Genomic DNA, 72,089 nt, shown 5'->3' with positions numbered 1-72,089 from the left:
CCCCATTTTTTTCAAAAATTTGGATGAAAATCTACTAATTAAATTTACTTGGCCTATCCTTCACATGATAAAATGGTGGTATGAGATGCTTCTTTCCCTCTGTTTTCAAATACTTAGGAGGTCCATTCATTACAATTGAGAACCCCAAAATTTCATTATAATAAAATAAAATACACACAGCCATTAGATACAGAATATAATCTGAAAGTTTAAATGAAAACCAAATAGTTTATAAGCTGTGGATGAGAGATGATGATGGACAAACAGACAGACAAATCTTCTTTAATAACCTTTTTATGCTCAACATGAGTGCAGATGGGCATGGGATTTGGTCCTGCCCTGGGTCATATCAAAGAATTGAAAATTGGTATTTGATGCTCCCCTGCTAAGCATTCAGCAGTTAAGAATAGGAGCAAAGACTGGTCAGCTGGAAGTCAGAATAATGTGTTCAGGTAGGGTTAGATGTCTTGTGCAGACTTAATTTTACATTATGAACTAGCACATTAAAAAAATCTTGCATTTTTAATTATTCATCCAAATTCATTCAAAATCAAAACTTCTTTTACAGGACCCTGGTTATACATGTGGAAGGGGTTTGTAATTGTTTAGAAGCTGAGTACAAGCCTCAAAAATCAAACATTAAAATATAAATAATCATAAATGAGAAAAAATATAGAAATCAATCACAAAAAAATGAGAAAATATGACAAACTGCAAAAACTGTATAATTATTTTCACTTGAGTGACCTCAGATGCTGAATAATGCATATATAAACAAATCCAATAAATAAAACTGACAGCCATTAATTTGTATGAATGTAAAGAATGCAGAGTAAAAAAAAAACATCTAACTAAACATTTTTATTTCTAGTTCTTATTGCACCAAAAACCCAGTACTTAAATTGTTTAATAGGGGATTTGTTTTATTCCCTTTTAGTGTTTGGCCATCAAAGTCCTACTTAATAGGTTTCTAACCAGAAAAAATCATTTCACAAAGGACTTATAATTCTTTACCAGTGTACATAACTTAAAAAATATATGTAAACTGAAGCAAGTCTTATGGGTATCTTGTGAAACCATACATCATACCTTTGGGACCTCTCAAATAACAATAATTTCACAGTTTTTTTTTTTATATTTCTTCAACCACAAAACAATAATTGAATGCAAGAAAAATTAATGAAATAAATATTTATAATTTGAATAATAAAGCATTAAAAATTCATTGCATTTATAATTCATTCTGCTTATAAGACAAATATCTGCTGATTTTTTTACAAAAGATAGCAACAGTTTATCCAATGGTTTGCAGGATTGTAGTCTGAGGATTTTACCATACACGGAAGGCAGCAACAGCAACTCTTTCGACTGAAAAAGAAACAAAGTTAAATTTCAATTGTTGATTCTTAATTTTAAAATAATCTAACGGGAATAAAGAAACAGACATCAGTGTATGTTAAACAATTTGTTTATTACTTATATTGATAACTCAAAAATATATAGTATCAAAAATATCCGATTTTATTGTTATCTCCCCTTCATATATCTTCTTCAGATCTAGTATCTGCTTAAACTGGTCCGCCGTTTCATCTATAGCTTCGCACCGAAGGAACGGGTTGGAGCATGGCTTCCAAAACGGTCATATATTCCGGACTTGACCGAAAATTTATATAAAAAGTCCGGCTGCTCTCAGCCTCAAATGGTCAAATATCATAGGTTTGCCACTTTTGTTATTCAAGGCATTTTCATAAAACGGTCATTTCACTTTTTTTACCAACTATCGATCGGTAAAAATGTCTGTTTGGGCATTATAGTTTAAAATTGTGGCAATCTATTTCACAAAGATATTTGGGTTTAATTAAACAGATGCAGCATATTTCATACTTTGAAGTGTCTCAGTTAGTCTAATCATCTGGATACACAAATGCACGGCTTGGTACATCAATAAAAAGTAGAAAAAAACATTTGTTCTTTTATTTAAAAAACAACAAGATGTCAAACAATTATCCCTTCAATAAGTAATATTGAAGCCATAAATCATTCACTAATTACAGGTCATTTACCTTTGATGAGAGACCTTAGCTTGTCTTAATCAATAGAATTGATGATGCATAACAATGAACATAAACAGGTGATAAAGGTGATCAGGTAAACGAGGTCAAACATGTAAGCGTGTATGGAACAACATCCTATTTAATTACGCTTTGTAGATATTATTGTAAATGAGCATTCAGTTTTAAAGAAGTATCCTTAGATTTTAAAATAATTCTTCAAATAAGAATATTTATAAATGAATTCGAATTTGTATGATATTCATTATTATATTTAAAAACACTGTACATCGTGTTAAATACTGGGGTAGGCTAAAGGGTATTTTCAAAATTATTTTCTTACATTTCAGCGGGTTGCATCTAATTAATTTAGTCTAAACGATTGAAATTATAAGAAATATGATTTGATGAAAAATTTGAAAAGGTTTTAAACTAATAATCGTCAGAACCATGTGTTTGAACTAGTACACGTGTGCGCATGTGTCTATTGTCCACTGGTGGGAAATTTAATTATGCATCCTAATTCTTCAATAATGCTAAAATTATCATTGATACCTTTATCCAACGTTCATTTCGAGTATTTTCTTGAAGAAATAACTTGAAAAGGCTACTAAACTCAATCGTAAACTTACACGGATATTACGTATCCGTCTCTGATCCGTGATTTACCATTATCAAGTCAACATCCGGCATTAGGAAAATGTGATTTTAAAAACGAAAGTAAAGCTTTTGACAGCGTTATTTTGCACAAATAAAGAGTCTAAAGCAGAATTAAGCAAAATTAGTACCCTGATGTTGCACACTTCGAATGCTGCACTTTCAATTTAACACTTTACGTCAGAACATCGAATTTATATCAAAGTAAAGTTCAATATCGTTTTAATGTCAATCATTGGTTATATCATATATGATGGCCAACTGATTATCATAGTTGCATAATTTACTAAGTCTAAAGGGATAAAAAATCGGGATAAGATATGAAATGTCCGGCTGGCTCAAAAAAATTTTGGAAGCCCTGGGTTGGAGCCATTGTCACATTGGCATTAATTGGATGAGTCTTACAAATTCAATGATTAGCTAATAAAATAGACCAATTATAGTGATAGGAAATTGACCTCAATTGTTAATACTACGATGCCGCAAAATAAACAAGTATCTGTTAATTAACCCCATGGTGGTAGCGCAGATAAATGACCAACGAGCGTGTTATCATGTTCTTGACAAAATGAGCCGGTATCTTTCATTCCCTTAAGAACTCAGTAGGGATATAAATGTGCTAATTTTTCGTTTGATTTCATATCAGTATAATACATAATAAACATAGCACATGATGCACTAGTCTCGTCGAATTATCAAATCCCGTGGTCAGAATTCTGACCACGGGATTTAGGCCGTACCTGTTGTCAGTGTAGCGATAAGTGAACACAACAGGGGTCCAGTTTAGTATCTGCTTTAAAGGGTACATTATTTTAAAATGAAAAGATTGAATACTGATTTTTTTTAATTGTAAATTAAAAAAAAAAATATATATATATATATTGAAATCTATTTAGTGACATTCATCACACTATAACATAAACACATTAAAGTTGTATGTTGATGAATAAGTTCTCACCTTATAACAGCTTTATCCCAGGAAGTAACCCAATGGAAACCTGATGCTAACCTGGAATATAAAAGTAGTCATACTAAACTTTCCTAAAAAAAATTATTACACATGTACTAAATTTAAAATTGCACTAGGATAAAAAAAAATTCGTAAGGGTTCCGCGGAACCCAGTGTCTCGCCTACTTTTGCTGTTAATCGCAGGCTCAACAAAAATGAGATGAGGAAAAAATTTAATAAAAATATTCCTCTCGATTTAATTTTTTTATTGTAAGAAGCTTCTGTTCAAGTTTGGTAAAAATCCAGGATAGTTTATGAATCAAATAAATGTTTTAAAAAATTTAACTGCAGACTGTATGTAATGTTAACTGGAAGAAAAACTAAGTCCATTTATAAGTAAAATATGGATAAACAAGTACAAAATTTTAATAAAAATTTCCTTCTAGATACTAGCTTTTGATCATAAACAAACTTCTGTCCATGTTTGGTACATATCCAGGATAGTTTAAGAAAGTTATTAAAATTTTAAAAACTTTAACCACAGAGTGAATGTAATGTTTCCTGGCAGAAAAACTAAGTCCATTTATAAGTAAAATACGGAAAAACAGGAATTTTTTTTTTAACTTTACTTCTGGATACTATCTTATGATCATAAACAAGCTTCTGTCCAAGTTTGGTAGAAATCCAGGATAGTTTGAGAAAGTTATTAAAATTTTAAAAACTTTAACCACAGAGTGAATGTAAAAATTTCCTGGCAGAAAAACTAAGTCCATTTATAAGTAAAATACGGAAAAACAAGAATTTTTTTTACAAAATTTACTTCTGGATACTATCTTATGATCATAAACAAGCTTCTGTCCAAGGTTGGTAGAAATCCAGGATAGTTTAAGAAAGTTATTAAAATTTCAAAAACTTAACCACAGGGTGAATATTTGTGGACGCCGCCGCCGCCACCGACGGAATGTAGGATCGCTATGTCTCGCTTTTTTCGACAAAAGTCGAAGGCTCAACAAAAATCATGGAAAAAATATTTGGTATTCTGAATTATAAACTTTTTAAAATTTTTAAAGTTTTATATTTACCAAAAAAATTCAACCGGTATCTCATCAGTGTAAAATTATTTTTTTGGTACTAAAGAACCTTATGAAATTAATTTCAAATATTATATTACTAAAAAGATGCTTGATTACCTACCAACATGTTAACAATATCAGACATCCAAGTCTTACTCCCAACACCATGAAAACATCATCATTATAACAACCTAAAAATAAAAAAAATAAAAAAATAATTACTTATTTTACAGATCAATCTGTCTCTTTGACCTTGTGCAAGTGCACGTATATGTATAAGACAATGATTTTGAAATATTCAATTACAAAATCAGATGGTTTTGTTCTCTTTTGATGGTTCTTAAAATCATTTTCATAACAGGGTAGACAACCCCAATACTTATGTTGGTAATAATTCTAACTCAATTACTGTAAATTCAGAAACTATTGCAATGTTTTTATTATTGCGAAAAATGCAACATGGTTGTATTGGCAATTATTTAAACTAGCATTTTGAAATTTTTTATATGAATTAAACAGGATTTTTCTCAGTATCGCAAAAATTAAAATCGCATTTTAGTCAAAAACACAAAATCGCAATTAATGAATGGTTTATGATTATTTATTTTGAATTTATTGAACCATAAAATTAACTTTAAGCGGATTATGTAAAATGTGAAGAGTCAAAATTACTTTTATGGTTCAATAAATTCAAAATAAATTATAGCCATTCATTATAAATAAATTTCTATCAAAAATAATGCTCAAAGAACTTTTTATATTATTTATATTAACCATAACAACCTACACGGATGTTGGCATATGAATACTGTAAATTCAGAAATTATTGCGTGCATTTATTATTGTGATTTTGTCATTTTCGACTAAAATGCGTTTTTAATTTTTGCGATATTGAGAAAAATGCTGTTTAATTCATATAAAAAATTTTCAAAATGCGATTTTAAATTATTGGTATTATAACCCTGTCGCATTTTTCGCAATAATAAAAACATCGCAATAATTTCTGAATTTACAGTATACAACATCAGAGTGGGTGGTCGCCATAAAAATTGACAACATTGAAAATAAAAGTAATACTTTTAACCAATCAGAAGACAGTAAATACACCAAATTTATTTATTAATAATTGCACGCAATAATTTCTGAATTTACAGTACCTTTAACTTGTTTGCCATTGGCTATCGATAACAGTGATTTTACGCTCACTCAGTGTGTCAGAGGCCTTCCAATAGGGATTTAAATAGAACAAGAAATGATTGTAACAGGATGCTGTTACGAAGTCTCCCAAACGAAGCTCCCATAATTCGTAATTCCCAGGGTCGCCTGACATTGGGCAACGTCCAGTGAAAATTGGTTTGGTCCAGTAAAGTTATATGCATTAGTGATGCCTGGTACTTAACCTTGTATATCATTCAAATCATCTTGGCATGACAAACCAGAATATATATGGTTTAGGGGTAGGGATCTGGACCATTTACAAGATACTAGAACATTGGGGGTGGGGAGGAACCCCTGGGGACTGGCCCTATACGTCATTCAAATGTTCATTACATGACGAACAGGAATATATATGGTTTAGGGGTGGGGATCTCAACCATTTACAAGATATTAGAACATTGGGGGTGGGGGGAACCCCTGGGGACTGACCGTATACGTCATTCAAATGTTCAAGACATGACAAATAGGAATATATATAGTTTAGGGGTGGGGATCTCAACCATTTACAAGATATTAGAACTTTCTTAAATGGCAGGGGGTGGGGGTGACCACTGGGGACTAACCCTGTATTTCATTTGATGTGCTTTATCCTGGCAAACCAGAATATATATGGTTTAGGGGTGGGGAATTCGACCATTTACAAGATATTAGAACTTTCTCAAATGGCAGGGGGTTGGGATGACCCCTGGGGACTAACCCTGTATATCATTCAAACCATCTTAGCATGACAAACCAGAATATATATGGTTTAGGGGTGGGGATCTTGACCACTTAGAAGATATTAGAACTTTCTTAAATGGCAGGGGTTGGGGGTCAGCCCTGGGGACTAACCCTGTATTACATTTGATGTGTTTTATCATGACAAACCAGAATATATATGGTTAAGGGGTGGGAACCTCGACCATTTACAAGATATAACTTTCTCAAATGGCAGGGGGTCGGGATGACCCCTGGGGACTAACCCTGTATATCATTCAAACCATCTTAGCATAACAAACCAAAATATATATGGTTTAGGGGTGGGGATCTTGACCACTTACAAGGTATTAGAACTTTCTTAAATGGCAGGGGGTGGGGGTGACCCCTGGGGACTAACCCTGTATTTCATTTACTGGGCTTTATCATTTAGAACATTTTCAATTAAAAAGATTGTGTCTATCACAAACGGTTTTCAATTTATAATCATTTGAAAATGTTAAGAAATAAAATCCCATAGGGTTCTATAGTAAAACCCTCTTTTCTTTTTGCCCCTCAAAGTACCCCTTTATAAACCCCATTGCACAAACAAAACCCTGATTGCACCACTAGACATGTTAGTCTAACATATTGTGAAACCCTAAGTTAATCTGACAAGCGGTTTTGGAGAACGGGTGCGGACAAGTTCAAATTTAAAAGCGGCGGAAGAAGAAGAAGAAGAAGAAGAACTAGATTTGCCATTGCAAGCAATAGCGGATGTCACCCTTCCCCCCATTGCCTCTAAGCGGCAACCATTTTGAAAATTTTAAACAGTGAATGGACATATTTGCATGGCTTTACATCTTTCTGTAAATTTTCAGAACATTAGGAGCATTTTGAAATTTTTACACAATTTTGCTGTTTCCATGGCAACGGCGGCCATTTTGAAAATTCAAAAGCCAGAAGTCTCATTTATACTTGCCAGTTAACATTTATATTAAGTTTCATAAAGTTTGGAGCATTTTGAAATTTTTGAACATTTTTGAATTTGTGCTGTTTCCATGGTAGCAGTGAGCGATTCTAAAATTTTAAAGACAGATGCAACTTTGGCAGATGACCAGGAATATACCATGAAAGAATCATGGAATTTGACCTACCATTATAAGTGAGTAAATGCTACTTTTAAGAATTTCCCATAGGGGCTAATGGTAAATGTTTCTCCAGTTTCCATGGTAATGGCAGCCATTTTGGAACTTCTAAATATGGTCAAAACATCTTGGCATGCCAGGCTACATTCCACTAAAGTTTCATCCAGTTGGGTCTCATAATGAAATTTAAGATTTAATGGATTTGCAATTTTTATTTTTTTTTCACATTTTTTCTGTTTCCATGGTAACGGCAGCCATTTTTTGGTTCCAAAGTTGCACTGCAACTCGAAAGTCAGGGTTCCTTGTTATAGTGCCCCATCATTTAGATTGGTTCCTTTGGCTCTGAGAAAACGGGCGGACAAAATTAGGTGGAAGAAAAATAATAATAATAATAATAATAATAGGGAAAAAGAAACAGAGGAAAAGCAATATGTCACCCGACATTGTCGATCGGGTGACATAATAATAATAATAACTGAGCAAAAACAAAAACAACTTCCTTTGGGAGACTTAATAAAAGAGCAAAGTACATGTAGGCCCAAGAGAAGAAAAAAAGAAAATTATTCAACATTTAAATCAACACACAAGGTTTAGTCCTCTGCTAGTAATTCGTACTATTTGATGTAGGCATTTAGAACCTTTGGCGACCCCAGTTTAAATGTCTATAACAGTCATTCAATGTGACAAGTGGGCGTTACAGACAAACTTTCACCTTATCTGACCCAGTCAATAGATAACATAAGAGCACCAAGAAATTGTCTTGTCCACGCTTTTATGAAAATGATTCTATATCAATTCAATATTCAAACAGTTGCAGACTGCATGAAATTTTGTTTGACCCAAATAAGTTTACAAATTCATTGATAATAACTTGCATACAATTGGTTTCTATCCAACACAGCTCACTCGATACCAGACAGAAAACAAATGTAAGACTAGATACTCTAAAAATCAAACACTGATAGAAAAGAACCCTTAAAAAATAATGTTAAATGCCTATATATATATTATTACCATAAAATTTGTGGAATATATAAACTTACCACATATTTTTCATGGTAAAGCCTCAGATTTGGTGAAGATTAAATTGACCATCTCCCTTAGAGCTGCTCTCCCGGCTGACAAGGTGGCTCTCCTCATCATTTTAACATCTTTTTTTTTAAATATAGTTTTATACATTAAATATATCAGATGCATTTCCATAAATACCCTTTCTTGAAAATTTCAGCAAATCAATTGTTAATGACCCAAGATTTCTCCCACCCTGCATACTTATTATCTAGAGCTCTGCTTACATTTATCTTTTTTTATTACAGAGCTCTAAATAATAGTCAATATTAGCTAGTATACATCTGATATTAAAAAAAAATGTACAAACATGAATATCCAAGTAAATGAAAATCCTAACATTGAGGGAATTTCAAGTATGTGGAGTTAAACAGGGGTATAATAAATTGCCTCCCTTTGACCCAAATTTCACCCTGTTCGGACTCCACATACTTGTTATATTAAACAAAATAAATAAAATAGTACAATTAAAATTAAAAAATAGATTGATTACAAAAATCTAACACATTTCAATAAAATATTTCGTACTGATCGAATTATAGTGGCAGAGTGGTCCTATAAGTAGTTCAACTACTGTATCACTAGCCTGTCAACACTGAGAACCCTCACATAAAATGTGTAACTTCATTCTTAATTTGACTAGGGTTTTGTCGTTTCCCTGATGAAGGTGATGTTTTCACCAGGCACTCTGGCTGTCTCCACAAATAAAAATTTACAGCCAAAATTATAGTAAATCATGTTAAAGTGGTGTTTAACACCAAAAATCAACCAATCCAATTTCAACAAGATGTTCTTCAACTATGCCTTTTGTAAAATTATTCTTCAAAAAATATCACCTTGGTTACAAACCAAAATCAGCTAAAAATGACAAAAAAAGTGCAAAAAATATATTTCTAACTTCTTAACTTCGTAAATTCCTCTGCATTAGAGCACCCTTGTCACATATCTTAAAGATATTAAAATTAACATGAAAGAAGAGGTTGTAAGGGGATATATTTACTGCAGACCATTATTCATCTTTTTAGTTTACACTAGAGAGGCATTTGCTATGGTAAGGTATTTTGAAATGTTGCAAAAAAACAACAAAAATAATTAAAAATTTTTGCTAAGAAATTTAGTGGGAATATTCACATCTGCAGATTTAATTGCATTAACTACATGTATAAAGTAACTTGTAAAATTTGAAAGTATCTCAAATCCTAAAATAACAAAAAGATGGCAAAAATATATACATTACAATTTGCAAAAAAAAAATACATTTCAATAATTGAACATTTTTTTTTCATTTTACTTTCTTTTTCTTTTAGATTATCCATTCTTAAACTGCTGAAAGTGTTTTGACTAGACATGAGTATAAACGGAAAATAGAAAGAATTTATGAAATGTCAAATACAAGTAAACCTACAACTTCCAATTTTGTTGAAAATGGAGAATCTTTACATTTTTTTTTTTTTTTTTTTGTAAAAAAATTATAAATATTTTATCAAGTATACACAAAAATAGTCTGAATTACATTCTTTACTGTTGCAGTTATATCAAACAACCATTTTATGCAGCCACAGTTATCTGAAAAAGAAATATAATCCATTACTCATGAACATTGAAATAATATTTAATTCAAAACAATTATAATTAACTGAGCATTACAATTATAATGTATAGAACATTTCTTTTTCTTTGTTATAAAGTGATTTGTTGACATAAATTTTAAAGCACCAGTATTTCTTAGCAATAAAAGGATGAAAAACAAGTCATTGGCTGACGTCTTGACAAATATTTTTTTAACATTGTTTTATAGCTATATATAGTTTATCAGGCTGTTGACATACTTGATTGAATTTTTTAACATTTAGTCATGTTGAACCTTTATAACTAACTATACAATATAGGTTTTGCTCATTGTTGATGGCATAGGGTGACATTTAGTTGCATCCACATCATTTGGTCTCTGGTTGATAGCTGTCTCATTGGCATACATACCACACTTACATATTTTCATATATGAGGACAACTATAGATAACAAAAAAACTGAAATCCCAAGATTTCGCATTATACATTATACTTTTTGACTTCCCTTATATATCTTTATATCTCCTTCTAAATTGTTTATTCAACTATAAGTAAAGAAGACATTAATATGTAAGATTTACATCTGTGCCTAACAAAATTCTTGGGCTTTAAAATGCTCTTGAATGAAAAGTTCATAAATCTATGTATTGATTCTTACCATAAAAGTCAGCTCCAATGCCCACTCCCAGCTTCAATCCTTACAGACAAGCTGTGATGCTAATCTGAAATATAAAATGATAATTCATTAATAAAACCCTGTAACTCGGAAACGTAAAATCTAAAATTTATAAAAATCGAAAGAGAGCTCATATCAATAGATATAAACAATTCACCACAATTTCTTACAAGTTGGTGAAAGCATTCTTGAGTTATTGTCCGAAAACTGGAAAACTCCCTTTTTTTAATGAATAAAACCCAATAACTCGGAAACATAAAATCTAAAATTTATAAAAAACGAAAGGGAGCTCACTTCAATAGATATAAACAATTCACCAAAGTTTTATGCAAATTGGTTAAAACATTTTTGAGTTAATGTCCAACATGTTGACGGATGGACAGACGGACGGACGGACAACGGTATACCATAATACCTCCCGTAAACAGGTGTATAAAAACTGTTTAAAAGGTTCTTTGTTGGTATTATGTATGTATATTGAATAGATTGAATGATTGGTTGTTGGTTGCTTAAGGTCCAGTGGCAAATCATTAAATAGAAATAGTCTTAAAATGTGTTATATATGTCAAGAACATATGGATGAGACAGCAATCCAACAAGCCAACACATTTTTATGTAAACAATTCAGATCCTAAACTTTACTCTTATTTGGTTACTGATATAATGAGTAGATTCCTGTAAAAAATCTTTTAAGCGTTCAAATCTTGTTTTTCCATAAAATATTTATAATACATTTGAGTTTTCCAAAATAGGACTAACATACTGGTACATACCTTTGTATTAGCTGTATAAGACCACCAAGTCTTATTCCCACACCATGAAAACATGTCTCAGAAAGAACCTGAAATGAAATTATAATCAACACATTATACATTTTGTAAATCAATTTATGTGTTACAGATAACCTAAAATTTACTAAATATTGTTCTGATATCTTATTGCAGGTAGACAATTGTATAAAATCATTTTTTTTTAAATCAATATAAAAGATAGAAAAGTAAAAAAAACGTCAGATTTAAATTTAACTGCATAAAAAATATCTGAATATTTCACAAAGTTATCTCCCATTGAATGCAAAATCGTGTTTTAAATTGTACTGGTCTTTTCTTGGTTTAATGACTATTTTTAGGATTTACTATTGATATTTTAATAGAAAATCTTGTTCATGTATCTTGTATCTTTAAATACTAATTTAAACTGGTAAATTAATTCATCAATGGTGTTTTAAGTGCAATATTTCAGAAGGGTCTGTTATCTTAAAAGATCTGGCTAAAATAAACTTGCCTTTTCTATTTTCATGGTAAAGAGTCAGACTTGGTTGAAGATTTAATTGACCATCTTCCTAAGAGCTGCTATCCTGGCTGACAAGGTGGTTCTTCTCAATATCTTATTGTCAATCTATGTTGTGTCCATTTGTTTTTAGAAAATAAAGTAACATATATAAAAAATATCAGATGCACTTTCAATTAATAATCTTTTTGAAAAATTTCACGTAATTATTTTAAGTGACACATAATTTTTCCCACCCTAAATTTCTATTATCTAGAAAACATCTGATATGTAAAAAAGTGCATAAATTTGAGTATCCAAGTAAATGAAAATCTAACATTGAGGGAATTTCAAGTATTTGAAGTTAAACACAGTATAATAAATTACCTCCCTTTGACCTAAATTTCACCCTGTTAGAACTCCACATCTTTGTTATATATAACAAAAAAACAAATAGTATACCGGTGAACAAAATAAAAAAATAATTAAAATTACAAAAATTCAACACATTTCAATAACATATTTAGTGCAGATGGATTAATGGTGGCTGAATGGTCAAAGTAGTTCAACTACTGCATCACTAGCCTGTCAACACTCTGAACCCTCACATTGTAGGTGTGTTTAACGTCAATCTTAATTGACTAGAGTTGCCAGTTTCTCTGTTGAAGGGGATGTTTTCACCAGGCTGTCTCCACAAAAAAAAACTGGCAGCCAAGATATAGCAAATCATGCTGAAAGTGGTGTTAAATACCAAAAATCAATCAATCTACTTTCATCAAAGATATTCTTCAACTATTCTTCTTGTAAAATATTCTTAAAATAATATACCCTTTCTTATAAAGTCAGCTAAAAATGACACAAAGGTGAAAAAATATATTACAATTTGCAAAAATAAAAAACATTTCAATAATTGAACATTTGTTTCTTTTTTTTTTTCTTTTTTTTTAGATTCTCCATTCTTAAACTACTGGAAGTGTTTTACCTAGACATGAGTATGAACAGAAAATAGAAAGTAATTTTTGAAATTTCAAAGACCTATTAACCTACAACTTCCAATCTTGTTGAAAATGGAGAACCTGTACATAATTTTTTTTTTCTTTTTGTAAAAATTATAAACATTTTCTCAAACATACACAAAAATAGTCTGAATTACATTCTTTACTGTAACTGTAAAATCACATAGCCCTTTTATGCAGCCACAGTTACCTGAAAAAGAAATATACAGAATTAAACGTAATCGTCAAAATCTGAAAATTGAAACTATATCAAATGCAAAATAATAAATAACTGGTCATTATAATCATGATTCATAAAACATTTCTCTTACTTTGTTTAAAAGTGATTTGCTGATATATTTTTTGAACTACCAGTCTTTATTAGCAGAAAAGGATGAAAAACAAGTCAATGGTAGATGTCTAACATATTTCTTTTTTTACATATTGTTTTTTTTTGTATTGGTTCTTACCATAAAAGTCAGCTCCAATGCCCACTCCCAGCTTCAATCTTTACAGACAAGCTGTGATGCCAACCTGAAAAAATAAAATGATTAGTCATTCAAGATTGTTTAAAAGGATAATTTTTGATATACTGTATGTATATTCCATATTTTGAATGATTGATTCATTTGATTGTTGGTTGCTAAATGTCCAGTGGCAAATTAAATAAAAGTCTATAAATATGTAATAGAAGTTGAGAACAGCAATTCAGCATCCCAACAAACTTTTACATAATCAAATCAGATAATTAAATTTACTCCTTTAAAGGCAATTAATGAAAGCAAAGACTTAATTCTTACCAAACTCCTACAAACCTTCACGCTTAGAGCACATGCTATTTCCAAATACATTTTATAATACTTTTTCTTTTTTCAAAACAGGACTAACATACTGGTACATACCTTCGTATTAGCTGTTTTAGACCACCAAGTCTTATTCCCACACCATGAAAACATGTCACAGAAGAATCTAAAAAGAATTAAAAAAGACACATTATATATTTTACAAATCCATTTCTCTATAAATATGAAGTCACTATATAATGTTCTGATTTCTTACAAAATGTACACAATAGTATCAACACAAGTTTGTAAGATAAACTGTTGACAGAGATGTCTCGCCTAGCAGTGGAAAATGAAAAACATCTGATGATTAGCAACATTGCTAATTAATTCGATAATTTGTTAGTAATGCAAATAAATACAAAATGTCATTGATCTATAGCAAGGAGTAACTATTAACCTGACTAAACAGAAAACTTGACATAATAAAAATAAAACAAGTCAAAGGTTTTTGTTTGGAATTTAACTGCACAAAAGTGATGTGCAAATTTAACAGTTATATCCCATTGAATGAACAAATCTTGCTGTTAATTGTACTTGTCTCCCCTTGAAGTTTTAAATATCTTGATCGAAAATCTTGTTAAAGAAAATGGTAACTTAAATTATAAAACTTATTAAAATTAATACATCAATGGTGTTTTGCATGCAGAAGATCAGAAGGGTGCTGGCGTGTTGTCTTAATATGCACTTCTTGTCGAATATTTCTAGAAAATGTATACAAATATTTGGCTTAAATAAACTTGCCTTTTTAATTTCTTGGTAAAGCCTCAGACTTAGTTGAAGATTTATTTAACCATCTTCCTTGGAGCTGTTATCCTGGCTGCTTTCAAAGGTTTTCCATCATAGTTTTTTTATGCTAATCAGTCTACTGAATCCATTTTATCTAAGTAATGAAATGTCCTTTCCATTGTACATTATAAAATGTACAATAGTCACCAGAATGTTCCAAGGCATCTCACATTATTTTTCCAATCATGGAAACTGAAGAAATTCTCAATTTAAAATACAATTAATTTATTAAATTCATTTAAAAAGTACTGTAAAAAATTACCAGACATGCTTTTAAACAGGTAACTTGTATTTAGATAATTTACGAAATGTATTCTGTACCCAACAATTTCTTCCACTCATTAAAAGTATATTTTAGAACTAATAATGTTTACATTTTTTTTTATTTACAGAGCTCTAGATAATAGCTTTTGTATAAGTTACCAGACATCTGATATGAAAATACTTATACAAATGTAAGAAAAAAAAGTACAGTGTTAGTAAATAAGTATAATAAACACATATAAATCAACATTTTTAAAATATTTTGAAGCATATTTTAATCAAAAATAGCTCATTTTCAAGGTTTACTACTCATGTACATAGTAGTCATGTATAGTCCCAAAATTTTTAAAAGTCTCTATAGATTTGCAAACTCTCTGAATTCCAAAAAATATGGGTTAAAAACTATTTATTTTACCTTTGATGAAAAATTACCATAGTACCAAGTGGACAACTTAAATATTTGTACAATCATTGTGTGAAGTTAAAAAGATTGAGATTGAAAACTGCAGGAGTTGATTACACAAAATCAGTACCATCTTTGAAAATGTTGGAAAACAATCATCAGGATCAGAATTAAGGGAAAAATGGGGGGAAATTCCTCAAACAATTTCATATAAGCAGGTACACAACTTCAAAATGTACGCAATTATTCTGTGAAGTTTCAGTGGTACAAGAAAAAGAAGCTGAAATGAAAAAATACAAATATGATACAAAATGATATTACATGTATCAAGTATGAAATCTTTAGATTTAATAAAAAAATTTAGAAAGAAAAAATTAAGAACTCAAAGAAATGATATAAATACTGATCTTTATAATAAGAATTAATTTCAATACTTTATAATTTAAATTAATTTCAAAACTCAAATGGCACGTAATACTTCAATAAAATAGATTTTTACTTTTAACTTTAGTTTTATACTTGAAAGAAAAATAGTAGCAAAATTTACAATTGAAAAAGTAAAATTTTTTGTTCCCAGATTATTTATAATAGCATTTTTGATTGGTTATATCAAAATTTGTTTTATGTAAGATTACTTCCAATGACTTTTGTCAGAAAAAAAGGAAAATCACTGATATCTTGACAATAATGGACTGAGGCAAGGTTACTGCACTCTCCAGAATCATTGGTTCCTTACATGGATAAGAACCAGAAGCAGCCAATATACAGACTTACAGGAATCAGCTCTTTTTTTCTACCGGAAAAGAAAACAGATTACCAGTTAAATCTAAAATAGTCTGGTTATCTTAAACTTTTTAGTGGTTAAATCCCCAAAGTCTGAAACAGGGTCTAATATAAATCTAAAACTGCTTGGTTAACATAACTGATCGTAAGCTATCGCTCAGGCAAAAATAATCACGTATATAATGCCTACTCATGTTAAAACTACAATAAAGTATAGCTTGCAACAATTATTTCTTAATCATTATGGACTAATGGAAAACTCCTTTGAACTAATGAGGCTCAAGTTGGATCCCCGTTAAAGAGTCAAGCTCTTAGATTACTCTTTGTCTGGCCATGAGTTTCAAAAAGAATCCAATGAAGAATAGCTGCAGTCAGTTATTGATAATTGGGTTTTACTTATTTTATTTTTTTAAAGTATTTTATGATGGCAAGTGCTTTACCTATATTGTAATTACCAAATTTGAAAAAAATAGAATAGTTTGATACCAAGGAGCAAATTAATTTATGTTGTAATTCAAACTGTATGACAGGCTTAAGATCAGTCTAATACTTTTTCAATAAAAGATCAAAATTGTATAAAATGAGCTATATTTCTACAAACTTATGATTTGAAATTTGAAATTTTTGTGTTGTACAATCTACTCCTTTTCATAGATATAAGAAGATGTGGTATGAGTGCCAATGAGACAACTCTCCATCCAAGTAAAAATTTATAAAAGTAAACCACTATAGGTCACATGATAAATAGAATAAAATAGATCAGTTTTCAGCTTCTTTTTTGTGATCTTGAAATGATCCTGCTCACTGTCAATACTTTTGATTGCAAAAAAGAAAAATTGTTTCAAGAAGCTGGACAAAATTATCCTTTAATATATTGATCACAGAATGGCTTTGGAAGTTAAAAAGATTAATTTTCTATTAAACAGGAAATTTTTACAAAGAAATGCTTAAACTCAAGACAATTTAATTTTACAAATTACGATGAGCAATTGTTAAATGGATACCAGTTGTCAATTATGGTCTCATAATAATGAAGTTATCATTAAATGTCTGGAATCTGTGGATAGAAACCTAGTGTTGAAGGTGAGAGTTGAAAATTAACTCAAGGTTGAGACGCTTGAAGCAAAGGGAGATAACTACTGTAAGATATCGGGATTGATAAGTTATATAACACTTCACTTGGAGATGATGATAGTTTCAGATAACTCAAAATGAAGTTTTTAGGGTAATGGAAATCATTATAAATTTCGTTGGTTATCACAACGAGATTGATTTTCTCCTTTGAGCCGGTACCGCGAAAGTGAGAAAAACAATCAAGTTGAGATGACCAATGATAATCTGTTTATCGCTATTTTGCTTATGACGACGTTGAAATTTACATGACAATGGCACGTGCAGCCTTAGTTTCTAGAGATACTTTCCATATCTTTCTACTATGTTGAGAAAGGAAATTATCAGTAAGATCAAAGGAAAATTCAGTAAAATAGTGATGATAATATATATATCATAGAAATTAATTATTGTTCACCAAATATTAAGACTTGTACAAGCTTTCAGTGAGTGTCAGTCATGTAAGAATTAATAACCTTTGCAATTATGTTTATAACTCTATAATAAATGTACATTAAACATCCAAATTCTTTTTTATATGGCAGAATTTTCGTTATGGCTTGACTGTTATAAAAATCTATTTTCACTTCTTTATTATCTTAATAGCGATCAGTGCTTTAAAGATGTAGATACCCAGAAACAATTTTGAAGAAGATAAAGTATATCTAAAAAACTTTTGGGATCATTTTCCACTTCCCCTGAATTCAACTTAATTTACCAGAATATGTTATCTAGTTTTCCATTTCATCATAATATGTCAAATACAATTTAGATTTTGATTTTGATTGAAGATATTCATTTTCAATTTTGAAAATAAGAAATTAAAGAAAGTATGAAAATCGTACAGATTCAAAGTTCAAAGCAGCTTTATGCACAAACATTTGATTATTTTTTTTATGACTAGAAATATCAAATATTTTTCATTTCAGAATTACATATATAGATTCCTTCGAATGGTAAACACCACACCCTAAATACCTCAAAACCAAAGAACCATCCAAAGAACAACTGAAACAAACAAGATATAACAAACCCTACTACTTAAACACCAATAAGCAACTTTGTTATATGTTAGTAAAGACACGCAGCGCTCCAAGCATAATGTATTTCTGAAATGATCATTTGATATTTGTTAAGTCTACACCAAAACTCTGAAGATAAAGAATGTTTTGCTACGGAACTTTGCATGCACTAGACTACGAGTTTAAATCAATTTCAAGTACTATGTTGTTCTATAATCTGACAACTACAATGCTTTGAAAATGTAAAAATTTTAGGAAAATTATTATTTCATTATAAATCTGAAATTTTAATTTAAATGACATCTTTTTTTTTTTTAACAAAAAACCAAAAAAAATGCATTTACTCATTATCTTTTGATTCTGCCATTTTTCCTCAGCGTTTAGTATTTTTGTGATTTTACTTTTTTTTCACCACACTGATAGACCTTTAAGACAATGTTAAAAAAAAAACTTTCAATCGTTGGATCAAATGACAGTCTGTAGTGGTGAAAATATAGAGAAATTAATCATAACCAGGATAAACCTCATCTGAAGTTATTGCAACTATCATCATCTCTGTATTGATAACTTTTAATATTAAATTAACACCCCAAATATAAAGAAGGCGTTATACCCTGGGTTAATCTCCAACTTCTATATTTTGCTTCTTATGTTGTTGCACATTAATAGATGCATAATTTAACTATTGAAAATTATGGACAAATCTTTTACTGTGTTCAAGAAAAGATAGACATGTTTTGAGTAAAGAGGTACTTGGCTATCATGGATCAAATGATCATTTGGCTACTGTTGTAATAAATAACATGAAAACTTTCACAATTAAAAATTGCTCATCATAATCCTTCAGAAATATTAGAAATTTTAATGGTGAATATTTATAACAAATATAAAAGAAAGACTTTTTCATATAAAAATAACTAATTCAGAATTAAAGTATTTTTAACTTGGGGTGTACTGGATGACACACACAGTACATCTGTGTTAAAGAAATTTGGCCTGCAGATTAACCACATAGGAGTAGTAGTAGAAGTAAATGTGTGCATTTTCAAATCATCAAAAGTTGAGATATTTAAAAAAATTACTGCATTCAAATTTTGTTCTAAATACCGGTACATTATTAAGAGTAAAAATATGAAATTTAAATAATCTGAACCCAGTCATATTTTTTCAATTGATAAATATCTAAATTTTGAGTCTGGGGGTTGGAATCTTTCCTTTTATTCGGATTCTTTTTTTTTTTAATATGTGCCTTTTTCAAAATGGCTGTATCCACACATTGTACTGACTCAACTTCCCAAATGTAAAATAATATACACAAATGACTTCTCTGAGCATGGTCCCTGGGTCTTACTTTACAAATGTATAGCTCAATTGGATCATGTAGTTTAAATTCTTTCAAATTTGTAAATTCATTTCATATGAATTACCGCCCCTTCACTCAGTGAAATTTTTAAATTTTCTATCATCATGGAGGGGCATAAGGATTTTTTACAGACTTCAAGGTTATTTATTTTTGAAGCCAAAAGGAATTTAGTATAAGGACTTTATTTTTCGTGGGAATTTGATTCACCCTTATCAGAACTCTGGAATTAATGAGTAATTTTTCTGACTCAGTGAGTGAAAGCTTTATTCTTTTACACAAATTTTGGTAGCACCCCTTGCTAAAGCCCCTCATAATGCAAGATACCTGAGTGTTTTCATGGAGTAAGACTGAGACATCATTATCTTAACTTGACTCACATGAATGTTAAAATAGATAACCAATATTTTCTGTGAAAAAAAGGTGTATCAATTTAATAAATTTTGGAGCACATTTTTTTTAAGTTAAATTGAAGTTAAAATTTTGTCAAACATGAAGATACTTCAAAATAACAAAGAATAATAATTCTAAAAAACTATATTTGAAAATTATGTGCCATCTTTATCTTGTCACATTTAAAATTTAGAATTGAAGAAAGAATGAATGAAAAAAAACACCCTTGACTTTGTAAATTTGTTAACATATCAATTACTTACCCACTTCTGTCCTGTCCTGGTAGTAAAAAAAACCATCCTAGTAGTACTTCTGTCCGGGGTCACCTGAGTTCATCCCCTGGTCTCTGGTTGGCTTGATGTTGTACATTTTTAGTTTTCAGTTTAGTGTTTTATAGACTTTTGTCCGTCATTTCTTTTGGTTCCAACTTCCTGGATCAACTGAGTTCATCCTTGGTCTTTGATTGGGTGGGTGTTGTACATTTTTTAGTTTGTGTATTGTTTTGTATATTTTTGTCTGTCATTTCTTTTGGTTATGGGGTAGTCTGTCTTTCTACATCAATACTTATAAAGGTATTTAAGTTGATTTCTTCTGTGTGTTTTATCCCATTGACATTAATACCACATACTATTTCTTTATGACAAACTTACATAGGACAAAAAAAAAAATAAAAATTCGGTATACCTATATTCTCTGTATAAACTCTGTAATGTAAACAGATAATAAAGATTAGTGATGTGTTTGAGATAATTGTTGTCAATTCCATCGAAGCAGATCTCTAATAAGCCATATTCAAGGTTTATGACTGAATCTGCCTCTGGCCCCCATCTGTAACAAACATTAAATATACAAATTAGTAGTGTTGGGGAATGTTGGCGTCACTTCTATCAAACAGGCCCTTTAACAATCTCAGAGTAGAATGATCTTGTTACTATTGTATAGCGTTACGAGAACTATATGCTACTCTCCCTAGTCTGCTACAACGGAGTCTATCCAAGGTCTATGACTGAAACATCCTCCCAGCTGCATCTGTAACAAAAATAAAATTCATAAATTAGTAGTGTTGGAGAACGTTGGCGTCACTTCTATCAAACAGGCCCTTTAACAATCTCAGAGTAGAATGATCTTGTTACTATTGTATAGCGTTACGAGAACTATATGCTACTCTCCCTAGTCTGCTACAACGGAGTCTATCCAAGGTCTATGACTGAAACATCCTCCCAGCTGCATCTGTAACAAAAATAAAATTCATAAATTAGTAGTGTTGGAGAACGTTGGCGTCACTTCTATCAAACAGGCCCTTTAACAATCTCAGAGTAGAATGATCTTGTTACTATTGTATAGCGTTACGAGAACTATATGCTACTCTCCCTAGTCTGCTACAACGGAGTCTATCCAAGGTCTATGACTGAAACATCCTCCCAGCTGCATTTTGTTTTGTAACAAAAATAAAATTCATAAATTAACTGTGGTATACCTTAAAATGAAGAAATACATATAAAACATTACACATAAAAACATAAAATAAAATGGATCAACCAACCTTATTTTAATTCTTTGAAGTAACTTTGCCCCCTGAAATGAAATATAAATATTTATTATACCTCAATTATCATTTTCTATATAAAATAAGTACACAATATTTTGACTTACAAGCTTTGAACTATTGGACCAGTCAATAGTTTCCAACTATTGGACCTCGTTGAAACTATTTGACTGCAAGCTTCATTTTATTTCGCGGGATTTCCAATGCAGCTAAAATGGAGGATTTTGAAAATTCCAGGGAGAGTAATTGTTACCTATTGTATCTAGGGTTGACGTCAGTGCATGATGTAGCCTTAGCATTTCAGAATATTTATTTAGTAAACGTTATGGTTGGGTTCCTGCTTTATATATTACGATAGTTAATTTATCATAGCCATTTATTGTCTGTTGTCTTTTTTTGATATAATAAAACACTTACGGACTGGATATTTGTGGAAAAGTAAGTTTATCGTCCCCTCAGACACAACTATTGACCTCGGCTATGCCTCAAGACAATAGTTGCACCATGAGGGACAATAGTTGCACCATGAGGCACAATAAACTTACTACTACATTCATACACAATATGCATTACACATAAACATATAAAAAAAAAGATTATTATATATAAAACAACTTTTTTTTTAGTTCTTTTAAGTAACTTTTAACCTTTATAGAAACTTGAATTATTTTTTTACAAAGTTTTTTTTACCTCACTTTACCATAAAATTTGCAGGGAATAAGACTGCTGTCAAAAAACAATATAAGATTTTTACTTTCGAAGAAAATTTCTCTCAACTAGTCAAAAATGGAAGCATAAAAATTTTAGTTTTACCTGTGAAAGAATATTTTATGGGGACCAAATTAGTCAGGGATGCTGTTTTTTGTGGTTGCTTCCTTTTTATTAAATTTTGACATTTCTTTACTTTAAAGATCTGACCATATGCATGCTGTACATATGTGCAACCATTCACTACTATTGGTCAAATTAAATGTTGCATGCAATACAATCCAAAATGAGTTCAATTTTCGTCTTGGAAAACAATAATATATCAGCTATGTTTTTAAGCTCAATTTTACAAAATTTACCCAAGTGGCTGCTTAAATCAAATTATTACTTCATTATTTCATTTTAATTAATGTTTAAAAAAAATCCTGTTACCCTTTAAGGGATAAATATTTTAAATGTTTTTTTTTTCAAACTTTAAAAAAAGAGTGGAAGCTGGCTAAAATACACAATATAATTAAACGTTTTTTATAACCATTTCAACCTCAAAGAAAAAGATAGTCTTTCCTATGCGTGTCTCTAGCTTAGCTTTACAAATTTGTTTGTTAATTTTTAGTTGAGGAACAGTGACAACCTCTTTGTCCAAAAAAGTTTACTCTAGTGCATAAACCCTCAGCCTTGCTATCAAAAGTAAAAAATATAAATTAATGGAATATTGAAATCAAATCTTCTCAACACTTGGAATAGATAAGCTGGGTTTTAATCAAACTCATTTAAACTCTGCAGACACTAAAAATAAGTCTACAGTCAAAGTCAATCAGATGTCTGGCAGTTATAATGCACTGAACATTTATATGAAACTTAAAGGAACATATGTTTCTATGTGAGACCTCATCTAAGAGATCAAAGCACTTAAAACTACCAACAATGATAGAGTGCTTTCCACGTCCTCAAACCAGGTCGCAAATAGTGCATTCAACTCTATTGAGTACCGGTACTTATTTGTCAGAAGTCTCTGTGCATCAGTCAAAGTGCTGGTGAAATAGTCTCTACAGAGTAGAAATGAGTAAAATCTTTTAAATAAAAATTCTTTTTCACAAACTTGTATATTAACATTATTAAATAATATTTGCGTTATGAAGTAGGATACACTTTTGACATGTTAGTGTGATGATGTGGGTCTCCATGCTGTGATGTTTTGTTAGAATGACATCCTACATCACTGCCTTATTTTTGTGAAAAATGAAGAAAAAAAATGTGTTGATGTAAGCATGGCAAAGGGTTATGTTATAATTCTTTATCTTCAGTTATCAATTATGAATATAAAAGACATTACCAATAGGAACAATTGAGAGAAGAAATTCAGTTTCTTTTAAAAATGAAATTTTGCTTCATTTAAAAACACATAAGAAAAAGCTATCAAAGTTACCTCCCATTGATAAAAGGTGATTTTCATCAAAACAACTTCCATTCACTTGTAAAAATTTGAATAAATTAAAGTACCAGAGCAATTGATAAATTAACAATGTTAAAGGTCAATGATAAAGTATTTAAAAAAATAACAGGTTTGAATTTTTTCTCTTGGTGTCATCTCATAGATTTTCAAAAATGTTTAGTTGCATCTGGTAGTTTTGTTTAAAAGAACATAAATTAGCAAATCTAAACTTTGAAGCCGTTCAAAAAAATAATTCTGCTTGAAATTATGAAGTTTGATTTAGGCATTGCACAAGTTTTCATATCAACAGGTCTAAAAATTTGAGCATTTTTCAATTCATTTCTAAGGGTGGGCTTTGAGATATGAAAAAAATACTTTTGTTGGGTTGCTGCTTCATTGATGTATACCTGCATCCCCTTTTTTCCTAATGAGGATCTAAGAAAAAAATTATAGTGTCCTGATGCATAATTTTTAACCAACAAAAAAATACTTACCATGTATAATTATAGACAAGGTTCTTACCACACTCTTTGGTAACTACAAAGATGGATATCTTACTGTACACGTTGCTTACTCTCCAAGGTCATTGCTCAATTTTTGGGTTCCTGAATAATATTGGTTTTCTATATAATATTTGAAAGGGTGAAAACTTATATTATTTCTGGTTCTTTAAAAAAATTTCAATCTAAGACAGTCATCATGGTCATATGTTTTCTTTGATGCATCTCCTTTAATCATTGCTATCTTTCACTTAAATTCAAATACTGTAAATTTAGAAATTATTGCAATGTTTTTATTATACAGGATTTTCTCAATATCACAAAAAATAAAATTGCATTTTAGTCTAAAATGACAAATTCGCAATAATAAATGCACGCAACAATTTCTGAATTTACAGTACATGTATATTTATCTCAAAAAGATATTAATATTGTCCTGTAAAAATAACCGATCAAAATTTTTTTTGCATGCAAGTATCATTAACTTTGATTATGGTTATTGTTCCATGACCTATGGCTGTTTATAAACAGAAATTGTCTCAATAGCAATCATACCACATCATCTTATTAATACCAGTATTATACTGTCAAACCCAGTCATTTGTTTTTTCTTTCTGTTCAGATTTGTTAGCTTATAGGTTGAACCTCTGTAAATATAGACAATGCAATTTCCAAAAGAAACTCCTTTTAAGGATAAAAAAAAATAAATAAACAGCTGCGCCATGAGCGCATGATACGCCCGTCGTCTTGTGTGTGAATTTTTATGCAATAAGCATAAATAGTTTCTGACATACGGCGTGACATGCGAAACCCCCCCTTTTTTTTTAACAAAAAACTCAATATCTCTAAAATAAAATTTTGAATCAAAACCAAAAAGTATACAGATCTTAAGGTTAATATAACTAAGAAGTGTGTAAAGTTTTAAGCAATAATCATAATCTGTTTTTGAGATACGGCGCGACATGTGAAAAACCCCTCCCCCTTTTTTAACAAAATACTCAATATCTCTAAAATAAAATTTTGAATCATCACCAAAAAGTATACAGATCTTAAGATTAATATAACTAAGAAGTGTGTAAAGTTTTAAGCAATAATCATAAATTGTTTTTGAGATACGGCGCGACATGTGAAAAAAAACACACACCTGTTTTAGTTACTAAGTCCCGTAACTCAAAAAGTTTTAATCTTATTTTCACCAAAAAGAATACAGATCGTTTGACCATCATAAGAAACAAATATGTTAAGTTTCATGAAATTTGGATAAGTCATTCTCAAGTTACGGTGCTACTTGTTTACGCCGGACAGACAGACGGACGGACGCCGGACATTTGTATAACATAATACGTCCCGTCCCGTCAAAAATTTGACGGGCGTATAATTACTATAAAGTTTCGTAAATAAACTGTTATCACAGAGAAATGTCTCGCTTTTTTGTAATTTCAATAATGCAACTGTTGAAATTAAAATAGCAACACTTTAACATGTAAGTTTTGCAATTATTCAAAGTAAATAAACCCTGACTGAAGGTACATGTACATGGCAAAGCAATTTCCATGGAAATGAGATGTACCAAAGCTAATACAACTGCATACCAAATACCATTGACTTATCATAAGTAGTTTCCTATAAACAAACTTAACAAAAACTAATACATGTAAACTAAGCAAAATTTCAAAGTCAATAAACCATAACTGAGGGGATTGGGTCAAATAATCTCCATGGTAATGAGATGTGCCAATGCTAATACAACTGCATACCAAATATCATTGACCTACCACTAGTGGTTCCCCATAAACAGACCTAATCACAAACTAATACATGAAAACTAAGCAAAAGTTTCAAAGTCAATAGACCATGACTGAGGGGGCAGGGCCAAATAATCTCCATGGAAATGAGATATGCCATTGCTTATACAACTTCAGACCTATTATCATTAACCTACCACTAGTGGTTCCCCATAAACTAGACCTTATCACAAACTAATACATTGTTGATGTCGTTGCCGACGAAAACAGCATACCTATGTCTCGCTTTTTTACTCTGTCAAGTGAGACAAAAATCATATCCTGGAATCTTAAGTTCATATGCACTATTATTCTTTACAAAGTTCAAAACACAGGGCTGTGCAGCATATTTTCAACATGTTTATTCCTTTCAAAGCCTTTTTTATAAGCAAAGTAATTAATATTGTACTTAAAAAAAAAATCATTTTAATGTCGAAATTTAATGAAAGAAATGTAATATTCAACCAATACAAACCTTATAGATGAACGCAACTGGCCGATTCTTTTATATTGTTGTATATACTATACAGCCTAGGTTTTCTGTAGGTCTTCTTTAAGTTTCTGTGATTTAACAATTCATCAAAATGAGAATGTTGTGGATAGTCTTTTAAATTCTCTGAAATACAAAATTCAATTTACTTTTCCATAAATATATGCCTTTTTCAGCTGCACTAGTTTTTCTGTGATCAATTTGCTGTAATATTTTCAAAAGCATACACAAAAACATTATGATTGGTTTAAAAAAATCTTAAAAATGGAAATTAATCAATGATATAACGTTGTTTTTTTTTTGGTGTACAACCAATGAGATTACCAACAGTCCTTAGATTTTGAAAAGGAAAATTACATTTGTTGCGTAAACACAGCCAACTTTGCCAAATGATTATGATGAACTAAAACCAAAGGAAATTACATATAATAAGCTTTCCAAATAGATACCATGGTCCCAATTTATTATATTAGTAAACTCAAGGAGATGGTGTTTATAACCTCCTTGTTTAATTAAATGTCTTTTATTGACCTTTGTGGCATTTTAAATAGCTAAAGTACAATTTCTTTGAAAAATATTGATTTTAGTAGAAATGATAGGAAGTTTTTTCAGTGGGAACTCACTTTTGTCCTGACTGTATATACTCTGAGTCTAGCATTGTTGAAAATCTATATAATGGCGTATATAGTGTCTGGTTTTCCTATATAATACCAATTTCGATGACTTTAAGTTCCTAGAATCCAAGAACTGAAAAGAAACATTTAATATTAAAACAAGTCAATGAAAAAATGTTATACTTCTCAAATAAATAAACCAACATGAAGAAATGGTTAAGAGTCATCATTGTGTTTCCCATCCAACCTTATTATGTATGAAAAATTTGTGAAATCTTTAATTCTTTAAAAGTAATTTTCTGGAACTAAAAGTTTGAAATCCAGAACAGAATACATAAAGGTTTATGACCCCTTCTGTAGCCATCTGAATTCGAAATTTTCAAACTACAATAATATCAAAACAGCAAAGATAATAATGTACAGTAGAGATTGGCTATTTTGTACATATACCAAGGGGAAACTTCGAACAAAGCATTATTATTTATAGTTTCATTGCATTCGAATAAAAAAGGCCAATGTCATGGAGGCGTACTCATAGCTATATCAAATAATTTTTTATGTACAGAAATCAAAGAACTAGACACAGGATGTGAAATGATATGGGTAGAACTATTAATATCAAATGCATGTAAATGTTATATATGTGCTTACTATCGACCTCAGCCAGATGATGATACATCTTTAGATTTGCTAAATGAATTAATAAGTAGAATAAACGCCAGCTCAAAGTCAGCCATAATTATTGGTGGGGACTTTAATTTAGGAAACATCAATTGGGAAACAACAAGCGTCATCCCTGGAAAAACAAATCAAAAACAACATCAGCAATTTTTAGACATAATAAATGACTATTCATTAGCACAAGTTGTAAACATACCAACTATAGAAATGATAAATTTAAAGTATTAGATCTTGTGCTAACAAATTATCCAGCCATTATTGAAAAAACTGAAACCATGCCACCATTAGGAGAGGCAGACCATGATATTGTATATATAAAATGTTTATTATCATTAAAAAGATGCCAAACCAAGCCACGTAAAATCTATAAATATAAAAATGCAAACTGGCAAAAAATAAAAGAGGACATAGATCAAACATATAAACAGATCATGCATAAAAAGCCTAGTGAAGATACAAATACACTTTGGTTAATATTTAATAAACTCATTACAAAACACTATCTCTGAGAACATACCACAGAAAATGATGAGAAACAGCAACAATCTACCTTGGATAACAGACAGTCTTAGAAGACAAATGAAAAAGTACAAGAAAAAATATCAAAAGTACAAATTGAAAGGCAAAGGGAAACAAGACCAACTCAAAAAATTAAAACATGAAATACAAAAACAACTTTGAACATCTTATTGGAATTATATTGAAAATATGATATATGGTATACCAGTTGATGATAACCCTACTACTATATCAAAGAGCTTCCCCAAAAATCTGTTCAGTTATATAAAAACACAAAAGTATGAAAGCTCTAACATACCACCACTTCAAAAAGAGGGCTCACTTACATCTGATTCAAAAGCAAAAGCTAATATTTTAAATGAACAGTTCAAAAAAGCATTCACACCTGTAACAGATGATCCAATACCAGATAAGGGCATCAGTAAACATCCACAGATGCCTGATATTAAATTACAAAAACAGGGCATAGATAAACTTCTAAATAACATCAATATCAACAAAGCAGCTGGGCCTGATCTCATCCATGGAAAAATTTTAAAAGGGTGTTAAGACATCTATCACTCCCATCTTGTCAATCATATTCCAAACATCACTGAACCCTGGAAAGATCCCAGATGACTGGCTTCACGCAAGTGTATGTCCAGCATTCAAAAATGGCGACAAACACGACCCTATAAACTTTCGCCCCATATCATTGACTTGCATCTGCTGCAAACTATTACAACATGTTGTAGCTAGTAATATAATGAAACATTTGGAAAAAAAAAAATACTGTATGACATACAACATGGTTTTCGATCATCTCGCTCCTGTGAAACTCAGCTAATATCATTTATTCAAGATCTTGCAAATTCAAATAATAAAAACATTCAAACAGACATCATAATAATGGATTTTGCAAAAGCATTTGATAAAGTTTCACACCACCATCTCATCTCAAATCGGTTTCTACGGTATAAATTGCAATGCATTACATTGGATTCAAGATTTTTTAACAAACAGAACACAAACAGTAGTCCTTGAAGGTGAAACATCAAATAAAATTCCTGTAACATCTGGGGTACCTCAAGGCACAGTGCTTGGTCCAATTTTATTCTTAATATTTATAAATGATTTGGCAGAATATATTGAACATAGTACATTAAGATTGTTCGCAGATGACAGTATTATTTATAGGGAAATTAAAAAACCAGATGACACATATAAATTACAGTCTGACTTGGAAGCGGCCGGCAGATGTGAGCAGGACTGGCTCATGCATTTTCACCCTGATAAGTGCAACATTCTCAGTGTAACTCAAAAACGCAAACCTTTAGACTTCACTTATAAATTACACAATCACTCTCTAGAAAAAGTTGACTCTACAAAATATTTAGGCCTAACTCTTCAATCAAATTTAAAATGGGACAAACATATCGATAACATGACATCAAAAGCAAATCAGTCTCTTGGATTTATTCGTAGAAACCTAAAAAAAGCCTCACCTAAAGTTAAAGCACATGCATTTAAAGCTCTTGTCCGACCAAAACTAGAGTACTGCTCAACTATTTGGGATCCTCATCAAAAACAGCAAATTTCACAAATTGAAAAAGTTCAGAGAAGAGCAGCGCGCTTCTCATGCAACCGCTTCCATAACACCAGCTCAGTTACTGAAATGATGACGGACTTAAATTGGTACCCACTTGAAATTAGGCATTTACGATACAGACTTGTCTTCTTCTACAAAATTATACATGAAATTGTTGCAGTCCCTACATATAACCTTTTGATCCCATTAGACAATAGAAATAGACATAGCAATCCACACTCATTTAGGCAAATACAAACATCTAAAGACAGTTATAAATATTCATTTTATCCACGAATAGTTATAAATTGGAATCATCTGCCACAAAAAATAGTATCAAATAGTATCATGCAGTACAGTAGACGGATTCAAGAGTATGATCTCAGAATCTGCTCTCATCCCCATTTTCTATCCTTAACTATTTTTTTATCAAATGTATATAGTTTTATCTAAATGAAATTTTTCAAATGTACATACATTATTTTGATTTTTTTTTCTTTTTTTTTCTTTTTATTTTTCTTGTTACAATGTAAATTATAAAATTTTATAGTCGACGCACGGCGAATAATCTTCAATAATTGAAGGATCACTAGAAATTTAAAGAAGAAGATAGAAAATGGGAATTTTGAGACAAATGAAACCAGACTAAGTTTTTGTAGAAACTCCACAGACTTTAATACTGAGATTTTCGTTATAAAATTCTAAACATAGATTACTTACTTGTTTGTCCATGGTGTGCTAGCGTTCATTGTTTACAAAAAGTCCTAAATAACCTTTTAATTCCAAAAAAACTCGTGGTGAGTCATTAAGTCTAGCGCACCCTAGAAGGTGTACTTGAATAGGTCCGTATTTACATTTGTTTTAACCAATATCTTAATTTATAATTTTGTTTTAAGGAAATCGTTGCTAGCACTGCATGTAATTATCTTCTATCAATCAAGCACCGAATTGTCAAGTATTAGATTACAAGGGGAAAGGCTGTGGATTTTCTATAAAATTTTCATATGTTTAGCATTGAACATGTTGAATCAACAGAAGGGTACATAATCCTTAAAGTAAATAATTATTACTACATTAAATACCTTAAACTCGTCATGAAACTTTAAACATTTTCACGTCTTCAAAAATTTTCAGGAAATAATCCAAGTCTTTGTCCAAGTAAAGATCAAACTAATTTGAATTCAAATCCTAACCTGTAAGTCACATGATCATACGTACAGGTAAAAATCTTTTCACTTGAAATCTACTCACTTCATACTTGAGTAACTGGCTGGGTAGAAAAATATAATAAATGAAACCTGACACAAGGTGTTTCACAAAATATGTAACAGAATTTTGTTCAGATAATAAAGCATTCTCCTAAAGGGAAAATGAACAGTAAAACCTAAAAACATGAGGCTCCAATAACCTGCATAATTTTTGAAAATTTTGCATGATATTGTCTAAAGCATTGAAATGACTACATATCTAAACACTGATATTTGGGTTAACTCAGTTAAAAAAAAACATTTTTACAATATGAACAAAGTAAATTTTGGACCCTTTGGGCCCTTATGTTGACCCATAGTAAGATGTGGCTAAAATAAAAGAAAAAACAAATACACAGTGAAAATCAGCATATCAAAGAACCTCAACAATGCAATTTTTGATGACACTTTAGACCCCGATGTGGACCAATTTAAAACGGGGCCCAAAATCTGAATACAAGAGTAGATTCAGCATATTTTAAAAAGTTTGATTGATTGATTTTTGGTGTTTTGGTGTTAATATCAAGATCAGAATAATGTGATAAAGAAGAATAGTTATACACCAAACACAAATCAGAAAACGTTTTACTATCACGGGGGTCATAGGACAATTTCAAAGTCAGAGTGACCTTACTTTGGTAAATGATACACCATAATCTCCATGTTGTATCAGCATAACAAAATTGGTCTACCTAAGTTCTATGGTACAAAAATTATGAGTGACCTGACTTTTGGATATGACACATCCTTGAAGCCCATGATGCAACTGCATACCAAGACAGACACATATTACTATATTAGATACGTGTAAGCTGTTCATCTACAGTAGACTGAGACATTATGATCCATTATAATATCCACCAAATCTGTGACTGTTGTGTGGGACCATAATCAGTTCTTTGAATAGTTAGGGGACGACCATTTGATATTCTGGGGGGGGGGGGGGGGGGGGGGGGGGGGAGGATTTGTGGACCAAAAGGACAGATTATTTATTTTCTGCACTGTTGAAGCATGATTTTTCATTTTCATTAAAACAAGGGACTGATTATCTATTTTCACAATTATATTTATAATATTTGAAAACATACATTTTAAATTCTTAAATAAATAACATAGTCAATTAAGTCATATAGAATTAATCATCATCCTCTGGAAGTTAATCTTCTGAATTGCAAACTGCATATATTGCATACATACAAGGTATTAAAGCTGGGCTGTAACTAACCTCTTTTAAAAGTTGTCAAATTTTCGCCGAGCGGAGCGAGGCGAAAAAAAAACAGCAAAGAGTCTGGGGTTCGCTGAAGGCCCCAAGAAGCTAAAGAAAAATGGCGCAAAATCATGCATTATGCGCGTTTCCCAGACCCTTTCTTAATCTGAAACGAAAGTTCTGTTTTAATTTTTTGACAATATTCTGGTCTCAATGCAAAATATATAGATTCAGTGTATGACTTTTAGTTTTTAGGGACAACACCAAAAGACCAATATGTAGGACAAAGCAAAAAATGGTTCAGTTTGCAGAAAAACCTTTTATGCCTGTCAATTATGTTTTTTTTTTCAAATTAAGTTAAGAGGGGGCTGATTATCATTGATATAACTAAGTCAAGTCAGTTTTTATAACACATTTCAATTACAACTTGATGTATTTCCTAACTGGGATACAATTTAAAGTAGTTTGTAATAGACAAAAGGTCCTTAAATATAATAAAACTCAAGTTTAAAACATAATTACTAAATTACATATAGAATGCAACACTAAGAGAATAGTCATAAAGAAGGGCAATCAATGAACAAAAGACAAACCCGGGAACAGATAAAACACAAAACGACAAACATTATAGACAATCAACACTGAAAAATAAAAATAAATGAGAAACATGGATCTCAAAAAACAGGGGCTACGTCAGAGGGTGAACAGAACTTGCTTCTTGCAAGACACTTGCCGTGAAAACAATTTGATATGAAGACAAGCTTTTGTTTGGAAATTTCCAACATGAGGCATTTGCCTCAATGTAGTTACGGCCCTGTAATAAAAGTGAGGTAAATGTTCACAAGACAATATACCTCAAGTGAAATGAAACCCATTTTCAAACATTTCAAATACATTAATATTTATATTAATAAAAGATTTGGGAAGTTTTTCCCGAGAAAAATATGAAAAAGACGAATTTTGGAAGAATCTGGTGCCATCTCATACTTCAGAATAGCATTTATAAAATGGCTTAAAAGACCTGCCAAGTTTTTTTCAATACATTGTAAGTCAGGTTATTTATTTTCAAACTACCACAGAACAAACCATTCATTTTTGTTATTATCAAGGCTGAGTTATTTATTTTCAAAATCCTCCTACCCCCCTAGAATATCAAATGGTCGTCCCCTTATTTCCAATATAGAAACAAAGTTGTTATTGGTTGCTTGCAGAAAAAAAATCTTATATACACTTGATGCACCTCATGATAGTGTTGGTCAATTTCTAATTCATCCTACAGTTTAGAATAAAAGTAGATGTTTGGGATGTGTTATAGAGAAAGATCATGTATTTTTAAAACCTATGGTTTCTTCTTTCAAACAAAATTCTTATTTTCATCCATAAATGGTGTAAAGTAAAAGATTAAAAGAGTAAGACTCTTGAATGAAGACCTCTGTTACAGTCATTTCCATTGCAGTCTTGGATACAGGTTTTTTGTAATAATCTTGGAATGTCACCGATTTTATTTCTAATATTTGAGTAACAGACACAGTTGAAATCAATTTGAAGAATTGTTTTGCTCTTATAGTCACATTAATGATTTTGACATTACATAGGCATCTGTTGAAGATCATATCAAGATCTCTTCCTATTGTTTTTGTTTTGTTATGATGTGTCTCATTGGCATATACTCCACATCTCTTTTTAAATTTATTCATTCAAGCTGTTATTTCAATTTTGAAACTTAAAGAATCGTAGCAAGCATGCTCATGTACCCCATGCCCCCACATTGTCACCGGACAAACAAAATCTCACTTTAGAATCCTTAGTTCAAAGACTCATAACTCCTACAAAAGATAAGTTCTTGTATATATACACATCTACATATTATGTCCTATTTAACTACAAAGTTTCATGAAATTCTGTTATGTGGATTCAAATGAGTTGCTACAACTAACTGTTGCAGTAGTATATTTAGACCAAAATTATAAGTTCAAAGGGGCATAACTCAAAGAAGAATAAAAATTGAATCATAATTTCCTGTCATTTTGCACATCTATTTACTATGTCCTTAAAAAATTAACAGTAACCTACAAAGTTTGATTTTGATATGGTTTCAGAGGGGTGGGATGGCAAGAACAGGACTGATGAATAGACAGACATACAGACTGACAGACAGATCGACTTTCAATATTATTATTTTCTTTACACTTTCACCTCAGCATCACTTGTGCCTATATATGTGTTTTTTATTCATTGTATTATATGTAATTCTAAATATTTCATGAAATTTTTGTCTTAAGTATATTCATCTTATACGCTATAGCGGTTATGACAAAATGGATTAGTAAAAACTGACTGGTGTCAATGTAACGAAAATAAGATACAGTCTAGCTGTGTTTGAGGCAATATATGTCAAAAATGAAAATTCTAAAACAGAATATGAAAGTAAATTTTACTAACTAAAATGAAAGATATAACAATGAAAAAATTATATAAGTTGTCCATCACATTTAATTGTAGTACAGTACAGCGAGGATTTGTATAGTCACTATACAAATCCTTGAGTACAGTCTTAAGTTTCTTCTTCAGTGTACATTTAAAATTCATTTATGCCATGTCAAGTTTTTTGTCTCTTTTGATCAGGAGGAGATAATCCATTCTCTTCATCAGCAACCTTTATTCATTATCATCATCACCGTCGTCGTCGTCGTCGTCGTCGTCGTCGTCATCATCATCATCATCATCATCATCATCATCATCATCATCATCATCATCATCATTTTTATCATGGGTATTACCCTTCCAAAAAAAATCTTATGATAGGTATTACCCTTCCAAAAAAAAATTGAAATGGCTCCCATTTGCTAAATTTGCAGACTCTTTCTGAAACGGAAAGATAGACACTAAATGCATAAATTTTGGTCAATATTAGCATCATGCAGTTGGCAGTCGGAAGTTCGGCGCAAATATTTTTTTTCATGATCAATCAATCTGACAGAGATTGGAGGTAGGAATAAAAGGTGGAACCGAGGCGATTAACCCAAGAAAATGGACTGAGAACACTTCTTTTACACTGACTCGTATGTGACCAGTTACCCCAATACATAGATACGTACGTAAGGGGTCATTTTTCGCCGTTTGATCTGGTTCTTGATCTCTAATAAGCGCGTGATAGGAAATGAAAAAAATGCCTACAAATATGAAGAAAGGTCTACACTGAATTTATTGGAACGCAGGTGGAAAATATCATCGGCTTTGCCCCTGCGAGCTGAAACGTGTGTATACGCTCAATGTGTCCACTTACCCCATTCTCCTACTGTTTACGAACTTAAAGAACGAAAACTTAAAAAACCTGAGAGCTATTGAATTATTAATTGATAATACACTCGGAAATTGACGCCGAGTTTAAGTTTATAAATAACATCGATAGTAAAATTGTTCAATCGGTGATTCAACCTTTATAGAGTCATGAAACATTTACCAACTGGACAAACAAATAACTACCAATTATGTACAAATAGCCATGTGCATGTTCTGTTTATATAAGCGATACTATTTGCAATTGCATATTCATAAAATAAAATAACAATTTTTTTTTTGTACATAAGTATTTTCATTTGAGTTCTATGTTGCATCTTTAAAAACACAACTAATCGGTTGTCTTTTGAACAACACAAGCAAACACGCGACATGAAAAAAATGCTAGCAACCAACACCACTTCTCTTGCCTGACACTGTCACAGAAATGGGTTTCACAGAAACGTACCTGTTTTCATTATTTACTAGCACATTTATTTGCTGTCGTAAACTCGTATACTCAAACAGATTCCTTACGGAGAAAGCGCCAAACTTTCAAAGTTCTATTTGGTTACCAGTTTTCTCACTGTCTTAAGAGCTCAAGGCGTTAATTTTAAATAATTCACTCTTCAAAAAGGTACAAAAATAGTTGCATAAGACAAACTAAACTATAATGTTCTTCTAAAAATAATTCTGTACTTTGAACCAAACATCTCACATACAATCGTTTAAGCAGTGAAGCCTAATTGGAGCCTTAACTTTCTGTATTCTCTGCTAGAGATACAAAGCTGCGTATCGTCATCTTTGTTATTCATACAACATAGAGAATGGAAATAGGGAATGTGTCAAAGAGACAACAACCAGACCAAATACAGAAAACAGCCGAAGGCCACCAATTGGTTTTCAACACAGCGAAAAAAAAAACGCATCCGGAGGCGTGTTTCAGCTGGCCCCTAAACAAAAACTTGATGTGTACTAGTTCAGTGAAAATGGTGGTCGTTCAAAACTCCAAACATAATTATAATTGAACTAAAATTAAAAATCATACAAGACTAACAGAGACCAGAGGATCCCAACATGGAACAGGCTAAAAAAAATGCGGCAGAGTTAAGTCGGGGTCACACATTCACGATCTTATACTGCGTCCTTGACAAGACCATTCACGATTAAAATTTGTCAAATCCTTTGAATCTTAGCTGGAAATTGAAACTTTAATTAAATTTGTAAAAACATTTATTTTATCACGACAACAATCAGATATTGTTCAGACAGCGTTTAACTTTATGCGTTTCCAGTCGAATTTGTCCCTTTTATACGATTCTCAATCTGATATTAATTCGATTTGTATTTGTCACATGGAAAAAAAAGAGAACGTATTTGCCCAGACAGCGACCCGATTATACCGAATGTGATCCGATCGCGATCAGACAGTGAACCGACGCTGACGGAAGATATCCGTTAGAAAACTGTCGCCATATTTAGGATGATCAGGTACTATCGGAACGCAATACTATCACAGTCTTCTGTACCACATTGGTTAGGACTCAGTCGTATTGTGTTTTGTAATTGTCGAGACTCTGACGTGGGTATTATTACCGAATTTCGTATAAATAACGGGACTGTTCCGGAACGGTTTGCAGGGCACAGACGGTTCGCATTCGGCAAGATCTGAACTGCAATGTGGACTCGATTCCCGTTCCTAGGGACACTGTCCTGCAAACACAGAACATTGTTACGATTTTGATCCGATACAGCAGAATCTGTCACGAGATAGTCACGATTGTAATCCGACTAGAAAAAAATCGGACGATTCTCCCCGAATGTTACGGGACGCACCTAAGTGTCGCGGTGCTTGACCGACCTCTCTTGACCATTCCCGATCCGTAGGTATCTGTTACGAACGATTACGACTGCGTTCAAACAATGATAGCATTCCAAATCATTGAGGATAGAGATCCGGCTTTTTCACTTTTCGTGTCTTATCGCTGTCTGATCTCAAATGGGAGCCATAATCGGCCCTGTGCGAACGCCGCATTAAACATGTATATTTAGTGAACACATAAAAATTGAGAATGGAAATGGGGAATGCGTCAAAGACATAACGACCAGACCAAAGAGCAGAAAACAGCCGAAGGCCACCAAAGGGTCTTCAACACAGCGTCTTTGACGTTGCCTTGGAATGTCTATATTTAGGTACACGGACGCTGTTCCAACTCTTTTATCCTGCAATCAGCTTACTATTGTACAAATAAAAGGTACATTTTTTTTTTGCTTTATTTGTACTCGTACAAATAAAGTCTCCTGTCACCCCGCTTCCATGTTGAGCAAGCGATAATGTGGATATTTCTTCAAAGTTTGCGTACCAGTTCATTTTGGGGTCCTCTTCGCGATCCGCGTTTAAACTATGTCGATTTCTTTGAGTAATTAGAGACAATGATTTAGATTTTAAAAACTAAAGTTTCAAGTTTTGGGTGTAAATTTCAAGATAAAAACAATATATGTACATTGTCGGAAATTATAAAATTTATTTGTACTCGCTACGAAACAGGAGAAAAGCTCGGCGAGCCTCGCTTTTCGTCCTGTTTCTAAAGCTCATACAAATAAATTTTATATTTTCCGACAATGTACATATATTGTATATATACCTTTTTTTGTACCTGTTATTTGTACAATAGTTAGCTGATTGCAGGATAAAAGAGTTGGAACAGCGTCCGTGTACATATATTAACCTCTTGGATTTCCTTGACTGATATAACGTTTTATCAATGAGGATTTCCTATGCTTTAGCCAATGAGAAAACAGACATTTTTTAGTCATGTAACAAATCCCACTATTATTACTAATACATATCTACCAACCAAGCTTGCTGAATTGCATTACCTGTCATTTCTTAGTCATTCGATTGACAAGGTCAAGTGAGTTTTAATATATATTTAAACTGCAAGTAGGAAGGCCAAACACACTTGAAAGTATGTGTGTTTAGTGTACCCCTACATACCCTAATTTTTATCCCATACCCTAAAGTTTTTTTTACCATTTTTGATTATGGACTGTTAAAGTCACAATGTTGCTCCCATAGACTCAATTTTATATGTAAAAAAAAAATATATCATAAATAAATCATATTGAGTGGCCGTCGGCAAATTTTTGTCCGTATTCAATATACTTTCATTCTCCAGTGGCAGTCCAAGTTTCATTGACCTTTTTCATTCCGGATGACATCTATTACAGAACCTACCTAGTGTATGTATTGTTAAATTGTTCTCGTCCTGAACCTGCATGTAATGTTTGCCACTTGACATTAAGCAAATTTATATATTGTAAGTACTTAAAGAATATGTTATTCTTATTTTGATGACTTGCAGGAGGGGATTTTTGCCATTTTTATTTCACGTGCAGCCATGAAAAAGGTTCGTTATTCACCGTAGTTCGTGAAATTGGTAAAAAGATAAACGTGCAAGAAATTTTTAATTGTTCGTTCATCGTGAAATGGCAATTTTATTTCGCGTTCTTCCGTGCAGATACCCCCTTTACGTCCCTCTTTCAGTAATTGGATTATTCTCTTAACATAAAGATTATTTATTCAAAATATTGGTCAACTTATTCCATGTCGGACTATTGGGGTGTCAGACCAATGGGGTGTCTGACTAATGGGGTGTCGAACTGCTGGGACGTCGGACTATTAGGGTGTAGGACCAATGGGTACGTGTCGGACTAATGGGGTGTCGGAATAAAGGGGCTGCCCCTTAAGTAGCAGGTGTGCTCGACTCCAATCTTAATTTACTAAGATTTTCTCACCCGGTGCCCACTTCCTCTTACAATAAAATTTTCCTATCGAAGGTCGGTGGTTTTCTCCGGGCACTCCGGCTTCCTCCACCAATAAAAACTGGCCGCCACGAAATAGCCCAAAAAGCGGTGCTTAAAAGTGGCGTTAAAACACCAAAAAATCAAAAATCAAATCTACCAATAAAAACTGCCGCGAAATAGCACAATAGTGTTGAAAGTGGCGTTAATCGACAAATACTCAATCAATCAATTAAATTTATATTCCAACATGCCGCGATATGAATGCTTCAAGACTTACCTGCATGGACTGCATGAGATGAACTAGATCAACGCCAAGATGTTTTTAAATTCACTGTATATATGATGTATAGCACAATTCAAATCAATTCAATTTTTATTTTTTGTCTAAATTTTAAATGCGCATCCAAAAAGTGGCAAAATAATCAACTTATTGATGGTGGCCGCGTATTGGTAGAAGTTGGTAGAAGTACCCTAAGCAATAAATAAATCCGTATTTTTCACCGTAAAAAGTTTAAAATTTATAATATTTATTAGGGAGATAACTCAATTTGCACATAGAATTTCCGATTCCTGTGATTTGCATAACACATGAATTTCTGATATTTGTTTTTATATGTTCTACCATTTTAAACTCTCCATTGATTTCAAATTTATATAAGACAATTTTTCTGGTTTCCACGGAACTATAGATCTAAAAATTCATGAAATCTAAAACCAGCATAGTCGGTCAGTTTTTGAAATCTCGATATTGTAACCTCTTTATAAAGAGATCAGTTGCTCAGACGCATGTTTCTGGCGTTGGAGTTATCAAAAGAAAGCTTATAAAAAGTTGCTGTCCATCAAACTGTTACTGCTTAAATAACCAAAGTATTGCAACATATGTCAAACTTAACCAGTGAGTAAAATAATACAAATTTATATTGACGGATATTTTTATTGGTTACCCTCCCCTTAGCCTTATGCCTAATGGAGCTTCATTTTAGGTTGATCCAGAATTTTAGCTACACATTATGTATAGTTTGGGATCATGGATCAGCATTTGAATTGCAACTTTTGTCTCAGAAAGCTTGACATAGGGATAGTGTACTGGCGGCTTCATACTTTATATATCAGTCAGGGGTACTACATGTACTTGTACAAGTAATCTTTATTTACTTGAAGAAGTAAATAAAATATACTTATATAAGTTAATTATAATGTTTGAATAATCTCCCCTTAATTTTCTCAAAAATTTACTTGTATAAGTAATTTTTTTTTACAATCCCACAAAGTTCTCAAGTTTTGAGATGTAAAAACATGCCTTTAACAATTTTTTTCAGGTTAGCTCATAATTTTTGATTAGAGTTCAATGTTTCATCTCATTAATTCAACAAAGAAACTGATTGCGCAAAGATCTTAAGTATTTGCGCAAGGCCTGCAAAAATTGCCCCTTGGGGGCTTGTAAATGAGCAGTGTTCTGAAGATAACAGACAAATGAGATTTTCATTGTCCATGAAATTACACTTAAATGATTAGTAAAGACATCTGCAAAGGGCAGACAATTAAAAATTCTATAAGAGCAAAGAAGTCCTAAAAATACAAGAAAAGAAGATAGGATGACTTTTTTACTTGTATAAGTAAAAAAATCTGAATGTCTAAGGGACATTACTAAGCCCAATTTTTTTTCTACCTATACAAGTAAATAAAATACACTTGTATAAGTATCCTACAAATTTACTTATATAAGTATATTAATATTTACTTCTTCAAGTAAATAAAAATTACTTGTACAAGTAGTACCCCTGACTGTATATAAATGCCTTATGTTACAAAGTTTCCATCTGTCACATGTCCATTGTCCTAGACCACATTTTCATGGTTCACAGTCACTTAACTTGAATTTTGAATAAAAGTTGAGATTATTTTGTAATGTTAATTTCTCTCCTATTATGAGTAATATAGGATAACTATATTAAGTATGTGCTCACATGTGCATTGCAAGGTCCTCATGCCCTTCACACAGTTTTCACTTGACCTTGACCTCATTAACTGTACACGAGATAACAATAATTTATGTAAATGAGATTACATTTAAGTCAGCTGCACATGAGATAACAAAAGTCAGCTGTATATATATAAATGAGATAATACACAGTTGGCTGTACATCTTTTTAGCTCACCTGACCTGAAAGGTCAAGTGAGCTTTTCTCATCACTTTGCGTCCGTCGTCCGTCGTCCGTAAACTTTTACAAAAATCTTCTCCTCTGAAACTACTGGGCCAAATTTGACCAAACTTGGCCACAATCATCATTGGGGTATCTAGTTTAAAAAATGTGTCCGGTGACCCGGCCAACCAACCAAGATGGCCGCCATGGCTAAAAATAGAACAAAGGGGTAAAATGTAGATTTTGGCTTATATCTCTGAAACCAAAGCATTTAGAGCAAATCTGACATGAGGTAAAATTGTTTATTAGGTCAAGATCTATCTGCCCTGAAATTTTCAGATGAATCAGACAACCTGTTGTTGGGTTGCTGCCCCTGAATTGGTAATTTTAAGGAAATTTTGCCGTTTTTGGTTATCATCTTGAATATTATTATAGATAGAGATAAACTGTAAACAGCAATAATGTTCAGCAAAGTAAGATCTACAAATAAGTCAACTTGACCAAAATGGTCAGTTGACCCCTTAAGGAGTTATTGCCCTTTATAGTCAATTTTTAACCATTTTTCGTAAATTTTTGTAATCTTCTACAAAAATCTTCTCCTCTGAAACTACTAAGACAAATTTAACCAAACTTGTCCACAATCATCATTAGGGTATCTTGTTTAAAAAATGTGTCCGATGACCCCGCCCGTGAACCAAGATGGCTGACATGGCTAAAAAATAGTACATAGGGTAAAATGCAGTTTTTGGCTCATATCTCTGAAACCAAAGCATTTAGAGCAAATCTGATGAGTATAAAATTGTTCATTAGGTCAAGATCTATCTGCCCTGAAATTTTCTTACCAATCAGGCAACCCGTTGTTGGGTTGCTGCCCCTGAATTGGTAATTTTAAGGAAAATTTGCCGTTTTTGGTTATTATCTTGAATATTATTATAGAAAGAGATAAACTGTAAACAGCAATAATGTTCAGCAAAGTAAGATCTACAAATAAGTCAACTTGACCGAAATGGTCAGTTGATCCCTTAAGGAGTTATTGCCCTTTATAGTCAATTTTTAACCATTTTATGTAAATTTTTGTAATTTTTTACAAAAATCTTCTCCTCTGAAACTACTAAGACAAATTTAACCAAACTTGTCCACAATCATCATTAGGGTATCTAGTTTAAAAAATGGGTCCGATGACCCCGCCCGCGAACCAAGATGGCCGACATGGCTAAAAAATAGTACATAGGGTAAAATGCAGTTTTTGGCTCATATCTCTGAAACCAAAGCATTTAGAGCAAATCTGACATGGGGGTAAAATTGTTCATTAGGTCAAGATCTATCTGCCCTGAAATTTTCAGACCAATCAGGCAACACATTGTTGGGTTGCTGCCCCTGAATTGGTCATTTTAAGAAAAGGTTATTATCTTGAATATTATTATAGATAGAGATAAACTGTAAACAGCAATAATGTACAGCAAAGTTAGATCTACAAATAAGGCAACATGACCAAAATTGTCAATTGACCCCTTAAGGAGTTATTGCCCTTTATAGTCAATTTTTTACAATTTTCATAAATTTTGTAAATTTTTGTAAATTTTTACAAAGTATTTTCCACTGTATCTACCGGCCAAGTTCATTTTAGATAGAGATAATAGTAAGGAGCAAGAATGTTCAGTAAAGTAAGATCTACAAACACATCACCATCACCAAAACACATCACCATCACCAAAACACAATTTTGTCATGAATCCATCTGTGTCCTTTGTTTAATATGCACATAGACCAAGGTGAGCGACACAGGCTCTTTAGAGCCTCTAGTTTGATGATGTTTTAATAAAAACTTGATTTTTGACAGATTACAGACTGAGAGTGATAGTACAACTATAAGTAAGATTGATATGGAGGGTGGATTTGAAGTTGACCTGGTCGATGCATTGAAGACAGTGGTTAAAGACAGTGGATGGCAGAGTCTAGGTTCAGTATCAGATTTAAAGAAAAATAAATGTAAAAGGTAATTTGGCATTGAAATTCTAGGTATTCTGATGCTGATTCTGTTCAGTAACAAATCACATATTGTAATTTCAGAAATTATTGCAATGTTTTTAGCTCACCTGGCCCGAAGGGCCAAGTGAGCTTTTCTCATCACTTGGCGTCCATCATCCGTCGTCGTCATCGGCGGCTTCGACGTCGTCCGTCGTCGTTAGCTTTTTACAAAAATCTTCTCTTCTGAAACCACTGGGCCAAATTTAACCAAACTTGGCCACAATCATCATTAGGGTATCTAGTTTAAAAAATTGTGTCCGATGACCCCGCCAACCAACCAAGATGGCCGCCATGGCTAAAAATAGAACATAGGGGTAAAATGTAGATTTTGGCTTATATCTCTGAAACCAAAGCATTTAGAGTAAATCTGACTTAGGGTAAAACTGATTATCAGGTCAAGATCTATCTGCCCTGAAATATTCAGACAAATCTGATATCCTGTTGTTGGGTTGCTGCCCCTGAATTGGTAATTTTAAGGAAATTTTGCAGTTTTTATACGCCCGTTTACGGGACGTATTATGGTATACCGTTGTCCGTCTGTCCGTCTGTCCGTCCGTCCGTCTGTCTGTCCGTCCGTCCGTCCGTCCGTCTGTCCGTCCGTCGTCAACATGTCGGACATTAACTCAAAAATGCTTTAACCAATTTGCATAAAACTTTGGTGAATTGTTTATATCTATTGACGTGAGCTCCCTTTCGTTTTTTATAAATTTTAGATTTTACGTTTCCGAGTTATGGGGTTTTATTCATTAAAAAAAGGGGGATTTTCCAGTTTTCGGACAATAACTCAAGAATGCTTTCACCAACTTGCAAGAAATTGTGGTGAATTGTTTATATCTATTGACATGAATTCCTTTTCGATTTTTATATATTATAGATTTTACGTTTCCAAGTTACAGGGTTTTTTTCATAAAAAAAGGGGGATTTTCCAGTTTTCGGACAAAAAATCAAAAATGCTTTCAGCAGTTCTTATGAAACTTTGGTGAATTGTTTATATCTATTGATGTAAGCTCCATTTAGAATTTTATAAATTTTAGATTTTACATTTCTGAGTTATGGGGTTTTATTCATTAAAAAAGGGGGGATTTTCCAGTTTTCGGACAATAACTCAAAAATGCTGTCAGCAATTCTCATGAAACTTTGGTGAATTGTTTATATCTATTGATGTAAGCTCCCTTTACATTTTCATAAATTTCTAATATGGCATTGAGAATTAATTGAACTTTATTTGTTTATAGTCTGACAACAGATTTACTAAGTATTGCGCAACAGCACAGTGTATTGCACAACAGCAAGAAATCTTTAATTGAATATAAATTCAATTCATATAACCAATTTCAAGTTCTTTCACTACATTTATTCAGAAACCTATAATATGTCAAATATTTAATTACAATCCAAATTCAGACCTGTATCAAGCTTGAATATTGTGTCCACTTTTGACCCAACTGTTCAGGGTTGGACCTCTGCGGGCGTATCCAGCTGCGCTCAGCGAAGCAGTTTATTGGTTATTATCTTGAATATTATTATAGATAGAGATAAACTGTAAACAGCAATAACGTTCAGCAAAGTAAGATCTACAAATAAGTTGCATGACCAAAATTGTCAGTCGACCCCTTTAGGAGTTATTGCCCTTAACTGTCAATTTTTAACAATTTTTTGTAAATTTTTGTAATCTTTAACAAAAATCTTCTTCTCTGAAACTACTGAGACAAATTAATTTAACCATACTTGGCCATAATCATTATTAGGGTATTTAGTTTAAAAAATTTGTCTGAAGACCCGGCCTTCCAACCATCATGGGCGACTTGGTTAAAAATAGAACATAGGGGTAAAATGCAGTTTATATCTCTGAAACTTAAGCATTTAGAGCAAATCTGACAGGTGGCAAAAATGTTCATCAGATTTAGATTTATCTGCCCTGAAATTTTCAGACGAATCCGACAACCCGTTGTTTGGTTGCTGCCCCTGAGTTAGTAATTTTACAAAAATTTTGCAGTTTTTTGTTATTATCTTAGATATCATTATAATACATGTAATATCTAATATCTAATACTATTAATTATGATTTTAACCTTATTTTACATGATTTCCAAAGCATCAGTAAATACAGGTGAGCGACACAGGCTCTTGAGAGCCTCTAGTTATTATTGCAAAAATGTGCTAAGGTTATAATCGCAATGATTTATACTCGCATTTTGGAATTTCTTACATGAATTAAACAGGATTTTTCTCAATATGGCAAAAATTCAAATCGCATTTTAGTCTAAATTGACCAAATCGCAACAATTAATGCACACAATAATTTCTGAATTTACAGTATCATGAGTATTGTGGATTCTTTTGTTTTCGTGGGTACAAATTTTCATGGATTAAGGAAAACTAAAGCATGTTCCTGGATATTTAATTTGGTGTTTTTGCACTTGTCTGCGTATAAGCCAATATCAAATATGTCAATTAGTACAAACAAATAAAAATGAATCCACAGTATTTGATTTATGAAATTAACAATACTGTCATGACCATGATGACTGTTGGTACAATGTACCTATATCGTGCATTGAGAAAAATTGTTTTTTTTGTGGGAATTTGATTTTGTGGTTTTGCAAAAGATTGCATACAACAAGTATTACTGTAAATTCAGAAATTATTGCGATCATTTATTATTGCGATTATGTCATTTTAGACTAAAATGCGATTTAAATTTTTGCGATATTGAGAAAAATCCTGTTTAATTCATATAAAAAATTTCAAAATGCGAGTTTAAATTATTGCGATTATAACCCTGTCGCATTTTTCGCAATAATAAAAACATCGTAATAATTTCTGAATTTACAGTAGCCTATAGAAAATTTGTACTTTGCTGAACGTTAAAGTTCTTGGTTCATCATGTTCATGTTTTTTCACAAAACTTACAGAAGTTGGTATCCTATTATTTATAATTATAAACCCACAGTCATGACAGTAGGTTGCAGGTTTGATAGCACTTAGAGAAGTTACTGCAAAAAAGAAGGATACAAGGGAAAAAAAAAACATTGAAAAAGAGATAAATACAGTCAAACCTTTACATGTAAATACAGGTCATCCTTGCTTCAGACCATGTTTATGATACATAGATATACAGGCGCGTAGCTGCCTTTACGCAAAAAATCATTTGCTTGCACATTTTTTTCACAAAAAAAATTTAAAAATTCTGAAATTGAAATACGGATAGTCTTGAAAGATGAAGAAGCTAGATTTTTATTTTAACAAGAGGGCAGCGGATAACGAAAGCCAAAACGTTATATCTAGTTCGCCTAGCAAAGATGTAAATAAGCCATGTACGTCGAGTTGACAAGACGTTACTGCAAAGAAAATAACATTGTTTGACCCCCCTTATCCTGATATGTCTAACCTGACAAATGATGAGTTGTCAAAACATGAAACAAAAGTCAACCTACTGCAGCATAAATGGGAGCCAAACTCGTCTGGAAACTACTCTTTTCCATCTAGGAAATTAGAATATGAAAAAAACAATTTTACTTTTAGATGTTGAGATATAGTAACGGGGGTAATACACCACCCCCTTCCTGTAGTAATTAACTTAGTCCGCTTCTGGTCTACATATACCAAGAATTTACATTTTCAACATAAACACAAAGGTCTTCATTTTCACAAGCATTTTAGTCTTACATGCAGTATTAACATTTAATAATACATGTGCAGGCTCAATACAATCACCTTGAAAACATCTTAGATTTATATCTATCCCTTACTTTGAAGTCAAGACTTAAAAGTGGCCGTTCGATTTCGTATTCCCATTGTCCGTTCGTCCAAAAGACTATTGATTCACCTGGGGTATCTGTGTCCCGAATGACCTTCTACCGTTGTCGTAGAAACCTCTCTTTTGATTTGAAAATGACCTCATGAGAAACACTACGGGTGTCTTGCAAGAAGCAGGACCTGTTTACCCTTCCGGACTGAGCACCGGAGGTCGCCACATTTTTTTTCGGGGTCCGTGTTTTTCATCTGTATTTAGTTTTCAATGTTGAACGTTTTTGTTTGTCCTTTTGTGTCTTATCTGTACCCGGGTTTGGCATGTGTCCACTGATTGACTTTGCCCTTCTATTGATTAACGCTTCGGTTGTCGACTCTACCTGATCTTCCCGTTTTTTAAAATTTATTTTATATTTGAAAATAACCATGTTAATAATATAAGCAGCAAATTACGGACCTCACTAGAATTTTACTATCGTTTCATAAAAATCTGGTATAGTAAGAAACAGATAGGGTATTTTTCATGTTCAAAGCAGTCACTGTAATTACTCATATGCCCGAAGCTTCTGAGGGATTCGCTTTCCTGGACCACCGTCTAGGGTGCTGCCCTGAATCCCCGACCATGGTGCTACCCTGGACCAGCTGGGGACTTTGAGCGGTCCATAGCCCCCTCCCTTGCCGAATCACTATAAAGTCCACAAGTATTCACAAAATAGGAGTTTGGACGTGAAGGAGTGATGTAAATTACATAAGCATGGCATACCAGGAAAATGCCCGAAAAAATTATCATTTTCTGCATAAGATGGTCCAAAAAAAATCTTCGCCACGCATCGCTCGGCGATAGTAATGATTGCACTTTATTTTAGTCCAGCTACGCCCCTGATATAAGAAGATGTGGTATGAGTGCCAATGAGACAACTCTATTTCCAAGTCATAAGGCCAATTAAAATTAATTGATAGATTTTCATCCCCGCCCGCCCCTCTGAAATCGTTCCGCCCCAATTTTTTTTATTTTGAAAAAAATACGATTTCCGGATTTTGTTCATTTTCGTTACCGGTAACTATCGATAATTTCGTTTCATTAATAACATCCTGTTTCAAATTTTGGTTTTTGCATTTCTTTGTATGTTTGATTCGTTATACATGTATATACATGATAGAACCTTATTATTACACTTGCATATATGAAGAACACGTCACAAGAGCGTTTCATATCTAATAAATAATAAAAAATAAAATCCTCCCACCCACCCCATTTTTTTCAAAAATTTGGATGAAAATCTACTAATTAAATTTACTTGGCCTAATGTGTAAAAAGTATACAATTAAAGTCAAACGACAACTACTGAACATCAGGTTCATGTAGGTAATACAAAACAGGATTTCACTTAACATGCTTATTCCTTAATAGAGGTGACAGATATACCAGGTTAGACTTTATATAAATTGCATTTTTTAATGAGAAATAAAAGAAAAAAATTATTGTCAACAAGTTTATTTGGTTACAGTAAACATTTTTGTACATATTATCTCTAAAAAGATTTTAATGTTGAAAGATAGAATAGAAAAATCATTAAAGGAATATAATTCATATAGTCATGATGGTCTTGATGGTATTGGTAGGTAGAAAGAAAGAGGCCAAACTTATATACAAGCTGTACTTGTACTCATACCTAAAACAAAATTATTACTGTTTTGTAGATTTACACCTTATAATTAATGCCGTGAATGATACATTTTTTTATCCTTGATTTGTTAAGATCCAATTGCTAAAAGACCCTTCTCTGAAATTATTAAAACCTATCATCTTGTTTATGCCCTTTGGGGCCCATAATTGGAAATAAAAAAAAAAATAAAATAAAAAAAATAAAATGTATTCAACAATCATATCATGGTGTATATTAGATACACCCCTCAGGCTATCACTCTCAGGGGTACATCTAAAACTTGTTACCCTCTCTTTGGTATATCTTATACTGGTTACCTACAGGTTTTATGCTGAAGATGGAGAAGACGTAGTATTGATTTATGTACCAGGGCAAAATACATTTTATTGTATGGATGCAGCATGTTCACATGAAGGTTAGTCTGATATTTTATTTGATTTTTTTATACTGTAATGTCTGGACCATGATTTACAGAATACGGAAAAATGGCCTAAATATAGCATATATATACATGATACATGTATCTACAGAAATTAGGACCCCAATCTACACCTGCATACAGTTTAATCTCATAATTTTCTTGAACCCTACATAAGTGCATAAGGAACATTAAATAAAACTAAATTCTGTATAATCATATAAAATTGAGAATGGAAATGGGGAATATGTCAAAGAGACAAAACCCAACCAAAGAGCAGAAAACAGCCAAAGGCCACCAATGGGTCTTCACTGCTGCAAGAAAATCCTGCACCTGGAGGCAGGCCTCAGCTGGCCCCTAAATAAAATTGTGTACTAGTTCTTTGAAAACGGACATCATACTAAACTTCAATAAAATTATAAAACATACAAGACTAACAAAGGCCAGAGGCTCCTGACTTGGGACAGGCGCAGAAAAATAAACTTTATAGATCAATTTTATTCCGTTGTTACATTGATTTCTCAACATTTTATATAAATGCATTTAAAAAAAGAAACGGTTTTAGTAAGTTTGAGTATATGATAGGTAATAAAAATAAAATGAAACATTTTCACTTCTCAATATATTGGAATTTCCCAAGCGAAAAATTGGGTTGGAATATAATCCCATATACTAATTATTCAGTGTTGGTATTTTACAAGGATAGAGTGAGTTTGAAGTTGTGTTGGATATTAAACATAGGAGAAAAGGTAAAAAAGAAACAGAGGGGGTTTTAATTGGAATACTAAAAGTGTTTAATGATGTATAAGCTAATATGATTACTGTGGATTCGTTTATTTACATGGGTGCCAATTTTAGTGGATTGAAGACAACTTGCATTTTTGTGGATATTTGATTTCGTGGTTTTGCGTAAATTCCTATACAAAATCTGTAATTTGTTGGACATTTGAATGTGTGGTTCCCTGGTTACCACAAAATCCACGAAAATTGGTATACAATAAAAATTATAATGAATCAACAGTATGTGTAATAAATCACTTATATTCGGCACTAAATAAAATAGTAGACATTAAATGATCTATACATATGTATTTTTTTTTATGTTTTATGACAGGTGGACCACTGGAACAGGGTGACATAGAAGACTTTGATGGAGAACTGAAGATTGTCTGTCCATGGCATAGTTATGATTTTGACTTGAAAACAGGAATCTCATCCTCTGGATTACATGTAATATTTTGTTTTGTTGTTTTGTCCTCGCACAGGAATCGGAAATTCTATAAATAAAATTCTGTAAATAACAAAGTCTACTATCAGAAAAGCTTCTCTTAATCTCTAAAATTACTGTAGATAAACAATATTTATACATATTTATTAATGTGCTTAATCTGCCTTTACCATCTAGAAACTTTATTGTTTTTTCGGGGGGATTTGCCTGCTATTAAGGCCACCCACTGTCCAGCCCCTCCCCCTGTATTTGACACTTCAATTGAAAATATGTCTGTTTTACATACTTTAGGGAGTAGAATGAATCTTCTATAATAATCTTTCCCAAATCCTCTTGAAGAAAAAATGGACAGAAAATTTGTTCTACAGACTGAATGCTAGGTTTAATGCCTTTTTTACTCTAGGAAAATACGATAGCTACGAGAAGCTCTACTGAAAGTCAACTTTATATTTACAGAACTTTATTGATGTAATTTCTGATTAAGGAGAAGCTTTTCTGATAGTCGACTTTGTTATTTACAGAATTTTATTGATAGAATTTCCGATTCCTGTGCTCCTCTTTAATCTGATCTGAATATAATGGCCCACAAACAGAGTTATTTCTGTTATAGTCCATTTCTTTAAGACAAAAAATGCAAATTAAAAAAATCACACTAATTCTTGTACTATCCAAAAATGATTTTAACAGTGTAGTGTACTACTTTTCTGACAAATTATGTCAAAATTATAGAAAAGTTTATTTGCTCTAACTCAATTAAGTTAAGGGGTCTGAATTTAGTTTGACGGCTCCAGACATAAGGCCAAAAAAAAAAATGTCTGTTTAAGGTTACATACTTTAAAAAAATAGGGTAGGTAGGTTGGTATTTTCATTTTATTTTTTGTGACATGATTATGAGTCATGCGGTTTCGTCTTGTCGTGGTCCAGGTTGATCATGGGCCGAGTTTACCCGCATTTTTAATGATTGGATTATTTCCCTTGGTTATTGGTTGGAAAAAAATGGCGGCAAAGTGTTTATTTCATCACACGAGTCGCGAATTTCCTTAAAACAGCTATCATATTCACGATTGTGAACATTGGGATGTATCAGGCAATTGATTTATATTATTGGCAACACTAACTTCACTTTTGACACGAGTTCAGTTTATTTTTCACTTTACGACAAATTTAAAATGACTTAGGGTCGGTCTGGTAACCGTAAACAGACATATATTTTTTTTTGGCCTAATGATGTTTGTCCTTTTCAAACTAGACCAAATTACTATTTTACCAAAAAGTTGATGTCCCAATTTTTTTACATGTAATGTCATCCCCATCTTACCTTATGCATGGATAAATATAACAAAATAAATTTGGAAGGTGTTTGAAAAATAATTATACACTTTCCATACTAGTGACTCTATTTGTAGACAATGAAAATCAAAGGACAATAACTGTCCTTGAACCTAAAAGCATATTACATTGAGGGACCAAGTATTTTTGCGCCTGTCCCAAGTCAGGAGCCTCTGGCCTTTGTTAGTCTAGTATCATTTTTAATTTTAGTTTCCTGTGTATAATTTGGAGTTTAGTTTAACGTCCATTATCACTGAACTAGTATACATATTTGTTTAGGGGCCAGCTGAAGGACACCTCCGGGTGTGGGAGTTTCTCGTTGCATTGGAGACCCATTGGTGGCCTTCGGCTGTTGTCTACTCTATGGTCGGGTTGTTGTCTCTTTGACACATTTTCCATTTCCATTCTCAGTTTTAAGTAGTTCATCTGCTGTATCACTGGTTGTGAGTTTGAACCCTGCACAAGGCAGGTGTTTTAGACTTCAATATGATTGACTGGGATTTCTAGTTTTTAATGCCGAATATATGATTGATTGATTGTTGGTTGCTTAATGTCCAGTGGCAAATCCGAATATATGTGAGTCAGGCTTCTGCCACCAATAAAAACTATCTGATTTAAAAGCCATTAGTGCTGAAAGAGGCATTCAAAACCAAATAATCAAACATTCAATACGTTGCATTGACCCTGGTTTATCTGTCCATTCATCCAACAAATATTATGGTCACACATTGTTCATGTATTACAGTACTTTTATTGAACAGAATAACTCCATATCAGTCAGCAGCTTGACCAGTCAAGGGTATAACTTTAATAAGTTATTAGAAAAAAAAAAACATACATGTCGTTATTATATCCAAAAACTGTGATAACATATGTATGTTACATGTTTCAAAGTGGCAATATACATCCTTTGTTTTGTTGAAATGTATACAAGTTCTATTGACATTGTTATTGTCTTAATGTGTACTAAACTTTAGTAAGATATAATAGTTCATAGTTTGATAATTATGTATAGTACAGTACTAAGTACACCTATGTTATAACAGAAAAAATATGCCTGTAATAACTAAAGGACTTCTCTACATAACTTCAAAGCCTTTACTCAGACATAAATCATGCTTAATCACAATGTATTTTAATTTATTGTAAGAAATAATGATCAGAGCATGTAATGAGATTCTGCGCAAGCTTCCAAGTAATTACCAAGTGTCTCATATATAATAATAATATGTAATAAGTTACATGCCTGTAATAACTACATCCTTGTTATTACAGCTAAGTTTAATGGCTTGAAATCCTTGTCTCATTGATTTACCATGGTTGATTAAAAATTTATTAATACTGATTATTTGAAAATTAGTTATCAAGGCTATGTATCAAGTTATATTTTTGCGCAAAGTTTCAAGAATTCCCAAGTCCGCACCAATTTAAAAAAATGATTAGTTAACAAATAACAATCACATGTTACTACAGATGAAGAAAATTTTAGAAACAAGAGTAGACAACTCATGAAATTATCTGTAATAACAACATGTATGTTATTTTCTCTAAAAACTTATTTAAGTTATAACCTTGACTGTTGACACTAATGAATTATAATTTCTGCGCACTCAAACGATTTTTTTTCAAATTTTATATTACATGTCAGTACTTTCATTATTTATTGATGTACAAATATATTTATTTATTGCATTGATTTTGATATATTCACAATGTTTACAGTTCTAAGATGAACAGATAGAAACATGAAACTGACATTTTTATTTCTTTATTTAGCAAGAAGTATATCAAGTAGAAGTCGTAGGAGACAAAGTGTATGTGAATTACCCTGAAGACTTACATACAAAACCAAGTAAAGTTAGTCCTGTATCTACTAGTAAGGGTAAGCAATAGTGTACAGGATATAATTTTATTTTTCAAAATGATAAAAATAAAATTTTTATGATTCCTCTTCTGCATAGGAATAAGAAGATGTGATATGATTGCCAAGGAGACAGGTTTTTACCAGAGACCATTTATTAGGGTTTTATTTATAAATATGTAGTATTTTACTTCATTATCAACCTATAGAATTTATTTTACACTGCAACTCATGTAGACCTGGTTCCAGTCGAAGGTCATATTTCTCTCCTGGCACTTCAGCTTTCTCCACCAATAAAAATTGCCGCCTCAATGAATTGACGCTGTTGAATGACCTATGGCTAATTAGATATTTATTCAGGACAAGAATATGATGATGTGATATGAATATCAACTTTGCTTTGTACACAATACAAAAAAAATACATGCTGAATCTCAAATCCCCCCACCCCCTTTCCCCAAAAAAAAATAAAGCACCCTTTCCTGACTCCAGAAAAAAAATCATTGACTCTGGATACATGTTAAATCCCAAATTCCAGCACAAATAAAGGCCCAATCTCTATGTCTAGATAAAAGGTCATTCACCCTAACTGAATGGTACGAATTTTCATCTTTAGAAACACAGAAATGTACTTTTGTTCAATTGCCAGCAATTTTCATTGGTTTATTTTGTGAAATTTTATTCTGCATGTATTGTTTCACATAAATTTTACAGCAATGGAAGTTTTATGTTAGCTAAATGTATTGCTCTCATCTCTGTTAGTTTTCAGGTAATGAACCAAAGACAGCAGAAAGTATGGAAGATACAGACACACTTAGTTATTGGGCTGTTAAGATTCTCAACACAGGAGACCCTGATGAAAAGGTTAGTCTAGTTTTAATGTCAGATACCCTTAGTTATTTGGCTGTCAAGATTCTCAACACAAGAGACCCTGATGAAAAGGTTAGTCTAGGTTTAATTTCAGATACCCTTAGTTATTTGGCTGTCAAGATTCTCAACCCAAGAGACCCTGATGAAAAGGTTAGTCTAGGTTTAATGTCAGATACCCTTAGTTATTGGGCTGTTAAGATTCTCAACACAGGAGACCCTGATGAAAAGGTTAGTCTAGGTTTAATGTCAGATACCCTTAGTTATCTGGCTGTCAAGATTCTCAACACAGGAGACCCTGATGAAAAGGTTAGTCTAGGTTTAATGTCAGATACCCTTAGTTATCTGGCTGTCAAGATTCTCAACACAGGAGACCCTGATGAAAAGGTTAGTCTAGTTTTATGTCAGATACCCTTAGTTATTGGGCTGTCAAGATTCTCAACACAGGAGACCCTGATGAAAAGGTTAGTCTAGTTTTATGTCAGATACCCTTAGTTATTGGGCTGTCAAGATTCTCAACACAAGAGACCATGAAGAAAAGGTTAGTCTAGGTTTAATTTCAGATACCCTTAGTTATTTGGCTGTCAAGATTCTCAACACAAGAGACCCTGATGAAAAGGTTAGTCTAGTTTTAATTTCAGATACCCTTAGTTATTGGGCTGTCAAGATTCTAAACACAGGAGACCCTGAAGAAAAGGTTAGTCTAGGTTTAATGTCAGATACCCTAAGTTATTGGGCTGTCAAGATTCTCAACACAGGAGACCCTGATGAAAAGGTTAGTCTAGGTTTAATGTCAGATACCCTTAGTTATTGGGCTGTCAAGATTCTCAACACAGGAGACCCTGATGAAAAGGGTAGTCTAGTTTTAATGTCAGATACCCTTAGTTATTTGGCTGTCAAGATTCTAAACACAGGAGACCCTGATGAAAAGGTTAGTCTAGGTTTAATGTCAGATACCCTTAGTTATTTGGCTGTCAAGATTCTAAACACAGGAGACCCTGATGAAAAGGTTAGTCTAGATTTAATGTCATACCCTTAGTTATTTGGCTGTCAAGATTCTCAACACAGGAGACCCTGATGAAAAGGTTAGTCTAGGTTTAATGTCAGACACACTTAGTTATTGGGCAGTCAAGATTCTCAACACAGGAGACCCTGATGAAAAGGTTAGTCTAGGTTTAATGTCAGATACCCTTAGTTATTGGGCTGTCAAGATTCTCAACACAGGAGACCCTGATGAAAAGATTAGTCTAGGTTTAATGTCAGACACACTTAGTTATTGGGCTGTCAAGATTCTTAACACAGGAGACCCTGATGAAAAGGTTAGTCTAGGTTTTATGTCAGACACACTTAGTTATTTGGCTGTCAAGATTCTCAACACAGGAGACCCTGATGAAAAGGTTAGTCTAGGTTTAATGTCCAATACCCTTAGTTATTTGGCTGTCAAGATTCTCAACACAGGAGACCCTGATGAAAAGGTTAGTCTAGGTTTAATGTCAGATACCCATAGTAATTTGGCTGTCAAGATTCTCAACACAGGAGACCCTGATGAAAAGGTTAGTCTAGGTTTAATGTCAGATACCCTTAGTTATTGGGCTGTCAAGATTTTCAACACAGGAGACCCTGATGAAAAGGTTAGTCTAGGTTTAATGTCAGATACCCTTAGTTATTTGGCTGTCAAGATTCTCAACACAGGAGACCCTGATGAAAAGGTTAGTCTAGGTTTAATGTCAGATACCCTTAGTTATTTGGCTGTCAAGATTCTCAACACAGTAGACCCTGATGAAAAGGTTAGTCTAGGTTTAATGTCAGATACCCTTAGTTATTGGGCTGTCAAGATTCTCAACACAGGAGACCCTGATGAAAAGGTTAGTCTAGGTTTAATGTCAGATACCCTTAGTTATTGGGCCGTCAAGATTCTCAACACAGGAGACCCTGATGAAAAGGTTAGTCTAGGTTTAATGTCAGATACCCTTAGTTATTTGGCTGTCAAGATTCTCAACACAGGAGACCCTGATGAAAAGGTTAGTCTAGGTTTAATGTCAGACACACTTAGTTATTGGGCTGTCAAGATTCTAAACACAGGAGACCCTGATGAAAAGGTATTGTGTGTATGCCTTACCCTAGAAATTAGTAGTATGGTGTAAATAGAACGTGTTACTAAATATAGCTACTGTAAACCACCAAATTTGTGGAGCAATATATTTTTCTTCAACTTTTGAGATTAGAAAAATAATGCCAATGCAGATCCTTCTGTAAAAGTTTGTCTATTTAAAAGTATATATAAATACACTATTTTTAGAACATTTACTACGTAAAAAAATCAAAAAAAATAATAACCACAAAGTCTGCCAAAAAAGACCAATAGGTGACATAAAGTAAGAGTGAAAACAAATAGACGTATTTACACATTTGGGAGGCATCACTTTTACACTCTCTAGTTATGACCATTTAAAAAAAATGATACTTTTGTATCAAGTGTTTTGCATATTTTTACAAAGAATAAAATGTTGTTGTAATTATATTTATCTACATTTCTTTAAGATCAGGTTAACATTTGATGTTGGTGAAAAATGGCAAAAAAGGGAGATAACTACACTTGGTCACATGATTCCACCTGACCAACCAAAACGTGCTGACCAGCTGAATATTGTAGCTCCTGGAAAAGAAAAGAGGAGAGGAAAAGGTGGAAGTCTGGTAATTATCATATTTTTTTTACTTCTGATTCAAAAACAGTATAAATTTATTTTAAGCCAAACCAAAAGATAAAACAAAATATATTAAAATAGTGTATTGATAAAAAGTGGTATAAGATATAAATGTCAATGGTCAATAACAAAAAAACATTCACATTATTTGATTAAAATATCAATGAATTCAACACTGATAACTGCAAAAATTATATAGAAATATGTCATCCCTCAATGGTTCTCTTCCAAATGGCATCAAAACCCTAGCCAAAGTGGGGCATATATTTTGCTATGCTTAATGTCTACATTTGCAGCTATGTCTGCTCAGAATAGGGATGTTAAGTCCATTGACTTGTATAGAGGAGTCAGGGTCTCTGCATGTTAAGAACCCTTGCAACATGGTTAGAAAGGGACGGCGGTGGCCTGTTGTAAGGCTTAATTTCTGTCCATATCCAACATACCCTTATTTCCCCCCATCATTCTGATCCAACTCCTATTGTAGGACTAACCAATTGCATCTGTTATTGTCCTGAACATACATAAAATATTTCCCACTGGACACAAAGAAAACCTCATATAATCATCAATTACTTATTCATAACTTAAAGAAAAAAGGAAAGTGGCTTTAATTTATTTTATGCTGATTGAACAGAAATTTTTGACATTTACTGTAGATTTATTTATTTTTGTGGGTACCATTTTTCATGGATTGAGGAACACTTGCCTTTTTGTGGATATTATTTTTTGCGGTTTTGCCAATAAATGCATACAAAGCCTACAGAAAAGTTTTTATTCATTGAACATTTTAATTTGTGGTTCACCTGTACCCACGAAACCTACCAAAATTGGTATCCAACAAATAATAATGAATCCACCGTACACTAATATTTTACTTGTATTTTGACAGGCTAGCAGAATATCCAATCTGCATTCCCTAGCTAATATAGAACAGTGGGCTGTAGATTTATCGTGGGATATTGTTGTTAGGTTTGCCCATGTGACTGTGAATGGTCAACAGTTACCACAAGAATTCTTTGATGACTTTATACAGGTGGCAATAGATGAGGCAAAGGTAATACTACTGTAAATTCAGAAATTATTGCGATGTTTTTATTATTGATTAAAATGCAACAGGGTTATAATTGCAATAATGTAAACTTGCATTTTGAAATTTTTTATATGAATTAAACATGACTTTTACAGGATTTTTTCAATATCGCAAAAAATTTAAATCCCATTTTAGTCTAAAATAACAAAATCGCAATAATAAATGCACGCAATAATTTCTGAGTTTACAGTAAGGGCTATTCCAGAAAAAAATGTATGGGGGGGTTGGAAGGCAGTTTTTTTCAGCACCCGCCACCCAGACAATCGTAATTTAGAATCAGAGTGCACTATATATGTGAAAAGTTGCTCTGATACCCATGACCCATGTATTATTAATATAAAGTGCCTTCCAACCCCCCCCATACATTTTTTTCTGGAATAGTCCTAATTAATACAGGGAAATTTGCTGTAGCATATATGAAAAAAAAAAATTTTTGCATTGGACCAATTTGGTAAAGCAGAATAAAGGGTTTAGGCCATTTTTGATACCTACATGTATAAATGTTTAGAATGAAAATAATTAAGCAGTTTCATTCTAACTATTTATTTTAGAAGTATATTTGCCAAATAAAAACATACAAGTTATATTTTTCTTTATTTCCTTACATTCACTTATTTGAGTAGAGGTTATTGCATAGATATAGATATAAGAAGATGTGGTATGAGTGCCAATGAGACAACTCTCCATGCAAGTCATAATATGTAAAATTAAACCATTATAGGTCAAAGTACCGAGTTCAACACTGAGCCTTGACTCACACCGAACAGCAGGCTATAAAGGGCACCAAAAAATAACTAGTACAAACCATTCAAACAGGAAAACCAACGGTCTAACCTATATAAAAAACGAGAAACGAGAAACATTTATGAACCACATCAACAAACAACAATCACTGATCATCAGGTTCCTGACTTAGGACAGGTGCAAACAAATGCAGCGGGTTTAAATGTTTCAATAGTTACCAACCTTCACCCTTATCTGAAACAATGGTGTAACACAATACATAGACACACTATAAAATATCAATTAAAATGGCTTAACTCAATCAAAAGACATATGAAAAAAAACAAGTGAATATACACTGAACTAAAAAATTTAGTTTAATACCGCCACAATTTGTATGCGCCTTTTTTATATCATGTTTGTTGACTCTTTTCAGCACTATGGTATGATAAGTACACGACTGAAAGCTCTTGGTAGTCATTTTGGAGCTCTTCCTGTTCATAATGGTTTGTAAATGTTACCATCATCTTATTATCTAACAAGGCTGCAATATGTAGTAGTACATGTATTATGAATGTTAAAGGGTGCAATCTATATCAATAAATCTAAAGAAATCATATGAGGGCAGTTCTTAATTTGATGCATAAGTGGTTTCGGGGCACTTTTCAAATTTAGACCCCTTCCACCCATATAATATTGTTAATTCTTACAAGGTTCTAAGGAACATGACCCACCAATATTTGGTTATTTTAAGTGCATCCTATCCCCCACTCTATAAAGTTTGGAACAGCCCTGATATATTATAATTTGATAAAGTCAACATACAAAGGAGAGAAATCCATATTATTACCTCCCCTAATTAATACTCTTTTTCTAATTATGCATGCAGTGATGACACTGAAACAAATACAAGCATGCATTCATTGGTATTTCCTTTGACATTAAGTTGCTTAAAACAATAACATATTCTTAGAGAATAAATCAAAATAATAGGTGTATCCTCTAATTAACAAATCTATGATTTTACAAAGGGAGTTAACTTTTGTACCAATTTCATTTATAACATTCGTCATGGTTATAATAAGATGAGAAGAAGTGGTATTATAGCCAATGAGACAACTCTCCAGAAGAGACCCAATGACACCACAATTCACAACTATAGATCACTGTACGACCTTCAACAATCAGTAAAAACCTGTACCGCATAGTCAGCTATAAAAGGCCCCGTAATGACAAAATGTAAAACAAATGTTTTTTTCAGCCTGTACATGGATTTCATTACTTACACAGAGTAAGATGTTGAACAACTGCTTTATTGTGTTTTAGTAAATTTTAAAGTTTTTTTATTTTTAGCGTTATGGGATTCTGCCACAGATACTTCTGATAGTTTACTAGCAAGACTTGCTATAGTTCATATGGTATATGAAGCAAGGTAATTTCATACTAGATATTTAGAGTACGGTTATTTTTTTATGCCCCCATCATAGGAAACAGGTGCATTAAGTGTCATCCTTGACAGTGCATACTTCCATCTTTCCATCTTTCCGTCATTTCATATTTCCATCTTTCTGTCTGTCGTCCAAAGCTTAAGTTTATGTCATAAGACAAATTCTTCTTTTTTTATATTAAACATGAGAAAAAAAGGAAACATATGATAAAAAATATTTTGATTTTAATACCCAGAAAGTATTGTCTTGCAAAGGTAGCAGTCAAAGATTCAACAATTGGAATGATTAGTACAATGCAGTGATAGAATACACAGCCGACTTTAGGAAATATTGGTATTTGTCTAATATTTGTTTAGTTCACAGTAAGAATTTTACACTTAGTGAACAGTTCACTGTCTCTATAAATGAATTGTACAAGGTTGTCATTTATGAAAATTAAAACAGCTTATATTTAACCAGCTCTCTAAGGACATACATAACCAAGAAAAAAACTCTAATGTGAAAATAGCATTATAAATATTGTTTACAAATGTATTTTTTTTCAACATCGAAATTTGAATCCATTCATTTAGGCTGTTCTCATTCTTAGGTTAACTCACACTTTTGACAGGCTTTTTAATTTTAAATGCATTGAACTTTTCAGGGGTCTAGATGTACAACCAAAGACTCTAGAAAAGTTTGCTAAGAATAACGATCCAGAATCTGTGAAAGTTTTAGAAGTTATTTATAGAGATGAGATCACACATGTTGCAGCAGGTCTCAAATGGTTTACTTACATCTGTAAAAAAACTCAACCACCATTGGTAGGTGTTTATAAACTGTAAATTCTGAAGTTAATGCATGCATTTATAATTGCGAAACAACAAATTACGTGCAAAAATTTTCGATCTTATTAATGCAATGCAAAATTTTTTTTTTAAGATAATCACTATTGAAATTATGAATGTAAGTTTTCATCATTGCGAACCTGATACTATTGCATTTTTTGCATTGATAAAAAGACTGCAATATTTTTTGAATTTACAGTATGTACAGAAGGATGTTTATGATTAAGCAACATAATCATTCAACCACACATCTAGGGTTCATTTATGAAATAGGCTCTCTTTCATCAGTTCACTCCAGTAAATACGCTCAGCATGGCCTCTGAAAATTGGCCTGTTTACAATGAAAATAAGACTCTTTTGCACAGTATATTGACTTATAATACTATAATCTTGCACAATAATATGCAGGCATGATTAGAAATAAGTTTGGATGGCAAAGTACTGCATTACCTGGAAATATTAACAAATATAACTTCTTATGCATGCTTGCAAATTTTAATGAAAAGGTCTTTAGTTGGGAAGTCTTTCTTAAAAGGGGCTCACTACAGGAAACCAGAGTACCCACAAACAGTATTGATACAATGTAAACCAGTTTTACAAAAAAGATAGCATTAATCACTCCTCTCCAAAAATATTGAATTGTCAACAGTATAAGATGTATAATTATACACCCAGCTATAAACAAAAATTAGGAGCATATCTCATTCACCTGTGTACTTGTCAGTCTGACTGTCTATTTGCCTTTTTAGTGCTATTCTTTCTAAAAGGCTAGATATTTATGTTACTTTACACAGTTGTAGAACACAAGTCTACCAGAGGCAGTGCATAAAAGTATATAATCCCAGTCCTGCATGTTAAAGGGGTGATAATCAAATTTACTATCATCAATTCTACGATATGTGGTGATAGTCTCTTGTAAGTGTAACTCCTCTTGAACAGCTAGACAGATATTGATGTTACTTTACACAGTTATAGAACAGTAGTCTACCCGAGGAAGTGCATAAAGGAATATAATCCCAGTCCTGCATGTTAAAGGGGAGATAATCCAACTTGTTTACTTTCCTGCCTTAAAGTTGAAGGGGAGACAGTCAAACTTACTTCAATATTACAATGTGTGTGAATAGTCTCTTTTAAGAGCAACTCCTTCAAAACAGCTAGACTGATATTTATGAAACTGTACACAGTTGTAGAACACCACCTGAGGATGTGCATATATATAATATAATACAGGTTTGACATTTTCAATGGGATATAATTAAATTTTGCTAGGCAAGGAGTATCTTTGTGCAAATGTATGATAATGTTTGAAATTAAAGAACTACATAACTAATTAATAGATTTATTTTATCTTTACAGGACTGTATACCAACATTTCATGAATATGTGAAGAAATATTTTAGGTAGGTAGATTTCATACATGTATCTATTGAACTTCTTATTTAAGAATGCTGTACACCATGAACAGTTGTGAATTTAACGAAATTTTTTTTGGTTCCCAGATTTTAATATATACTTTTATGAATAACAAAAATTAGATATTGTCAGTTTCATAAAATTTTATAAAATTTTGTTTGCATTAGGCCCTTGCTTTTTGTTGACAGGGTTTGTGGGAGTCCTAATATCTCTTCATGTTGTTATTTATTTAAAGGTTCATTGGTATTATTTAACTGACAGAGATCTTTTAAGATTACAGTAAGAAATGTTTATAGGTTACGTATATATTCTTGCAACATATCACAATACTCTAAAATAGAAAAGAAAGAGAGAAAAAAAACAGTACATATGCAGAAAAATAAAGTGCTTATTATTTTTTCATTTTCAGATCTTATTTGAAGCCACCATTTAACACAGAAGGAAGACAGACTGCAGGAATGTATGAAGAGGTAAAAGTTGAAATTTTAAGACATCCTATTTTTTGGGTTACCGTGTTTCAAAACAGGTTGCTTGGTTTATTTATTCTAAAATGAACTCTGCTTAGCTCTTTTCATAACAAATCTTACAGGTAAACTTGTAAAATTATAATTGTTCACGACTTACTAGTGTATGTTTTAATAATGTATTGTAAAAATGGGGACAGGTTTCTTTTTTTTTTTTGCAATCTTTAGATAAGGTGAAAAAACTGAGTCAGAAAACCACAAAAAATTATCTTTTAGTAGTTCCAATTAATAAACAATTTGAAGATAGAATGATGTGGTGTAATTGCAAGTAAGACAACTATCCAACAGAGTCAAAATGATGTGGATTTAAGCAATTATAGTTCACTTAACGGCCTTCACCAGTGTTTAAACCGAAATCATTAAGTCAGCTTTGATAGGCATGACATACCAAAATGTAAACCAATACAAGAGAAAAAATCACTGCCTGATTAATAACAAAACAGTTAACAAAAAACACTCAATTTTAACAGACAGCAACCAATGACAACCACTGAATTATAGGATCCTGACTTTGGACAGGTATATATAGAATGTGGTTGGGTTATACATGTTTGTGAGCGCTCAGCCCTCCAATGAACCTGGACAAGAGGTGTAACAGCATAACAAAAGAATGAACTGTAAAAAGCAGTTGAAAATGACTTGACTCATTATATTGTCAGCACAAAGCACAAAAACAACTAACTTTAAATAGAAAAGACAAAAAGTGCAGATGTAAGAGTACTCACAGTTACTGAAAGCTAATTCAAAGTCAGTTACGACTTATAAATAAATCATGTTCTAGGAAACTAAAATATCAACCATTATACATCCAATGGAGTTAGATTGAAGATATGTATATGCCTTCACTTATAATATAAAATAGCCATACTAATAAACTGAGTGTGACCATATGGAACCAAAAGGACAAAGCCTTTAAAAAATAATAAGAATAATCATGTCTCAAATCAGAAACCCTGTTTTTATTACTGTGGCTTCATTATTTTTCATGGGGTACTGTAAACTCAGAAATTATTGCGATTTTGTCATTTTAGACTAAAATGCGATTTGAATTTTTGCGATATTGAGAAAAATCCAGTTTAATTCAAATAAAAAATTTCAAAATGCGAGTTTAAAGTTTTGCAATTATAACCCTGTCACATTTTTCGCAATAATAAAAACATCGCAATAATTTCTGAATTTACAGCACTAATTTTTCGTGGATTTTGTGGGTGTAGGTGAACCACAAATTTAAATATTCAAAGAAATGCAAATTCCTATAGGCTTAAATGCAGAATTGGTATAAACCACAAAATTAAGTATCTATGAGAAAACACTTGTTCCTGAATCATCAAAAATTGGTAGCCACGAAAATAAATGAATTTACAAAACTTAATTTTATATAATTTTTCTCTTTTCAGTGGTACATGCCTCTTGTGAAACCCAAATGATGAATCTTAGTAGGAATAATCTGTGTCGATAATGATCTGTAACTAGCTCCATAGAAAATGAAGAGAGCATAAAGTGAAATATGTCATATTTGACTTAAAGAAAAAAAAATTATGATCTTTTACTTATGTTAACTTTTATGGAATTTTACCACTTGAATCTTATATTTATAGTGATATTTTATAAGAATAAAAGATTACAAGGCAGAAAAGTTAGTCAAATGCCTGCACTGAATGAGATCTTAAATTATTTGACTTGTGGGCAAAGTCAAATGTATTCAGGGGTAAAAAAATTTGTTACAGCTCACTAGCCAAGGACTTATTGGTAGCAGGATTTTACTAGTCCTGTTGGAAGAATTGCTAGTCCAGAAAAACAGACCTGCTAGCCCGGGCTTTCAAAAAATATTGAGCCAGCCAGACATTGTTTTCTTATTCAGATTTCTATCCTGTAAGACTTAGTAACAAAGGGCATTCATGGCATGGTAATGATCTGAGCATCATAACAATGATTGACATAAAAACGATATTAAACTACAGACTTTTTAAATTTGATGTTCTGACGTAAACTGTTACATTGACAATGCATCGTACGAAATGTTCAACATAAGTGTATAAAAATCTGCCTTTGACTCTTTATTAATGCAATATCACACTGTCAGAACTTTTACATTTATTTTTAGAAAGGACATTTTCCTAATACTGGATATTGACTTGACAAAGGTAAAACAAGGGACCAGAGACAGATACATAAAATCTGAATATTTACAAAGCACAATTGAGTTTAAATAGTTCATTCAACAGTTATTTCTTAAAAAAAAATACTTGAAATGAAAGCAAGACAAAGGTATCAATGATATTTTTAGCATTTTTTAGAATTTGGATGCATAATTAAATCTCACAAACAGGCACACTTGTTAACAAGGTGGTTTTTTCTCACTTAAAAAGATATTTTAATATGTGATATGTATTTCTGATAGGCTAAATCATTTTTACTAAATTAGTTAGATGCAAACAGGTCATATCAATCAATGCATCATACCCCCAGTACCGTTCATTGAAAGTCTTGGCATGAGTAATATACAATACCCACCAGTTCTAAGAAATCCTTATTGAAAGTACGGGAATTGCGTTCAATACAGGATTACAGTCCATCCAGTTATTTGTTCTATTTTTAAAACATAAAAAAAAAGTTCAAATTCCTGTAATCATGGATGAAGGAAGTAATTGAATCCGATTGGCTACAATAAAAATAGTGAGGAAGGGATTTTCCACCGTCTATTTTGTTAATGCCAAGATTTTTTTTTACTAGTCCATCGGGCATATTGGATGACAAGTTTTGATTGCCTGAGGCATAAATGTTCTAGTCCCAGGTGTTGGGGTAGTGGATTTTTCAACCCCTGGTATTTTATGGGATTTTTGTGCTAATTATAGAGAAAGGAGAATTATTAGCATTCTCAGTTACCTATCCATTGAAAAATTCTATGTAAAATTTTATTTTATGACAAAGAGTATGTATGTTCTTAATCATGACTAGAGACATAGTAAATTTTTATCGACTTTCTCGACCTTTCAATAAAAGTCTGTCATGATATTTGCTTTCCAAAAGATTACAATAGAGGTATAGCAGTTGTACTTGATTGTAAAATTTTTTCGATTGAAAAACCCAATTCACATATATGTATGCATGAAAAAAAAAACAGATGAAAAATGAGCAAACAAATATTCCAGGAATAAAAGATGAAGGAGATAACTGTATTGAGTTTTACACTTGGCCTACTTTAAACAGTGTTAAACAGTAATTTGTAACCGTAAACCCAGACAATGATATCATACCAAGAGTAGATTTGGATGAAACAATATTAGTAATTATTTAGAATTTATTTAGCCTGAACAATCTGATAAAGTCAAGATGATCTAAAAGGTGTAATACCACCAAATCATAGTACGTCACATCCGGTTGCATACGAAAATAGGTCGAAAAAAAATATTCCCTTGAATTTGACAGTTGTAGGTAATTGATCCTACATTTCATTGCAGTAAAACATTTCTGAGTCATAAACATATATCTTGGGTATTTCAAAGCACCATTATTTCTTTATTTGGGGTTTCTATAGAATATTTTGGAAACTTGAGGTTACATGGTTACTAAAGCTTGTACACAGGTTAAAAAAGGGGGAAAATTTGATTGGTTAACTTCCAGTGATGGTTATTTTCTTATATGCAATGAAATGTTATGTGAAATTTTTTCTATAGTACTGGACATGATAAAACTTTACTCATGCCAAGTATTTCTTTATTTGAAACAAAGATAAATTCTGCACAATTTTTTGAAAAGTGCAAATTTAACAAAGACTAATAGGGGAAAATCAATGGTGGTATTAGGCCAATTAAAATTAATTGATAGATTTTCATCCCCGCCCGCCCCTCTGAAATCGTTCCGCCCCAATTTTTTTTATTTTGAAAAATTTACGATTTCCGGATTTTGTTCATTTTCGTTACCGGTAACTGTCGATAATTTCGTTTCATTAATAACATCCTGTTTCAAATTTTGGTTTTTGCATTTCTTTGTATGTTTGATTCGTTATACGTGTATATACATGATAGAACCTTATTATTACACTTGCATATATGAAGAACACGTCACAAGAGCGTTTCATATCTAATAAAAAATAAAAAATAAAATCCTCCCACCCACCCCATTTTTTTCAAAAATTTGGATGAAAATCTACTAATTAAATTTACTTGGCCTTACACCTAATACAATTATTCAGATTAGTCAAAAATATTGAGACCAACAAATACTGGATAAATAGTCTTTGGATAGGCCTATCAAGATATTCAATTATTATCATACATGTATTTTTACTGACTTACTTCAGAATTTATAGCTTTTCGTTTTAGGCCTATTTTGGTCATACAGAACCTACAGTTTCTATGTATATCTACATCCCTGGCTTTCAAATATTAGGGTTAGAATGTTCATATTGAAGGTAAATCCAGAAACGTGCTTCAAACGCACAAAATCTATAAAGTGTCTTTTTCATTTTTAGAAAGATCAATTATAGGTCCCTTTGTACTGAATACTAGTATTTCCATTTTGTATGGAAGTGTGCTTGTGCAAAAAAGAAATAATAGAGAAATGTGTTAATACAGTGGCGGATCCAGGGGGTGTTCCCGGCATCTGAAGAAAAAAACGAATTTATTCTAGCACGGATAAATTGAAGCACATTAATTTTAAACACGCTATTATACAGGGGCAGCCACGTTATTCCGACACCCCATTAGTCCGACACCCCATCGGTCCGACACCCCATTAGTCCGACTCCCCTATAGTCCGACACAGAATAATTGGAACAATAATCAATATATAAGAAAGCGTGATGACATGTTTAATTAATATAACAACTGTGTTTGGAACCGAACGTCTTGTCCATCGACTGATGCAAGTTATTAAGGTAGGTTGGTAGACATGTATTTGCTAAAATATTGGTAACTATTCACAAATACAACATATAGAATGATCAAGAGGCGGACCTTGACAATAAACTACGGTGAACATAATTTTTGTCAAACTAGAATATAATTTGTTAAGTTTTTGTCGAAATTACTTGCATTTAGATTCGTGTGTTTTTCTCCCAAAGCAGATAATTAAGAAAGCTATTGAGGCTCTAAGCCATGAATGCATTTCAAATTGAACTCTGTAAAGTTTGACGTGTTTTCCCTAAGGAATATTCTTTGACTATACGAGTTCACAACAACAATATATATATATACCTTATTCTGATAAACCACTGTAGACACAAAGGTACACAGAGGAACATTTATTATATACAATAATACAAAGGTACATGTACGAGCTGGTTAATAGTTATAATGAAAACAACAATTAAACTGGGTAATCAAATAAATAATTTCATTATTTTCTAGACATCTAACAAACGGGGAAATCAGACTGTATGAAATCCGCATGTTGCTTTGTAATAAACCACTTCTGATCCTAGTGAATCAACCTCTTTGTATTTTTCTAGTGACTGTATATGTGATAGAAACATGTCAGTATACAATATTTGTCAACCTAGAGAAGGTACATATGTAAGTTTAATAGAAAAAAAATAAATAGAAAAATTAAACGATATGAAGCAAAGACAAACTCTTGTAATTAGGGGACTAAGGAATATTAAAAGAATTTTTATTTTGATATGTATAATGCAAATAAATCAAGGAATTTAAGATCGGAAAATCTTCTCACAAAAATATGTTGTAATGTCAAGGTTAACAATCAACAGGCACTCGTCTCTGAATTATTTTTTTACCTATATGTATAAAGGAAAAAAAAATGTGCCTGTGTATCCAGTTATTGTGAAATGCCATACATCCACGTGAAAAATATTAAATCTTCGGCTAGAAATATAACAGAATTCTGCCGCAAAGATAATTACTGCACGAGAAAAAGTCTTTTTTTTTAAAGACGAACAAGAGAACAACAAAATGCTCAGTTTAAAATTGGTATTTGCTGCTTTTCTGACTATCTAGCGACATTGATGAAAAAGTGTAAATAAAACTTTTAAATTCTTTTTGGATTTACCTTCACCAGAAAAGCTCAAATCCGAATATTTGAAAGCCAAGTATATTTATTAGCAAGAGCAGAGACTGGTCGCAACTAAGTCGGAAATACAATGTAAAATGTAATTTAATCAATATCCAACTCAGGGTGTAGGTCTGTATAAAGCAGGATACATGTATCCCCTAGTCCGAGGTTGCTCTGATGTCTGATGGCCTATATAGTTTTGTAGAGCCGTCAGACCAATCTCGGACTAGGTGTCTTCGAGTCAATGTGTTGTTGCCCTGAATATAAGTGAAATGTTAAATGTTTGACATTGAGCCGCCACTACAAAATCTCATATTTTTTTTATAGTATTAAAATCGTATTTAACTAAATATCATTCTAACGAAACCTGTAATTATTTGGAGAAAATCAGTAAGAAATTAGGTCAGTTTCAAATTTAGAAAAACACTTGTATCAACTAAACGATAATATCGATAATGACTTTTTTGGAAAAAATAAAAAATGAAAAATAAATCAAAATTAATAGGACTGTTTTGAAAAAATATATATAAGGCAATATCAAGGATAGAATTTTAAGTGATTTTACTATGTGATAAAGCAAAGGACGGAGACATGATAAACTGGTCGTATGTGTGGGCAAGGAAGGGTTCATGTTTTCCCATCTTTTATAAAAAGATACATAATAAATTGGTACATGTAAAGTCTTGTTTTTGTTAAATTTTGTTATTTCTGAGGCGTTCTTGCATCCTAACTCTCATTGTATTCTTGTGTCAATGTCAGAGAATTGTTGTCGGTTGCTAGTTATTTACACGGAACGTGTTAAATTAATTAAAATTTCGACCGGTGATCGATTATTTGTAAAGCGGAAAGAAAAGACAACCGATTATTTTTAACGAGGAAAAATAAAAAACGAATGGAAATAAAAATGTATTGAAAAAGAGTTAGTTGTTTTATGAATATGCAATAATAAACCTAATCGCCGATTTTCCATTTTCATGGCTATTCGTACATGATTGATAATTTTATTTGCCGTGTAATGTCCAGTTGCAAATGTTTCACGTATTTTCGATACAAATTTATTCTGACGGCAAATTTCGTCCGTTTTATCGAGGTTTCAACCTAAAAAAGGGCTTCATATATAGAACCAATTATCATTGATTGAACAATTTTACTTTCGATGTTTCCGAACACAATTTTATACTCCCTTCTTTTCGATTATATTATCAAATAACAACTCGACAACTTTCAGTTTTGAAAGTTTACAATCTTTAAGTTCGTGTACAGTCTAGATGAACAGAGACCATCATCATGATCATGCTTGATAAAAATATTCTTTTCGCATTTTAAAGTGATACTTTTTCGGTAATGACAGTTTCCGAGACTAACTAACGTGAACGATGAGAGACTGCTCTACTGGTGACTTTTCTTAACATTTTCTTTTTAGTGGGGTGTATTTTCCCATAATATACACTGTGTATTAGTTAACAAAAAATTGCAAAGTTCTCGATTGCTTTATTCGCATATGGTCATAGTATTTCTGAAATACCAGCTGAGTGGTATGGTATTATCGGTTTCCGTTTCTTAGATGCAAGAAAGATAGTTGTTCAAATACCATACCAACAATGATTCTATGAAATAAAGTTCTATTACGGCGGTAATTTACCTTCCTTTGTCGGACTATTGGTGTGTCGGACTAATGGGGTGTCGGACCAATGGGGTATCGGACTAGTGGGGTGCCGGAATATCGGGGCGACCCCGTTATACTGACATTGTTTCTTTCCCTTTTTGATATGTAGTTTATGTAGTCAGAAGAAAGTCATACATTATGTATATCACACCAGAGCTACATGTATAGTAGTCTAAGAATAAACTATTTCTTGTGTTTACCTCAATGACGAGAGAGGCAATCGGTTCAAAGCCAGAGACATATCGGAAACCAAAGTTTTTAAAAATTGTTATTTGCAAATCATGCAGCTATTAATTATTAGTGAAAACAGGTAAACTTTTGGTTAGATATAAAGTACAAATCTACTTATCACACATCTCTATGTTTTTTAAAGTGTTGTACATTTTACAATATACGTATAAACTAATAGTTTACATAAGTATTAGACATGCATACAATGAATTTGAAATGAGGGAATGGAGTCGAGTTCCAGTTCGGTTATCTCCCCTTTACAATACAGAAAGACTAAACAAAAAGTCTAAACTAAAAAAAAACTGGAGTGTAAAATATTTTGAATCGCCCGCTTTGATAGCAATTTGCAAGTATTATAATAAAGACGAAAGTTAGTAAAATTTCTCGTAACGTTTCCAGTAACACGAGACAATGCGATATTTTAATAAACGAAAACCCTCTCAGTTCTTAAAATACAAA

At 32.2% G+C, this 72,089-nt stretch overlaps 1 protein-coding gene and 3 long non-coding RNA genes across 4 annotated transcripts; 1 reads left to right on the top strand and 3 right to left on the bottom strand.

Annotated features, from left to right (window-relative positions):
• Positions 1-776: 776 nt before the first annotated feature.
• Positions 777-9,444, bottom strand: LOC127721848 (uncharacterized). Its single transcript, XR_007991492.1, has 4 exons — positions 8,815-9,444; positions 4,852-4,921; positions 3,667-3,717; positions 777-1,368 (listed from the first exon to the last, which is right to left on the bottom strand). It is a non-coding gene; the product is annotated as an uncharacterized LOC127721848 (long non-coding RNA).
• A 935-nt stretch (positions 9,445-10,379) lies between these two features.
• On the bottom strand, positions 10,380-11,923 carry LOC127722442 (uncharacterized). The gene is made up of 3 exons (XR_007991732.1): positions 11,859-11,923; positions 11,068-11,131; positions 10,380-10,405 (listed from the first exon to the last, which is right to left on the bottom strand). It is a non-coding gene; the product is annotated as an uncharacterized LOC127722442 (long non-coding RNA).
• A 1,418-nt stretch (positions 11,924-13,341) lies between these two features.
• Positions 13,342-14,320, bottom strand: LOC127722441 (uncharacterized). The gene is made up of 3 exons (XR_007991731.1): positions 14,252-14,320; positions 13,820-13,883; positions 13,342-13,560 (listed from the first exon to the last, which is right to left on the bottom strand). It is a non-coding gene; the product is annotated as an uncharacterized LOC127722441 (long non-coding RNA).
• Positions 14,321-40,239: 25,919 nt separating this feature from the next.
• Positions 40,240-65,357, top strand: LOC127721847 (uncharacterized). Its single transcript, XM_052228651.1, has 14 exons — positions 40,240-40,591; positions 43,681-43,836; positions 49,612-49,703; positions 50,821-50,936; positions 54,040-54,145; positions 54,894-54,988; positions 57,533-57,685; positions 58,586-58,750; positions 59,946-60,015; positions 60,863-60,941; positions 61,601-61,760; positions 63,141-63,184; positions 63,607-63,667; positions 65,119-65,357. Exons 1-14 carry the CDS (start codon positions 40,398-40,400, stop codon positions 65,146-65,148), a joined length of 1,521 nt encoding a protein of 506 aa, XP_052084611.1. The 5' UTR covers positions 40,240-40,397; the 3' UTR covers positions 65,149-65,357.
• Positions 65,358-72,089: the final 6,732 nt, after the last annotated feature.

The sequence above is a fragment of the Mytilus californianus genome, unplaced genomic scaffold (genome assembly GCF_021869535.1).
Source record: "Mytilus californianus isolate M0D057914Y unplaced genomic scaffold, xbMytCali1.0.p SCAF_12, whole genome shotgun sequence".
Taxonomy (NCBI): domain Eukaryota; kingdom Metazoa; phylum Mollusca; class Bivalvia; order Mytilida; family Mytilidae; genus Mytilus; species Mytilus californianus.
This window is presented reverse-complemented; position numbering and strand designations above follow the sequence as displayed.

Coding starts and splice junctions, on each gene's coding strand:
- LOC127721847 (XM_052228651.1), top strand. CDS start 40,398: ATGAAATCTAAAACCAGCATAGTCGGTCAGTTTTTGAAATCTCGATAT. Junction 60,016..60,862: donor AGCTCTTCCTGTTCATAATG/GTTTGTAAATGT, acceptor TTTTATTTTTAG/CGTTATGGGATTCTGCCACA. Junction 63,668..65,118: donor CTGCAGGAATGTATGAAGAG/GTAAAAGTTGAA, acceptor TTCTCTTTTCAG/TGGTACATGCCTCTTGTGAA.